General features: G+C 39.2%; 6 protein-coding genes across 6 annotated transcripts in view; 5 read left to right on the top strand and 1 right to left on the bottom strand.

Annotated features, from left to right (window-relative positions):
- Positions 1-10403: 10403 nt before the first annotated feature.
- Positions 10404-14501, top strand: LOC140923444 (SH3 domain-containing protein Dlish-like). Its single transcript, XM_073373541.1, has 3 exons — positions 10404-10559; positions 10666-11283; positions 12912-14501. Exons 1-3 carry the CDS (start codon positions 10514-10516, stop codon positions 13373-13375), a joined length of 1128 nt encoding a protein of 375 aa, XP_073229642.1. The 5' UTR covers positions 10404-10513; the 3' UTR covers positions 13376-14501.
- A 986-nt stretch (positions 14502-15487) lies between these two features.
- LOC140940646 (myosin-2 essential light chain-like) lies at positions 15488-17501 on the top strand. The gene is made up of 2 exons (XM_073389639.1): positions 15488-15881; positions 17095-17501. The coding sequence occupies exons 1-2, from the start codon at positions 15629-15631 to the stop codon at positions 17298-17300; spliced, it is 459 nt and encodes a 152-aa protein (XP_073245740.1). The 5' UTR covers positions 15488-15628; the 3' UTR covers positions 17301-17501.
- A 5593-nt stretch (positions 17502-23094) lies between these two features.
- LOC140923466 (E3 ubiquitin-protein ligase parkin-like) lies at positions 23095-38641 on the top strand. The gene is made up of 11 exons (XM_073373559.1): positions 23095-23292; positions 23864-24011; positions 24525-24649; positions 26287-26370; positions 27225-27340; positions 28311-28456; positions 34057-34118; positions 34416-34550; positions 35062-35154; positions 35492-35609; positions 37210-38641. The coding sequence occupies exons 1-11, from the start codon at positions 23098-23100 to the stop codon at positions 37317-37319; spliced, it is 1332 nt and encodes a 443-aa protein (XP_073229660.1). The 5' UTR covers positions 23095-23097; the 3' UTR covers positions 37320-38641.
- LOC140923455 (uncharacterized) lies at positions 28515-31874 on the bottom strand. The gene is made up of 2 exons (XM_073373551.1): positions 31558-31874; positions 28515-29801 (listed from the first exon to the last, which is right to left on the bottom strand). Exon 2 carries the CDS (start codon positions 29783-29785, stop codon positions 28736-28738), a length of 1050 nt encoding a protein of 349 aa, XP_073229652.1. The 5' UTR covers positions 29786-29801; positions 31558-31874; the 3' UTR covers positions 28515-28735.
- Positions 38642-40409: 1768 nt separating the features above from the next.
- Positions 40410-49864, top strand: LOC140923475 (tripartite motif-containing protein 67-like). The gene is made up of 7 exons (XM_073373565.1): positions 40410-40618; positions 42473-42943; positions 43964-44339; positions 44948-45183; positions 46743-46871; positions 48210-48615; positions 49563-49864. The coding sequence occupies exons 1-6, from the start codon at positions 40510-40512 to the stop codon at positions 48380-48382; spliced, it is 1494 nt and encodes a 497-aa protein (XP_073229666.1). The 5' UTR covers positions 40410-40509; the 3' UTR covers positions 48383-48615; positions 49563-49864.
- Positions 49865-57920: 8056 nt separating this feature from the next.
- The window catches only part of LOC140923486 (membrane-bound transcription factor site-2 protease-like), a 22423-nt gene continuing 21969 nt past the window's right edge, over positions 57921-58374 (top strand). Inside the window, exon 1 of the mRNA XM_073373575.1 lies at positions 57921-58374. This exon is cut by the window's right edge and continues 16 nt beyond it. Coding sequence (XP_073229676.1) covers positions 58325-58374 — 50 coding nt within the window. The 5' untranslated portion in view covers positions 57921-58324.

Genomic DNA, 58374 nt, shown 5'->3' on the forward strand with positions numbered 1-58374 from the left:
ATTGTTCTCATTATTTCTACTCAAAATTCGTGGAAGAAAAAAGGGACTATTATAGGCTTTTTATACAAGAACTGACTTGAGAGAATACAATTCTTCTTGATAACAATGTCTGCTATAACTATATATCTGTGTTCTAGCTAACTGACATTTCGAGACGATAAGGGCCTCTTAACACTAAAGAATTATTTTCATATGAAGAATGTCCCAAAACTTTTGGTTAATATTTTAGGAGGCGTGTTTCTTTTTTTTTTTTGTAAATTTTATACACTGTAAATAATATATTTGTTATATTAGTCGTTCTAAGAGTTTCTTGACACTTGAATAAAATTCATCATCATCATCAATTTTGAACCAAACTGGTTCATGGATTCGCATCGATTTATAGCTTCTTTCATTCAGTTCTTGATTTGATGTTAATCTATCCTTGTACCTTACATGCCAATTTTATGTCATTGAATTATTTTTTGTGTTGATAATCATTACTTAATATGCTGTTGTACACAGCATAGCCACCATAAAAAGATCTTATCCAACTAAGTTAGTGGGAAGAGTCAAAAGATCGACGTAAAATGCCCCACCCTTTTTTAGTTATCTCTCTGACTGTACTACTAAAATGCTGCATAGAAAATTGAAGCTATTGATTAAATGTCAACAAACACTTGGCTGTTGTCAATACGTCTCTAACAAAGCCTCCTATATTGCCAGAGGCAAGGCCAGGGATAATTATTCAATCAACTTGTTCGGTTCATCAGTTGACCCAATACAAGTTGTTTTTACACAGGGGACGGAATAGACTTAAAATAAGCGCCGAAGGATAAAAAAATAAACGTTCCCAGATGCGATCGCTTCAATTTCTTTTTTCAGCCACCAAGGTAATTAGGGCTCATTCGCGGAGCCAGATCAGAATTCACTTTCCACTTCATCGCAATTCACAAATATGATTTATTTCACCTATCATTTTCAAAGTAAATCCAGGCCGCTATGACTGAGGAAAGAGGTTCATGCGAATTATCTATTCTTTTGCGTTTTTTAGTATTACGGTTTTATTGACATTTCTAAAGGTTTCACCAGATAACAGTCAATATTATTCTAGATATCTGTAAGCATCAAAGAGCGAGAGAAGATAAGTCATATTAAATAAGCTGAAGTTATCTCTGTGTTTCTAGTCTCGACGTTTCTCATTTGCTAAAAGACTTTATTCGACACCCGCACGCACTTAATTTCAATAAATTTCATTTGGCCATACAAATTCTGGAGCCTGATTCCTTGCTATGTACACAATCGCGAAAGATAATTTCCGGAATTAATTATTTTTAAAACGTGATGCAAAAATGACCTGAGACAATCAATATATCGAGTATGAACAGCCGCGGGACACAGTTCTGTTTATCAATATAATTACAAAGTAAAGCACGTACATGTTCCGCCGAGTTTTCAATTGCCGTAACTAGGAGCCCTTTAACCTCAGTTAGTATCAAAGCTTCTGTTACGAAGAAAAGCACTGCCAAGAGACGCGGTACTTTTTACTGTAATCATCCATGAAGAGCTTTTATTCTCTGTGGTACTCGTTTGCCAGTCATTATTGATACATACTCACTTTATACTCAGTCTGGGGGTGAATGAAAAACTGAAAAATTGAGGGTGAGGAACTTCAACCGTACTTGTATACGGTCCTAAGGATTTTATTGTGGCGGATGCTGTCAGTTCAGCAGTTTTTAAGTTATAAATTCTCATTCCTCTCTCACTTAAAATCCAAAAGCTTAAGGCAAACTGATTATCAACAGATGCAACCATGTTTTCAAAATTCTTTAAAACTACTTTATAGGGTATGCGATTGTATGGTCTCTTTACTTACCAGCTAAGCGAAGACTTCGTTTTCTACATCAGCTTACTGTACTTTCAGAGTCTTTCTTTCTTTCTTGTCCTTTTTTCTTCTTTGTAGAAATCGTTCGTCACCAATCAAACAAATTAAAACTGGAAGAGATAGCAAGGAGGCTTGCGTTTTTTATCTGTTTATGTGACGCTTTCGACAACTTTTTTATCGACAGTTCCTACTTTTCTGCAGTGATATTAATTTAGTGCAAAGTTGAGTACAGATCAGTCCGTAAGCCGAGATAAATTATGCAGAAAATATATGGCCTTAGATCTGTCGTTCTCCCCAATGTCCTTTACAGTTCATAAAGTTCTCGTTAAATGAAATTATGCTCCGAAATTTTTTTTTTCCTCTCGGTACGACTGGATAATTCAAATTGCACTCTAGTTGACTTTAGGTGGTCACGTGACGATTGCCGTGCGAACCTACCAGTCCTTGCTTGCAATGTTGTTACATCAAAAGTTGATTGCAGGGTGTTTTAGCTTAGTCATTAATTACATACCCATTCTGAAATGAATTTGGTTTGTGTGAATCCTTCAGCATCATTCCCAGGGCTTTTGGCCTCTCTCATTTTCTAAGGGAAAAACCCTGGGGAAGAGTTTGTCAATTCGTCAACTTCTCATATTTGTATCAGCCCCAATGTATATCGTATCTTCAAGTTACCGATTTTTTTCTTTATTATGCCATTTTCGAAATTGAAGTCTTCTGTTGACGGAAGATAATAGATAATGCACTGCCGCATGCAGGGAAACAAATAAGTATAAATCTTCTGGAACAAATAATTTGCTAACAAAACACGGTTTTCTCCACCATCGAAAACGAAATTCTGCTTTCTGTCATCGAAGCATTTTACCCGGTTGTACTGTGTGATTGCGCCAAGTAATCTTTTCCTGCATCAATATACTGCGGAAAATCATCTGTGAAAAGTTGAGGATCAGGTGGGCTTAAAAATCTTCAAATTATTCACGGTTTGTTTGGATTTTTTTGTTTTCTTCGTTTTTCGGCCGATATGATTAAACGAAATTAAAGGACCTGAACTAATTTTACCCATTTTGCTTGATCGTTGTGGGAGAACATTCAATAATTCGGTCTTAATCTCATTGAGGTCATTTCTGGCGAATAAGACGCCCTGCCCAACGTGTTTCAAGCCGCTTTCTAGTCAGCGTGGAACAAAAATGGTTAAAGTAGAGGAATCGTCGGCTAATTAACCCAGTGAGATAAAGCTGGATCCTCATTTCATTTCTTTTTTTTTTTTTTTTGGTATTATTTCTTTTATAATATAGTTTTAACGATTGTTCGAGGTAATAATCACAATCTTGGAAGTGGAAATCTATATTTACAACTGAAAGAAGAGAAAAAGGCGCCAATCAAAGTACTGCTAAATTTAATTGCCAAAATTTACATCTTCGTAGAAGGCCGTTGTTATGAAAGATGCATAGAATAACACCTTCTAGCAATTTGCGAATGTCAGAATTGTACTAATTTTCTCAAAGAAAATGCATAAATTAAGATGTTACGTAGACTTTGGAAATAACGCACCTTGACTTAGATCTTATCTCGTTGGTACAATGAATATTTCCGTAAACGAAATTATTCTGAATCCTTCGTAACTATCAGCACAGCACATGCGCCAGGCGTAAGATTAAAACATGGTGAGAATTAGTTCTCTTTACTTTGTAATTGCTCAGAATTTAAAAAAGGAACTGAATAAAAATTGTGAAAGCTTGGACAGAGAATACGGACAGCAATGGCGTGATTAAAATACATCTTCACTGAGATATCTCGAGTGGGCCAGAAAATAACCGCAGCCGGCGAAAGTTGCGACCCCTATACAAGAATGCTGATTCTGAATTGGAAAGAAAGTAGTGTCATGATTGCTTAAAGATCGAAGAACTTTACGGTCTTCGGCTAGATTAGCGTTATGTCCTGAAATTTACTCTGGCTTTGTTGGAAAGATTTCGACTACATTTTGGGATCAAGACTGAGATCATTTTGTTACCTTACGGGTACGACTGTCATTCACATAGCAAAGTTTCTTCTGGGAAATACACAGTTATAACGTCATGGTGGTCACCGTAACTTTTGAACTTTGTATCACTACATATAGGAGCGTGCAATCGATGGTTATACGTCTTTTAATCATATTTGGAATCATTTTAACAGATCCACGAACAATCGAGTCAGTTTTATGTTACACTTCAGAAAATCAGAATCAATTTATTTTTAGCCCGAAAAAGTCTTCACGTTAACCTTGTCAATTTCTTCCATTGTTAATACTGCACTACAATTAAACAGGAGAGCCTATTCCATTTTTACTACAACATCAAAATTGAATTTATTTTCATCCTCAAACCTCACGGATTTGTTCTAGCGCAGAATTACAAACGCACAAACACCAGTTAATAGAATACGGTATGCTCAAACAAAACAAATGTATCAACAGGCAGAAAGTGCTTTGAAATTCTTAAAAGTATATATTATTTTAAAACCTTTTTAATGAAAATGTATACGAAATCAATTCTCCTTTAGGATACTTTATAGATGTATACCTCTTGAAATGGGCGCACCAGCAAAAACAGCCAAGGTAAATACCGCGCACAAGTCGTGGGTCCCTTTTTTACAGATCATCTAGTATTCAGTTTTATCGTTTCAGTTGGAAGATCGGTGCAATTGCTATTTCAGTTATTTTCGTTATATTCTTTCTTACTCGTTAGAGCTATAGGCTGGCTTTACAATTTCAATTCATAGATAAATCATTCAAAGCCTGCAGCGCAAGTTTTACATCGTCAAAATACCTTTTCTGATAACTACATCAGTTATTATTCACAGTACTGACTTATTAAGAAAAAAACTAAAGCCGTTCCTACCTTTCGATAAGTTACAATTCTGCGGTCTCCTTTCAAGCTTAAGCTTTTTTACCATGAAACCACGGCGATGTATTTATGGAAGTTTCGAGCCGGAGCGTCATTAGCCAGTTCACTCAAGCTCTACCGAAAATTTCTCCAACATCTGGTCTTATGATATGGCAATTTAACTAATGGAATATATTGAACTGTCTAAGTAGCGTTCCGGGTAAATATATTTGACCTTAAATGCTATAATGAATTCTGATTGTGACTAGTGTGACGGATGATATCTGATTGTCATTAGCTCAAAGTCCGCAGTTAAAGATACATAACAATAGTATTGGTACAAAATGGATTATTGAATAGCTCGATATTTGAAAAAAAGCGAACACATTTTTACGTAAGCAAATTAGTTTCCTGAAAACCAAGTACAAAGGGTCATGAGAAGCTGATATATAATTTTTTTTTTGATATCGTATTTTTTCTCTTTTCGGATCACCACAATTTTCGCCTTTATTTAGTTTATCCATGGATTTTCATGATAAAATCGTAAGTGAACTTATCGGGGAACATAATGTTAGAGACAATAAAGTTAATGATGGAAAAGCCGACAAGTGTGAACCTACCGTGTAAAGTAGATTTTGTCAGTGTATTGAAAGTAATTGAATTTATGCTTTTAGATAGACCATTTTGATGTTAATATATTTTATGTGCTCAAAATAATTGGAATTGAAAACTGATATAACAATTCATTGCCTCAAGTGGGTAAATAATATTTATTTAGTGATTCTGAGGATATGTGATTTTAACGAATACTAAAAACTCGCACCCCATTGGTCCGAACATAAACAGGTGTATCGTGCAACGTGCCGCGTTGTCGGACTTTCAAGTCAGTTTTATTCTGTTAACCTAACTGAATCTCAGATCTCTTGATACAGATACAGAACAATTTACCATTAAAAGATTTTGAATCAAAATTATGACATGATGGTGAAGTTGCACGCGCGTGATTGCGCAAGCGAAACGGAAGAGCTACACACTTGTCTTTTTTGTTTTTATTCGTTTATCAGCGTCCCGTAGCTTATTGTAAACGCAAAACAGGCTGAATAAAAACGTGTTAGCCTTTAACACTTTTTTATTCATTTAAAACACAGTTATTACGCGATGAGTCATCGAACATCGATTAGAGGAGGGATTCGGGGATAAGGATCTCTGCCGGGGTATAGAGTATTATACACTGTATACACAGTTAAATGACTTTCAGAACATTCGCCACAATTTCAAAAGCTTTAAAAATTTTAATGCTGCTCGAAATCAAAAGAAATTGCCAACCATTTAGGGTACATTACACTGAGATCCTCTTCAGATTAAGTAGAAGATAACTAATGATTTTCTGCTATATTGCTTTGCTAAGAACCTAGCTTTTAACTCTCGTCATCAAGAAAAGAACGAACTATCCCGACCCACGAAGTAAAAAATACATTATCAGTGCATAAGGATACATGGACTGAATGGTTGCAACAGATAAGAAAGAAGAATCCCCGCACCAAATCGGCTGTACATGGACTCAACTGATTTACACACTGCTAAAAAAACATACCGTTTCTCGTTAACCTGAGCAAATTAAGAGTATGATAGGCAAACCGCGTTACCATTTACAAAGTTTGAACAAGAAAGGAATTAAAAGGAATTATTTTTTGTAATAATAATGTGGTAAGATCGTGAAGCGGTATCATAATGGTCAGAAGCTTTCAAGCAATACATTAAGCAGTAATTACAGCGTAATCAGAGGAGGCTCACAGGGGCACGAGATCGCTCACGTGCAGCCACGGGCTAGCGGCAAAAGCAGACAAATTACCCGCTAAGTAGTTGAAAGCTTACTTAAAAACAGTCAAAAAATCCTTTCATATTTAATCGATGGAGCATGTTGACCCAGGTTAGCCAAAATCACAGTTTCAAACAAAAAATATTTTATAACTTGTGTGTTTTTGAATTAACCTAAGACGCTACAGCACTAATGATTCTGCATAGTCTTACTTACGATGCTTAAGCTTTCCATTCAGCCATGACATTCGCTTTGTAATGAGAATTGCGCGTTTTTAAAATAAAAAATATCAATCCAGATCAGTGAAATCCTAAATACGATGTCTGAAGGAGATGATTTTTTGAGCAAAAAACTCTTAGAAAAAGCCTATTTCATTTTCAAAATGACCGGTCCTGCCGACCAGTTCTGACTTTTGGAACACTCCCTTAGATTAGAAAAATGCCAACCAATTTTAAAACCAAATTTAAAAGAAACTAGTGTCTAGAAATATAACTATATATCGTTAGAAAATCATTCCGCGCCGGTCCCTGCATTCTGTAAGCAAAAAGAATCTACATCAAGGTAAACCCTGTATTTTCCTCTTGGACTCTGCAAGGTACTCTGGAAAAAGTAAAGTAGCGCATTCCACTGCTTGGCTGACTAAAGTATGAAAACGATCTAGTTGATCTACGTTTACTTAGTGATAGAATGTAGTTGCCGCGAAAATCATAGAAGACGACCTGAGTGAAAGCAAGTTTCAAAGAAGCAGGAATCTGAGTGAAAAACAGCCTCCCATATAACAATTTAAGGAAATTCTGAACGCGCCTATAAATTACATAATGAAGTACATCGAAGTACAGTTGACAGTGAGTAGAAAATAGCGCTGTATGGAGACGACTAATCTCCACTGAAGTATACAGGGTGTTTTAAAAGTTCTTTCCGATCCAAAATTATACTTTGTGCACAGCATTTAATGCTTCTTTAGGCAAATTTAATCTGATTCAGGTAAGAAAACCGTTCAAAGCAATTTAATTCTAAAATTTGAAGCAACAACGTTTTTTCACTTTTTGAACCAAATATGCAAATATGCATGTGCGCGTGTTTTTTCCCGCCATATTTTTACTGCTAGTTTGTAGGTTTTCTATTTTCGTATTTATAGCCGTTTTCTTTTATATTTTCTGCTCTTTCATGAAGGTAAAGGCCAACACTGTTTGTGTTAGAACTCAGGCATCTATTTTACGGTCCGTTCTGGCCATTCAGTCAAAGAAATTGCCAAATTGTCGAAGAAGACCAAACAATGGGTGCACCATGAGTGATCAAAAAGAACACTGAAAAGAAAGACTTTAGAAGACAAACAAGGAGTGGACGGCGGATTTTTGACGAACTGTGTGAGAATGTTTCGAAAAAGCTAAGTATACGCGTAATAATTCAGCAAGAAAGATGGGTTAAACTGCTCATTTCAACTTCACACTATCACAGTTTCGAGCACAACGGTTAATGGAGATACTATGAGCAACAAAGCGTAGAAAGTACCAGTCTTGCAGAGACTCTAAAGTGACGCGCGGCTTCGGACATGGTGTCAAAAGAATTATATATTTGCACTTTGAACTTTACACTAAAAGACGACCAGCCGGCAAATTAACCTGATATGAACCCCTAAAGACCATCTGGAGCATCGTTGACAGGAGAACGTACAAAGATCGAGCCTCCAAAACACTGTCTGGACCAGCTGAGCGGGCGACTACGCTTCCCCTGGAGACACGCTTAGGGGGCTCGTGCATTCTATACCTCACCGCTTAGAAAATGTCAGTAAAGGTAAAGGAAGACATTCTTGTTACTAATATTTCAGTTATTCAGTGTTAAATGAATAAGAAATAACATACTTCAGTTAGTTTTATAAAGGGTATTTTAAGGTAATCTGTGAAATTTAAGCAACGAAAAAATAGGAACGAGCTTTTGAAACACCCTGTAAATGTAAGTATTCTCTAAGAGGTTCATGTCTAGCTTATCCGCATCGCGCGTCCCACAAAAATGCCCGACAAGACTGAGTAATAATAAAAATGTGGTAAAATATACGCTTTGTAAAGTTTAAGTAAAGTGATTCTGTGTACTGTACAGGAAAAACTGTTGTCGAAATTAAAGCGCAGCATAACAGCAAAATTGATTACTGATCATTTTGCACATATTGGATGTATGTCTATAAGAATTAGTGTGCTTCAGTATTATTTATTTCAGTCTAATCCAAAATATCTAACGTGTCCTTTACTGGGAAGGAAAACCATTAACCGTATCACTGAGGACTAGGGCCTGGCGCTTGCTGTCATCAACTGTAACATCTCTCATTCTCATGATACCATGCACTCACTGGCCACTCACCGACATCGTAACATCGTAACATCGTGCCTCTAGAGCCACTGGATCGACATGGGACACAGTTGTATACCTGCGGCGGATCATCCGCATAAGCATTCGAATTGGCCCTTTTGACGTGGAAGAATAAGTCATCGATTTAAATGTTGAATAGCCTTAGATCTAACACACTCCCCTGCGGGGCCCTACGCTTGACGTTTCACGCTTTACACTTGACATGTCTTTCGCCTTTCGTGTGCAGGCATGGGAACATAGTATTGCTTTGGCGTCGTTTCTAGTGATTACTAACATCTATTCCGACCCTTTGTCCATGTCATACTGAGTGTTTGTTTTATAATTATACAAGAACAATCTCTCCCTCCATGATAATACCATTTCACTTCTCCTGGCGAAAAACTGCGGCTGTAGATATTTCCCCTTTATGACCTTTATGCTCTTTGTGAAATTACTGAATAGAAGGCGAATGCCTCATTTGTTCCCCCCAATCCAATTCATGTGCTTTTCTTAGCTCCGGCCCTCACTCAAATTGTGCACTACAAAGCGTCATACAATGATATTAACATAAGTGTTTCTCCTTCCATTTAATTTCACTTTTACTCATAAAAAAGGTGAGGTAGGTGGAAGTTCCTTATCGTTTTGCATAGAATAGTTATCATGGACGACATTTCAACAAATTTGACTTTGAACTGTTCCTGGATTGAAATATCAATGTCGACCATGATAACTGTTAGACTATTGAACAGCCTTTCTATTTTCATACTCGATCGTCGAAAACTCATTGATAAGAACGCGACATACTTGTGCAGGTTCGTGCGTTCATCATCAAAGATGTGGGAATAGAGCTCAGGCTGTGTACAGTCTGATATCTTGAGCTGACGCAAGACCGACCAGGCAAGAAACTCCGTGGTACGGAAATGTCAAGATCCAGAAAGCTTTCTCGACCAGCGGAGAGCACCGTATTTAAACTGCTATGTTTACCCCAAAGTTTTCCTTCGATTTCCAACCCACTTTCAATTCTTACTCACACATCCAGTTACTCGCCCTTGGGAACTGATGTAAAATATACTTTTTTTATTCATTAAAGGTGACGTTCCGGGGCCCTAGCTATTACGATTTGTTGTAGGCGAAATAATGCAATAATATAAGCAAACGAAAGTACGTCATTCAAATCTTCCTACTGGTTGACCGCAACTAGGGAACGCAGATTTGAGGTCGGTATTGTTCTTTTTAAAGGGGCCGAATCGTTCCGATATAAACTTGTTTACGATGATATAGGCTCTATTTCACCATCCAAGAGCAATCTGTTAATGGCTCTCGTGCCGCCATTGTTTTGTACAAGGGTCAATTTTCATTGCACTCACTAATTTAAGATGAAAGGCTCACGATTCATGAAGAAGTTTGTCGGTGAGGTGAATGGTGAATTTCTGTCTTTTGCTTCTTTTTTAGACGAGCTGTACGAACGGTAGACTTTCCCTCCCCTCCCTCAAGCAAATCACGTTTTCCAATCTAATCCCAGGCAGGTCCTTTGCGCGGTTATGTACACATAGGCACATTCTTTAGATCGTAGTCAAGCAAAGTTTGACGCCGAACTTCGCAGTCCCTCAACCGATTTATTTGATCATGGCCTTTTTTTGCCCCATGAGAATTCCAAGAAGGCGAAGAAAACGTGAGTATCAAGTTTAGTTTAAGGTTGAGTGAAAATAAAAGCTTTTCTAGCTTATGACTTTATTGTTTACACGCTCGTCTCACAGCGATTGTCAAATATCTGACAGGGTATCGAGATGAAGAACAAAAAAACAGCACTCCAAATGGAAATCCTGGTGGACGGATTACGGGCAGCAACAGTGTAGACTCACTTGTGGAATTGGGCAAGGAAGAGGAAGACAGTGAGATCGAGTTTGAGCCTCGAAAGATGGTTGTTTTGCACGATTTCATTCCATGTGTCGAAGACGAGGTCGCTGTAAAACGAGGACAACGAGTGAAATCTTTATACCAAGAAACGGACTGGATTTACATTATAACAAACGACGGCAAAGAAGGGTTTATTCCGTTTACGTATTGCGTAGAAGAAGAAGAGTACGAGAAAAGGAAAGAAAAACAGAAAGGTCTTCAAAGGAATAATTTTCGTAACGCTTCTTTCCTCGACTCGTTACAAATTCAAACAGACACCACACCGGCATTCAGTTTTAAGAAAAATAATTACGGCGATTATATTGTCAGGTTTGATTTCATTGCCTGTGACGAGAACGATATAAACGCACAGAAGGGGGATAAAGTTCGCGTTTTGAACAAGGAGGACAAAGATTGGTACTGGGTGTCGAATTCTCAAGGGGTCGAAGGATTTATTCCCAAAGATTTCCTGGTTCCCTTTGACAGACTTCAAAATGGCGGTAAGTCTTTATGATTCAATGATTCAAACATTTGAATAATTCTAGAGTTAATATCAAATCTTAGTGAAGCAGGGGCCGTGTTCTTTAAAGAACATCTCACAGTAGGAAACAGATTTTTTTGAATTGTTTGATTAGTTTCCGTGGCATTGTGTTACGCTAAATCGTCTTTCGAAAAGTGTTGATAAACAAGTTAAAAATCTAGATCAACTTAGCAAACAAATAACTTGAAGAACTAAGATTATTTTTGGAGACTGGATGATCTTAGCAGGTATTAAATATATTACATGTACTGGAGTTCATTGAGGGTCGTATTGAGCCGAGTTCATTAATGTCAGCAAAATCAATAATTCAGCAAAAACAATCCAAGTATGTCATCAATTGATGGCACTCAATTAGTGTTTTTGAAAGGGAAATTATTTTTGAAATCGTCATTCTAGTTTTAAGAGAAATGTTCACGGCTAAAAAAAGAAATTGGTTATCTATTATAAAGGGTGCAATTTCTTGGTCACTTTGAATGGGAAAACTTGGAAAGGAAACGGTGCTTGAATGTACACGTACAATGTATTAGCATAGGACGTTTGGTGGCCGAACAGTCTTCGGTACAACCTTGCTACCGGATTGTTTTCTTGGTTACAAAACTGTGCTCTGCTTCTTCACTCTTTACTCAGGTGTAGCGGCAACTTTCTGCCGGGGGTTACATGTGATGGACTAGCATCCCATCGAGGAGCATTACATTGTAATGCTCTGAATTGCTAATCTTGCCACAAAAATTGGGCCAAGCCCTTTCTGGACCCATTTTGGCTGTTTTTCACGACCAGTCCTGACAGATTTACAGCCAAAAAAACCAAGTAACATTTTGGGGAAAAATCCACTGCTAATTTCACTGTGTACCTAGTACTGCTCTTTGCAGATTAAATTGGTTCCTTTCCTAAAAGTTAGGTAGTCACAATTCCATGCAAAAAAAAGACAATAAAGTGGGCAACAAAACTGCATATAAAAGAGAAAGAAAAAGGGAAAAGAGAGAGTGAAATAAGTCCGTTTTTTGGCTTATGTACATGCTCATTAGCCAAAAACTAATCCACAAAAGAGGAATTGGTGAAAAATGTGGTTTTCCGCTACTTGCTGGCCAGCACCAAAGGGTTACTTTGTGGTCAATAGATAGAGTTAGGAGGGAAGTGATCTATGGGAACAAGAGAGCAGGGAAAGTCCTTCCATTTTAGAGAGTAAGAGTTAGGCAAAGTTAACATGACAACTTCTAATGCAAAACTTGTTTTTAGGTTTTTCTTTTGCGCATTATGCTCAATACATGACATGGCATGACATTGTTACGATAGTTACAAACTCATTTTGAGAGATTGCTCTTAAAATGGGTGCTAATGTCCTTAGCAATAAATAATATTATATTTTTCAGAACAAATTCTACTAGGGTACTATCTTGACTACCCTGTTCAATTAATACATGTACTTTTATTATGTTATTTGAGATCCCTTCAAAGTTGATCTCCAGTTTTCCATATAATTTTCACCTCATGCACTTATACTGTATTTGCAGATATATATATATATTTTTTATTTTTTAACTTATCCCCCTATGTTAGTTTTCTAAAGTGGTATTTCACCTTCTTCAGATTCAAGTCCAGCTTCAAATCAAAGTCTTCTAAATGGCAGTAGGACAATGTCGCAGACAGAGGTTTCTCTACTGTCAACACAAGCAGGAAGTCCGTACAGAGAAACGTCATCTGACTCAGCAAGATCAAACAACAGAAGCTCATCCACAGAACCACTTTACCTCCTCACTCCACTAGCCAATGGGAATCGAGCAAGCTCTGTTACTTCAAACAGTCAAACAAATACATTCCGTCAACGTCGAAACACGAATGAGCTTTTACTATATGGACAAGAACTTGTGTGTACTGATACTTATATAGGGAAGAGACTGGATGAACTTACCGTGCATAAGGGAGACTGGATCTATGCTGATATGAAACTCAAGGATGGGAGGGGGTGGATTTGGGCTTATTCGCCTTCAAACAAGATGCAGGGGTTTGTGCCACGGTCATGTCTTCGCCCGCCTGCCACAACACCTCTCTGATTTTAGACTGTTAGTGTAAGTTTTGAGAAAGGAGGGTTGGGGAAATGAGCTAGATATTTAAAGTTCAGAATTTGTATTTTAAGAGCATAAAATTAATTTTACAGTTGGAACACACTGATGACTTTTCTACCTGCTGAGATATATATTTTTAAAGAATAGTAATATAAAATGATTACTTACTGGCATAGCCTGCGAAGGGACTGGCAATGCTTGTCGTTTTCCAAGATGGCATTTCTTTCCTGGTTAAAAATTTGGGCTGAAAATTTAACTTTGTTATTGTTAACAATTTACTCTTTGTGGGATGTTCATAGTTACATGTGCAGCTGGTGAAATGGACAAACTATAACTCTCAAAGAAAAATAATATATCAGTATGATTATTGTGAAATTATGATTAACATTAGTTGAGAGACTCTTGTTTTGAAGTAACTGCAATATTTTTCTGAAAGTTTTAAGTTTAGTACTGTGCTGCCTGATTAATTTTTGCCACTAATGGGAACCTTGGTAACATGTTTACCAATCTTATTATCAATTTCCTTGTCAACATGGCCAAATATAATAATGATGTTGAGCAGTATTGTTATGTAATAGAGATGTCTAAGTCTTAGTGAGATGTCTGCCTCATAGAAAGACACAAAAAGTGACTGAAAATGTCAGAAATCTAGTGTCTACATGTTTATAGAGCTGTCCATCAAGACAGAGCATGCTGTATTGCCAACATTTTGAAACCAAAATACCTAAAACAACCTCATGAGCAAGATCAGTTTTTTCATTATTTTTTATTGTTTATTCAAATAAGAATTTTATAACTAGTTATTAGGTAGTAGGTAACTTGATATTAGTAATATAATCGCAGAAGAACTTTTTTGTAAGATAACAAAATAAGAAGAGTCCTGTAATGTTGTACATAGCTACATGCTGACCTGTAATGACTTCACTTGTTTAACATTTTGGCTAATATATTAATCTTATGTCATTTTATATTTAGCAAAGTTAAAATCAACCGTATTTATAAATACCTGAGATTAATTCTCAGTTTACCCAGAAGAACCAAATGATCACGTGTGATAACATTATGGAATATTTAAAAGACATTTTTTTTTTCAATTAAAGAGTCATATTTATTACATTTTGCCTGTAATTTTTAAAATGAATTGACAGCGTAAGTACAGAGGAAAAAAAAAGCCATTTTACGATTTTGGTGGGGAATCTTTGGCAAAAGTTGCAGTAGTTTTCTGGTATTTTTGTGGCTGGTCCCCTTTTTTATTGTCTTCCTTTAATTAACAAGTCAAAGAACCTAACCCGATCCAAGTTATCATTGGTTGACTAACAAAAGTCAAATTATCCTGCAGTACTTTACTGATCACAAGTCTAGCGCTTGGTTTACTCCTTGGAAAGGGATGGGTCACGCCCTGTTTAATAATACCTCCTTTGTCTTTGTTTGAATGCAGAGGCCTGAGCTATACCGAGAGAGCTCTGTATAGCTCTGGCCCTGAGGAAGACTAATGTTGTTAGCCGAAATATTGGCCTGTAATAAATCAGCACTTTGCCGTAGTGCCAGCCCTCCATTCAGTTTTGTTTTAGCATATTGCAGGTTTTACTTACCAACTAAGAAGTTTCATCTCTCCTATACATGTAGCCTGCTTGCAGATGTCTGCTATTTTCTTGGTTGCACAAAGAAAACGTTTTATTTCCACATTCAAAAAACCAGAACAAAGGACATAAACGTTTCTCTCCCAAATCGAAACAGAATACCGTCTTTACTCGAATAAACGCCGCCCCCAATATAATCAATAACAAAAGACGTTAATTTTGCGGAAAATAGTAATACCGTAGTTAGAACAATTCTTTGTTGCGTCCAACTTTCAAAAAATAAGCGCCGTATTTGAGTCTAGGAAAATTAAATATAGCCGCGGCGCTTATTCGAGTAAATACGGTATATATTTATTTTTTATTTTTACAGTAAATATGCAAGAGTGGGCAATCTTCGCGAGCAGTAAATGGCGAGCGGCCGTTGATTGAGCGGCAGCGTATGGTTTAGCGTATGGCAGTCTCAACCACGTTCCCAGGGCTGTTGAGACCCTGGGAACGAGGTTGCGGCGGTCCTGATTTGCATACTCGCTGGTACACCTGCTCAAGCTTGTTCTGGGAAAAACAGATGTGAAAGAATAACAAATTTATTGTAAAAGAGTTCGCTAGCTTGGAGAAACAACATAGAACCTTGGTTTGAATAAAAACGTGTTCTCTAGCAATAATGTTTACTCCAGAAGACTCCATAGAAGAATGCAAAGAAGCATTTTATCTCTACGATCGACGAGGAGACAAAAAAGTTGAATCAAGCCAGATGGGAGAAGTTATGCGAGCCCTTGGCACAAATCCAACCGAAGGAGAAATTGCAAAAATAATTCGCAGTCTCGATCCTGCTGGAACTGGAGCCAAGAGAGTTAGCTTCGAAGAATTCTTTCCAATTTATCAAAATCTGCGTGATAGGCAGAAAAAACGTGGAGGTAAGTTTTATATCACAAGAGTTTATATTCATTGCCGCCTTGCTTCAGGAAGTGAGCTTAACTTAAATATTTTTTCTGATTTTATTGTTCCGTATCGCATTTGTGTTTGATAACTCTTCAGCGGCAAACTAATACTAAGATAATCCTTTTTTCTTTAAGCGAACTGTGCTTATGATTTTCAGGCTCAAAGCTTGACGAATCGATAGCAAAAGCTATAGCGTACCTTAGCTTCCTTTATACTACCTAATAACAAAAATATAAGTTAGTTAATATGCATTGAAAAATTAAAATAAAAACAGAATCAGAAATAAGCTCAACATTTTTGTCGCTCTGCATTGAGAATGGGAACTATTTTGATTCTCTATAAGAAAGCTTGAAATAATGAAGTCATATCCGATCTAGTAAAAAATATATATATAAATAGCTGTAAATAAAAAGAAATGACTATCGTTTATTACGTTTCCAGCAAGTTTAAAAGTTACGTCGATTAGCGTGGCCTTGATATGAGTTTTAGGAATTAAGTATATCTAGCCTCATGAGAAAGGTGGAAATGACTTGGAAAATAATTACGCGCGGAGTTTAAGGCTAATTTATTGATTTCAAAAAAGGAATAAATAAAATCAATATTTTCAGGACAGTCTGGGGTACTGGGTACTCTGGGATATTTACATGTAATCGCTCGTGATAGACACGCAGCCAGTGCAAGTCACGTGTAGATCGTCATCTGTGTAATTTGGGTTAGGATTTGTGTTTTAAAGAGCACACATTGTCACACTCACCATAGAAAATAAAAAAGTCATTTTGCTTTCAAGTATTCTCTGCATCATGATTGTCAAAAATCGAGCTGCATGTTCAAATTCAACGCTGAGGTTGATGAAACGGCAGTTAGAACTTTGGTGTGGTGTTTGCCTGATGACTAGTTTCCAGTCGCCCTAATAACCAGTTTCTTTGAAAAATCAGGATTAAATTCAAACAGTTCTGCCAAAAACTTTATTGTCGTTGCTTCCAAGACGCCAAAGATCTATCTATATAGTGTGTGGGTGTGTCTACAAGCTCCTCTTTTAATAACCAATCTCCCTTTCAAGGCTCTCAGGAGCTGAAATTTAACAACCCCTTGTCCTCGTTTTTGGTAATTTGAAATTTCTTTTATCCGTCTACGGGTTTTCAAGCGTAATTCACATTTTAAAAATAGGTTCATGTATTTTATTTTTAGTTGATCCGGAGTATTTCATCGAATGCCTTCGAGTGTTTGATCGCAACTGTAATGGATTAGTTAACGCGGCAGAGTTGCGTCACGTGCTCTGTAGCCTTGGTGATAAACTGTCTGCAGAAGAGGTTGACCAACTTTTAGTTGGCTTCGAGGACAATCAAGGACAAGTGCTGTACGAGGAATTTGTCAAGCACATTATGTCGGGATGAAAGCTTGGTTTCCAACAAGAACCACGAAGAACTTGACTTTTTAAACTTTATCATTTCTAGGTTTGGCACTTTTAAAAGGCCTGTTCGTTAGCATTTGGAGAACTGAGAAATAATGAAGAATTTTTTGCTACTTTATTTTGCAGTGTTTATTTATTTATTTATTTATTTATTTATTCTCTTCTTATTTTCTCATATGTCTCTTAGTCTTTTTGCCATTAAACTGTAATAAATAAATAAATGAATAAACTGAGAAATATTGAAGAATTTGTTGCTACTTTTGCAGTGTTCAAAGTGATGAAATAAAACTTTAGACTAGAAAGTGGGGATTCTTGCCTTTGAGTAACCATAAAGTCTGCTACCTTTGCCGCGGTAGCCTGCAAAACAGCCGTTTTTCCTCAACCTCGTCCCCAGGGCGCTTTTCCCGGGCCTTTTCCCGCGTCACAGCGTTTTGGGCATCCCCATTCCCATATCCCTAGCGTTTTGGGCATCCCCGGTGGGGGATGCGCAAAACGCTGATCGCTTCGACTTTGCCTAAATTATTTCAGACTGGGGAAAAGTCGGAATTGTTAATCACGAATTTACGGCTAAATAGTGTAGATGCATGCTAGAATTATATCGTCTGACACTCTTCGCTGGGTTAATTGCGCAGAAAAAAAAACCCATGGGCAGTAAACGTTGGCTCAAAACATGACGAAACTGAAATTTACAACCGCATAACTGTAAACATCGCTTCGATGTACAACACTTCATTGTTTGGAAAGCTTTCAATTTTATTTAATAGAACTGTTTACAAGTAAGCAATGCCGCAATCGCCGGCAGCTGATTCCAAACAGCCAAAAACAAGCTAGAATACTAAACAAAGGAATCAAAAGGCAAACATAAATAGAACTCGTTTTGCGTTGTTGAATTCCTAGTATTCATGACATTTGAGGCCTGTACAACTTAACCCCGCAGCGCTACTTGATACAGGAAAGGCTGTCACACAATTACAGAGGCCTCAAATCATCAGAAATAACGGGAGGTTGGGTGACAATACCCCCCCCCCCCCCCCCCCAAAAAAAAAAAAAAAAAAAACCTGCAGTGCAAGGGAAAGGCATGTCTAGAATAAAATCCTGCAAGCAGTGATAGTCAGGCCAGTAAAATCCCTCTTTGATTTTCCTCAGAGTGTTATCGCGGCCGGCGTGTCCAGCAAAAGGAGCAGAGTGGCACTCTTCGAAGACCCTCGCTTTATCTTCCTCGGCGATAACAAGTCGTCGAGGCGCTGTGCCATCCTTCTCCTTGGCCACGTAGTACAAGGACTCTAATTTTGAGTCATACTCGAACTTTTTGGCGAATTTTTGAAGAGACGTTTTGTCTTGCTTTGTTAAGCCTTCCGGGTAAACCTTATTTTCTAAGATACTAGAAAAGATTTCTATATTTAGCGGAATCCATCTCTAAAAGGTTTTCGATTTTCCCGCGAAATCGAAAATTGTTTTGGAGGGGATGACCAAAACACTAGGGATTTGGGCATCCCGGGAGGGTACAGGGGGATGCCCAAAACACTGCAGTAATATGAGAAGGGGATGCCCAAAACGCTAGGGATATGGGAATGGGGATGCTCAAAACTCGGGGATGCCCAAAACGCTGCGACACCGCCCTCACCTCCAAAGCCAGGGAAAAGGGCCCTGGGGACAAGGTTGGTTTTTCTTCGCTCCTCGCCGCTGGGGAGGAAACAAAACGTCCCCAGCGGCGAGAAACGAGGAGAAACGGCTGTTTTTGCAGGCTACTTTTACGGGTGAGTGTCTACATCAGATGCGTTCTGGGAACCGCTGCATATTTAAAGACTGGAAAATCCAAATAAAATCACCACGAAAAATCGCCTGTTCTTGAACCTGTGTAAGCGTATCAATCCCTTCCCTTTCGAACGCCTGCCACGCAGGCTATAAAGAGTCAGAACTGGCCGGCCGGACTGATCATTTGGAAGTGATGAAATAATAGTTTTTTTTCTCCAAATTCTTGCTAACACCTGCCTTGTCTGGCATTTCCACAAATGGTATGCGCCCTCACCTCAAAAATATGCGTCCAGGCGATCTGAGAATGTACACGGGAGCGGCTCCTGAGCAAGTAAAGTTCACTTTGTTAGGTTTTCTCATGAACAAAGAAGTCGGGTGGCCCACAACTGTCGCGGCAAAACCCAAAAACCTCACGGCAAACATCACGCCGAAACCAAAAACCTCACGGCGAAAACAAAATACCTCACTGTATTTGGTTTTGCCGCGAGGTTTTTGGTTTTGCTGTGAGGTTTTCGGTTTTGCCATGAGGTATTTTGTTTTTGCCGTGAGGTTTTTGGTTTTGCCATGACAGTTGTGGGCCACCGTGAAAGAAGACAGGACCAGACAACAATAGGACCATTTATACGAGGAAAAATAAGACGCGTCTTATGTATCGGTCAAATCGAAGCTTCAACATGCCCCCCCGGGCAACCCTCCGGGCATTTGACTTTTTTGAAAATTATTGTTCAAATTCCCCCCTACCCGGGCCCAAATGCCGTTCAAATGCCCCACTCTAGGGTCCATTCAGGTGATCAAATGCCCCCACCCCGGGGACATTTCACAGGCACAAAAATGACAGAAGGACGGCGGAAACGCCTTCAGTTGTCGAACAAAATCTTTATAAATATAACAAAAACTGAGAAACACTGTTAGCGTATTTACTACGAACAAAAAACTCGTGCAAAGCGGCGGAAATCGCTGCTACAAGGTCACTGAATGCTCAGCTTTTCTTCATCATGCAACATACAAAGCGTTCTATAAAAAAAGATCCCACCTATTGAGATTAGTACATCATGACCATTTCACTGACATGCATCATCGCTCACCGTATAAATTAACATACTTGCAGTAGGTCAAAGTAGTTGACCTGAGCTTCTATTTTATTTTATTCTATTTTATGTTGTTGTATTGAATCGCTGGTATAGGTACTGAATTTCATTGTAAACACAACAATAACATACATTCATACATTCAAAGCCTGAATCCAATATTAAAAATTTTAAAATTTAAATACTTCAAAAATGGCACAAAGCTTGCTTAAGCCGTTCCCTTGTAACCAATTGGCCACAAAGGCACAATCTTTTCCACGAAAATCCTCTAACACCGCGTCCCCCATGATAGCTCGCCACGCCAGAAGATTTTACATGAAATCGAGGGTGCAGTTCAAATTCCCCACCCCTAAAGCATGGGGATCAAATTCCCCACCCCCTGGAAGACTCTGATAATCAAATTCCCTCCTCCCCGGGACGGCAAAGGTGTCAAATGCCCGGGGTATGCCCGGGGGTGGGGGCATGTTGAAGCTTCGATTTGACCGATACATTACATAAGACGCGAACTGTATGACTTATACGAGCATGTCTTATCTAATAAGACGCGTCTTAGCTAAGCCGCGTCTTATTTTAGACGAAATGTGCCGTTTATACGGAAAGTTCGCGTCTTATTTAAGACGCGTCTTATTTTTCCTCGTTTTAATGGCCCTAATGCACCTATCAATGTAAATCCCGTGGGGGGGGAGTGCGGGCAAGGGGAGGGGATTTGATGCCTGGGACTATCCCCGCTGTCGGGCTTTTGATCGTGTGAAGCGACCCCGGGGTCGGGACATTTGACTTTGACCGACAGAAGCCTGGTATCAATTCAGAAGCAGTTACCAAGTCCGTCCCTCGAGGCTTCCTGAAAGTCACGTTGTTGGAGAAAGGTATGAAGTTTTCATTTGTCTTTATCGCCATAATCCGATACTTTAAACTGTCATCTAAACAGATAATGTCTATTTTATCTTCAAGTTCCCATCTGATTGTAAAACTCGATTGAAATCGAATTCCACCATGAAAGTCAGAGGATTTTTTATGGGTCACTGATCCGACCTGTTCCGGATGTTGAGCAGATGTTATAAAGCATTTTACGTTTTATTAATATTATATAGCACGGTCAATCTTCCTGGAGTGATTTTGTTGTTCAAGATAAGATATGCTAATGGAGAGAGAAAATACTTAATTACGGCGAGTAATTTAATGGAGCTTCCGTTAACCGTAAATAAAAGTAGTAACGACGTGTTTGAAATGTTCTTTTATTCGTTTTATATAGTATTATAGCATTGTTTGTTTACATTTTTTCCCCTGGGGTAGGGGCTTTTTTGACACTTTTGATTGAACTTTCGTTTCCCACCCTGGGGAATTTGATCGAAAAATTTTAAAATCTGTCAAATCCCCACCCCTTGCCCGCACTCCCCCCCCCCCCCCCCCCCCCCCACGGGGTTTACATTGATAGGTGCATAATCTCTCGGAACAGTCCGATTCCCGCCAAACCGCGTCTTCCTCCTCTGATAAGAGACTGGGAAGCAGGGAAGTCATTAAAACTTTCCCTCCCCTACCCCCTTGTAAAAGGAATCTGATTGATTTTTTTTCGCTGATAAGGAGATTCGGGAGTTCGCGGCCGATGGTTTGTCTTCCCAGCGTAATTTTGACCTGACTTTTGCACTTGGCAGGTATCAAGGTAAGCAAAGTATACGTTAAAAGTACGATTCGTTGTTTGTAACAGCAATTTTTAGTGAATTCCCATTTCATATGGAATATTTGGCCCGAGATCTGTGCTCATCATTCAGCTGTTTCTCAGCTCGCTATATGCAACTATGGTTGGCTGTCATAATATAATCAAGTTTAAACATCGTATTTTGTCTATATTTTTTGACAAATCGATTGTCAAACTGTTTTGAAATACATTAAGAAGACATAGTCCGTTTGTTTGGGGCTTCATCAAGATAGGTTTCTTTGAATTTGGCGTACAATCTGTCCGATCCTGCGCTCTTCCTGAATCTTTGAATGGTTTGGCAGAATATTCTGAATGTTTGCAAAATCAATTGGGAATTTTGGGCCACCAAAATCGTTGACAATCAACCATGTACTTAAATTTCCTGTATGTGGTTTAAAGCAAGAAATTTTGAAGCTAAGACCATATGATAACTGTTTTCGTTACAACAAAGTAGTACTGTTGGTGCTTTGTTCCTAAAAACAGGAAGTAGCCTTTAGACTCATTTATCAATCGGTCATTTCCGCGTTTTGTTGACAACACTGAAAACCTTAGTTCGGATTTGATCAGAGGGTATTGGGCTTAATTGCATTTGTGAAGGAACACTTTTCTTAGGCTACTTTTTAGATTTATTGACTAAAGCATCTCATTTGCTCATCTGATAAGTTAAAGAAGCATCTCTGAATTTTATTTACAAATGAGTCATTTTTTCACCGTTCTTTGGCACTTTGTTTTTGACTGACAAACGCACCCTATGTTGACTTAGTTGTGCCCAGCTACTATGGTCTACTGCGAAGACAGGCAGAGGTCAAGAAAACAATAGGTTCAGGCTTTATACCATCCAGCTTGCTATTGACTTGCTACTCTCCCTCTGTTTCTCCATATATATCATTCAAGATTAGGTCAACAATGAATCACGATGCTTCTCTGGAAACTGATATTCAGAAAAAACAAATTTTTAAGTCTACTTAAGTCGTCTCTGGCTGTGTAACTGAATTGTGCTCATTCAGGTATGGTTTGGAAGATCTCCCACCCCCCTGCACAAGTCACAGGTCAAAGTCATCCACATGTATGACTGTTTAAACTGATGATGTCACAAGTGGTACATTAACAAGAGACATTGATCCACATGGGCATTCATTGGTGTTTCAGGTGTCATTGGGTTGAATCTATGGCAAGAATAGAATAGAACAGAATATAGAATATTTTTTTTGCAGGTACAAATGTTATAAGATCTCTCAAACATGGCATCTGCAAGAATTCGAAAACTTACTATCTTTGTGAGATTCAACTCCAGTACGAACATACCAGTCCAAATCGAACCCCAGTGGAATGTGTTAAAATTAAAAGAGGAGATTGGTCAGAGACAGGGAGTAGATCCTAAAGATATTAGAATTGTATTTGCTGGGCGAGAACTAAAGGATGACCTCAGACTAAAGGTACCCTTTAATATACATTGATCTTGGTTAAATGTATATACAGTCAAGTAATTGTAGGTGTCCCCAAACCTTGCCCGTCCCATAACGTATAAGACAAAACTGTTCTGGAACCAAATGTTTTCCAGCAGATCTGTTATGTATGAGAGACAAGAGACTATATCTTCTTGGAGGTCTGTAAAATAAACTCAAACCAATTAAAAAAAAGAAAAGTACTTTTCCCTGAAATCTTTGATCCCATAAGAATGGAAAACAGCAGAGACGAGGCTGTACATGCATATAATTATGAAGACTTCAAATGCATTTGGAAAACTTCAGAGGTCTGCATATACAATATGGGTTCTCTATGAAAAATCCTCTCAGGACAAATAACTTATGCCTTTGAGTTAAAAAAAGTTAGCAGGTGTTCTCTGCTTTATACTTTAATTTTGCAATGATATCATAATATTTTGTCTCTCCAATTTTTATTTATCTTTAATTCCCAGATTCATACTACCAAACCTATAACTTGTGAAACCCTCTGTTAAAAATGATCATTATTATCATTGATTATGATAATGATTTGATTTATCAGGATGCAGATATTCCCAACCAAAGTGTCATTCATGCTGTGCGTGGAGGTCGCTGGTCTGCAAGGCAAACTAGGGGTGCAGCAACCCCATTGTCCAAAGTTTGTCTTGATACTGTTGGAGAGGAGATGGAAGAAGGAGCTGCAGAGAATGGTACAGATGGACGTAACACCTTCTTACTATAGTAATGTTTATAATTTCACTGCATTGCCTGACTACTTCACTGAGTGTTTTATCCTTCCTTTTATCCTGGATAAATATTTGATCATTATTATAATATTATAATTATTATATATTGTTACACCAAATGCCTTTTACGTGATGAAAGATTACCAACAAACTTTGGCTACTGGCAGTATTGTTTGCCTTTCCGATAAAAGAAAAATATATTTGTATAATCCTGGTATTTGATGCGATGATACAGATTTTGACCATTCATCATTTCATTCTTTAGAGTCGTAACATCCATCTTTGCCTAGGCGACAATAGCAGACACTACAAAGCTCTCTATGTCTCATGCTCTTTTCAGATAGCAATGTGGGTTTTCTCTTGCATGACAAATAGAGAAAAACCTGTGTACAAAAATTCAGAATAATGGTGGCAAAGAATTAGAAATACCATTGTCAGTTTCACACTTGAAGCATTGCTTTGTTCCATACTTTTCAGCATCTGCAAATCAGCCTCGCCGAGCAAGCTATTTTGTTTACTGCAAAACTTGTAAAGATATTACCCCAGGAAAGCTGAGGGTTTGTTGTTCACGCTGTCGTGAAGGAGCAATGGTTCTCTATCAGGTATGGGTATTTAGTTTTTTAGTTACAATTTTAACAAGGTCTTCAGTTATTTTCTTGCATGGTTGAATGTTAAACCTAACGTAATGTAACCTAATTTTTAGGATGGAAAGCTCTCTATAATTTCCCGTGTAGAATTAAAAGTAAAATCTATGGAAAATTTAATACAAGTCACAGATCAAAAACGTAGCATTGTGCTTTAGCTGTACTGACAATCTGGGCCGAGTTGTTCAAAGCTGGGTTAAGATAACCCAGGGTTAGTGCGATATTTGAATTAAGATTTGAAAGCTTAAAAAGCATTTCAGCTTTAATTCTTTTTGTCTACAAGTTGATGATTGGAAGCTCTAAAACTAGCACAGAAAATTATCTGAGAAAATGCTTTTGAACGCATATAAAGAAACCCGGTTAAGCGCTAATCAGCCTTGGAGCAACTCGGCCCTGGTCTGAGGAGGCCAGGTCTTAATAAGGCCTTTTTTGCATTATATTTCGCCAGCTCTCATTCTTTCTCTCTTTTATATATCTGCATGCATTCTTAAACTCCTCCCTTCTTCTGCCTATTGCTTTCCCAATCACTTCCTACTTAGTAGGTTTTTATGTAATGTTTACAAAACAACTAGTAGGAGCGTATTATCAGGGTTAAAAACTTGAGGTGAAGCCGAGAGTTTTTAAACTGATAATACACGACTGCGAGTTTTTTGAATGGCTTCAAAATCTCTGATATAGATAAACTCATTCTTGCACTAATATTTAGATTTGGGGCTATTTGAAACACTTAACAGGATATATACTCTGTTATTCCTGCTGCACGTCTGCTTTCACTAGAGGTTCTCTGGACAGTCATATCCTATTTCAGAGAGTCTGCCATTTTCCACAAAACATATTCCACTGCTATTTATAGTATACAGAAAACACTGATTAAGCAATTAAGTATCATGGCAATACTTAAGATGATCATGACTCTGCCTTTTCATGAACAAACTGCCCTCAGATACAATAAATTTAACATCTTGATTTCATGATTTTTATATTGACTTGCAACATCTAGCTTATACGGTGTCTTTGCAAGACTGTCATGTAAGCAGATATCAATGAAAAGTAATGAGGCACCATTTCTTTCACATCAATTTTTTTTATGTTTGCATTCAACCTGCTGTTCTTCCAGACTGGAAGCAAACGACAGACCATAAAAATAAGTTCTAATTCCACCATTGTCTTCCTTTTCCAGTTCTGTATTGAAAAAAAATCAATCAATTTTCGGTCCAATTAGATGTAGTCAAAACTTTAAAAAATGGAGCTTTTTTGCTAAACTTACCACAAAATGTAGTTCCCTAATTTGTCGTAGAATGTTGAGTAGTACTTCCAGACGGTTATGACCTCTGTTTTCATTGGCCTAAATATAAAAGCAGTAGCTTCTTTTGTATTTAGGGCTAGGGGTATTGTTTGTGTTGAATTATCTATTGTTTCGTTCTTCAATCACAGACCATGTCTGGACAGCTACTGACCTTCTTAAATGTTGCCTAAGTTTTTCCCCGTACCATAAGTGAAGTTTCAGACTTTTGTCAGCAGACTCTTTTTGTCATGTGTCAATAGGTCCACCACAGGCTACCCAGTTCTTATTTCATTTCTTACCTTGTACACAGGACCCTAACAGCTGGGATGATGTTCTGAAGCCTGCTAGAATAAGAGGATCATGCAAAAGTCCAAGATGTGAAGGAGATACAGCGGTATTGGCTATATAAACTGTTTTAAAATGTGTGTTTAGCCTGGGGTGGGCTGTAAAGCAATACTCAAACTGACGTCACCTATTGATATTAATGTGTCAACCAGAGTACCATGTTGGTTCTTGTAACAAATTAATTTTCTTACTGTTTCACTTGTTAAAAATTTGAAAAACAAATAAGCAATGTTTGTAAACAGTGAGTATTGCTATTCTTTATGTAAATTATGAAGATGAAGGTTAATTTTTGTACATACAGTGTATAGTGGGTGTACCCTGTAGCAGCCTTATCTAATAACTTCACTCATGTAACTTCTTACATGTACATGTTGTTGTCGACTGTTTTTTTTGGTATCAAATCCCCTCAGATTTACTTTCATCATTTCAGGGCTTCTGGTATTTTGTATGGGATGGCAATGGGTTACATAATCCATAAGAAATCCCTCTGGGTTTTTAATCACAAATTGCATAACCTTTGCAAAGCAACAAATTTAAACATTCATTTAGTAACTCTACAAAGTATTAAACTGTTAATCAGCATGCACAACCTCTTAAATAGTCTACATTGTAATTTTGATGTGAATCTAATGAACTTTGTTTTATACCTAATTTTCTCTACAGAAATCACGTAAAGTTTGTTCTGCCACTTTCTTAAAATTTTACAGTTTTGTTCTTGATCTTTCGACTTGTGTACACAGGGCTGATAGCTGCATCAATTGATCTTCTGAGTGAGGTCTCCAAGTTGTCTGCGTACTGTGTCGGCAGATTTCTGAAATATTACAAAATATCATGGGATCTCCCCAAAATTCTGCATACTTAATTTGCCTGTACATGTTTTTTTCTTCATGAATTCTTTCACAGGTTTTTTACTTTAAATGTGCTCAACACCCAACTGATGAAGGAGACAGATGTGTAGCCCTTCCTTTAGTTCGTCCAAATACAAGAGACGTTCCCTGCTTAGCTTGCACAGACACCAAGTAAGTATGCAGTACTCATTTAAATGGAACACTGATAATAAGTGAACCTTTTACAATGAAGTATGATAACTTTGCAGGTTTTTTGGCTCCTGATACACTGAAAACCAACTGTCGTGAAACCACAATTATCTTAATTGTATAAATAGATATGTAAACTATGTTTTGGCTGAGTTGATTATGATCTATTTTGCTTTGTTTTAACATTTTCATGACAAAACACAAGAGTGAAAATCCTCAGTGAAAAAAAAAAGGAAGGAAAGAAAGAAATTAAATACTGTGAAAGATGCAATCGTTGGGGATCATGTTTTTGAAACAAGCAGCCATTGATCCACCAGTAGTTTTCAACTTCTAGTAACCCCAGCGCTTGTATTGTACAAGTTGTAGTTAACTTTTATCTCAGGTAATTTTTCTTTTTCTTTTGTGTCAACTTCATTAGCATACATTAACATACCCAAAAACAAAAGAAAAACAAAAATTACTTGAGATAAAAAATTAACTACAACATATACATGTACCTATCCTCCATCCGTTGTCCTCTGCTCATGTGCTTTCTCGCCCTTTGACTTGGGGACGATACTCTCTAACATGGCCTATGTGGAGAGGCTCCGCCCAAAAGGGGTACCATTTTTTAGGCTTCAGGTATATGAAAGGGTCACGGATTTCACTAGTTGAAGTACATGTCTGTAAAAGGACCTAAAGGAGCTAACAGACAAATCTTATGGCTGTGAAAAAGACAGAAAAACTTGCCTCTTCACGTGTTCCCGTCAGGTCACCCTCCTTTTCCGATGGCATTATTTATCAACCTCACCAACATCATCATCATCATCATCATCGTCGTCGTCGTTGTCTTAGTGATCAACATCATCGTCATCATTGTCTCTTTTTGGCATCTCCATTGCAGTAAATGAAAGCTAATCAAAGTTGAGCTAATGGAAGACACCTTAAAACTTGCTCATTTTATCTTCTACAGGGAAACCATTCTTGTTTTCCCTTGTCAAGATAAACACGCGATATGCCTGGACTGCTTTGAGGTGTACTGCACAACAAAATTAAATGACAGACAATTTGTACAACACGAGAGTTATGGGTACACTCTGCCATGTCCTGGAAGCTCAGGTGAGATAACTGTGCAAACAGCTTGAACAAAATAAAGATAAATAATGAAAGATGTTTAACGGTAAAATTTTTGACCAGCTAGTTCTGCTGAAACTCAACGACAAAAGGTTTCATAAAGTTGTATACATAAGTAATAGTCGGCCTGAGTTTATGCTCTCTGAGAAACAAGCCATGTCAAATTCTAGTGTGTTTTGATTCAGGCGTAGGATATATAAAAATAATGCTTGTTTTCAGGAGAGTCGAATATTCTCCAAATATAACGTAAGCCGGGTCTGAATATCACTCCTTTTTAAACATTTTTCCAATCTCCTTGAGCACATCGAGCGTAAATTGTTGGTATCTACTTTCCGCTTCTAACTGCTGCTGCAGAATTCTCTTGAACAAATCCTCCTCCCTTTTGCGGCTGTCTTCTAAAAATTCCCGCAAAATAGCGATCATGCTGAGATCGTCTTGCCTACTTTGAGTCATTTTCACTGGTCTTGGGTTCTTCCTGGGCTTTTTCCGGGTAGGTAAGAAATCACTGAGTGTGTTGTGCCAGTGAGGTCTTTTAACGCCCGATACTAGCGTCTCTTCCAAGGGGCTGTCTTCTTCAGATGATTCTTCGTCGCTGGGAGCATTCTGAGATGCTGTGACCCCCGGTGTGGGTGTGGTGCCCTCTGTGTACACCTGCATCTGTACCTGCCCCACGTGATTGGCTATGGGGGCATTCAGGGGCGTGATCGGGGGTGCTGGTGCGATGGGGCGCAAGGCTTTGGGTGTGGTGTTATCTGGTGGCAGTGTAATCAGACTTGCAGCAGGGGAAGCGGTAACAACCGTTGCTGAACTCATACTGGCATCACACATTTCCAATGGAATGTTGATTCGCACTACATCATCGTGATTAAATGGCGCTCCTTTGTTGGCAATAATCTCCTTTAAGATATCGTGATATGGAAATGAATGTGGCAGTTGGTCCTTTGTTCTGTTGTATTCTGCCAGCAGATTCTTTATTCGTACTTTACACTGATTGCCTGTTCTGGGACCTAGTGAGCAATGAGCGACCCGCCGGTTAAATTCTCTAGCGATCATATTCCACTCTTGGTAGTTCCGTTTCTTGCCTTTGATCAAACGGTAATTTGCCCTCCATAAACTCAACAGTGTCATTGTTTCTGTATCAGACCACCGTGACGAGTTCACTGTTCCCCCAGCGTCTTCCATACTTGCCGCTTCCAAGGGTTTTGAGACCATTGCCTGTTGCTGTTGTTGGGGGGTCACCTCAATGTGAACAACAGTACTCTTCTCCCCCTCCCCTAGGGTCATCGTACTTGTGTGGGAATCGGCTGTCGCCATGGCAACCGTCCTTAGGCTGTTGAGAAAAAATTGAGCACGTGTTACAGTCTAACCTCTCCTTACGGACACCTCTCTATTACGGAAAGTTCGTTTGGTCCCAGAAATGCCAAAAATCATACATTCCCTACCTCTATAATACGGACACCTCTGTAAAGCGGACACTTGGTTCTGTCCCTTTGGTGTCTATATAGAGGTGTTTTACTCCTGCAATATGTTGACGACCGTACGGTTGGAAAAGACGAAATCCTCTTATGTAAGGCGTCTGGTTTAAAGCGTTTGACTTAGGAATGATCCTTCTGGAACGCATTTCAAGAGAAGAGAATGCCAGAAGATCTGACACCACTTGCTGCACTGAAAGGACCACAAGCTTTACAGCCTAAATGGGATTATTGTGCATCCATTATAGCCATCGTGGCTGTTGACCATAAAAGAATTGGTGAAGCATAAATTTTGGATTTTTTAGGTGGTACCTATGGAAATGAACTACACGTTTCGCATTACTAGGGTGCTGTTTTTTGGGTGATTGGACATTTGCTTAAGTTTCTTATTCGACCAAGTACATTAAGAGTTTCCCTCCCCGCTATCAGCACCCTGCGGTAGCAGAGTAGGCTATCAGAAGCTTCCTCTGCAAATATCCTTAGTTCACTGAGAGGTTGGTCGACGCGATTTGACCTTTGTCTACAGTCCGGCGGTGCCATTTTATTTCAGGTATTTTAAATCCGGTTAAACTTAATTTCACAAATGTGACGTCTTGCCAAGTTGATTTTTTTGACATAAAAAAGTAATTTGTGACTTAAATGCAATACAGTCACTTTGTATACCGTATTATTATTGTTTGGACGGTAAAGTCAAACTTGCTTTTCTTGCAACAAACACTTCACTGAAAGTACGTGAACACTTTCGGGCCATAATTTGAAACTTACCACTTTCCAGCCTCTGCCTCCCGTTACGATCTTTATCACACATTATCTCGGCAAAAATTAATTATCCCCCTTTTAATAGAAAGTGACCAGCTTTCTCTTTTGAATGCTTACCCCAATACTACTGTGACCCATTGCGCCTAAATTCTCTCTTCAGAAATTTTAATTTACTTACACTGCTAATTTCATTTTACTGGTAATCTAGAAGCAACTCTAGTTCGAGAAAGATTGAATTATAAGTCGGCACATTTTAGACCACGAAATTTAATCAACTCTATGACACTGTCCGCCCCTTTAAGCCACGGTGGATTTTAGCCAAAATTAACTAAGTGTAACTTATACCGTCAAGTATAGTACGAGTCGGAGGTTTCGAAAAAGCATTGAAGGGCTGTAAAGGAAAGCACGCCTTTATATTACGAGGGCCAAGAAAACTCAGAAACTACAAAACAAAAAGAACTCACGGAAACATAAGAAATTGAAAACTGTCACTTGATTTGTCTTTGAAGGAAAGCGAAAGCTTTCTTTTATGTAAATCAATAGATATAGACTTTCGATCCAAAATTACCGCTTCGAAAGCGACTTCCCTCTGTTTCTGGTATTAAAAACATCTCCGAATTCAGTTTATTCAATTTCTTAGATCGCTATATTTGTAACTGCTTCGAAAGGAATCCATGCTTTCTCGGTCGATTGCGAATTCAGATGATGTAAACAGCATTGAATCCGACGTTGCAAGTAAATGATTAAAATATTACGAATGGATGCTAATTCCGGATTCGAGCTTGTCTAAACCTTTATTCTAATAAATAAGTCGCTTTTGGCTGTTTATACGTTAGTAAATTAAATTATACTTACAAAAAGTCGTTTCTGTCGTTTATTTGTTTCGTGTGGCTGTGTTATCTGCCAGAAAGCGATCTTCTTTCCTTACGAGTGTTCGATTGAATTCGATTCCCGTCGCGCTCAAACCAACAACAGAATCGAAGCTCGCTGGAGTCGATTGATCGACTAATCTTCCCAATTTCTCAGTTTGCACTTGCCCGGTGTAAATCTTCTTCGATAGTAAATCACAAAGAGATAGATTTTCTAGGATTCTTCGAAGTAATTCAAGTCACCAGATTAAATCTTTATCCGCCGAAAGCGTTCCTCTGTTTTTCCCGTCTTCATTCAAGCTGGCTGCCTTGCATGTGTCGATCAATATCTGAACAATGACCTTTTGTTTTTGTTATGACGTGAACCAGATCCGCCGCGCCGATCAGTGATTTGATTTCACTTGTAACGCTTGCGTGTATGACTCGCGCGTAATTTTTCGGTGGAATTAAAAACGGTGATAGAAATCAATAAGTTGAAGAAAAATATCAAAGGACGAATAACTATCACCGTCCCACAAGCTTTTCTAGCTCCTGATGAAGGTTAGTTCTGCTTAACCGAAATATTGGGCAGATAAATTACTCATCCATAGTATAGCTGTCCAATCAGCCTTGCCTTCAATACCAACAACTTGTTCCGACAGTGCAACTTAAAAAACACGATGATACTTATGGTAGATATAGAAGACCGACTGTGAACGAAACGTTACGTGTTAGTGTTACACTAACAGAACTCTCTGTCTCCAAAATTCTCAAATAAAGTTAACTTTTTTACCGCTTGTTTATTTCTTTAAAAAATATCTACAGTGATGTGCAATTTCCTTAACGTTTTTCTTTGCACATTGTGAATTGATTTCCTCTCTTGTTTATTTCTTCTTCTTCTCCCTCTTTCTTTTCTTTTTTTTTTTTGCGTTTGGTTTAAAAGAAATCTCTGACATGGCTGCCACAGGTCAGGAAATGGTCGGGGAAAAATTTCTTCAAGGTCAGGGAAAAGTCAGGGAATTTCACTTTGAGTCAGGGAAAAGTGAAATTTTGAGAGAACATGTGTACTCTTTTTCCTCTATACGTTTACTGTTTTCTAACATTTAAAATTCTTCTGTACATTTTACAGACATGAATCGTTTTGTACATGTATTGGTAGAATATTTTTCGTGAAAATGAACGACAAGCCGATGTTGGCTTTTCGAGAACATCTTCAATTTTTGGTACGTTATGTTAACGAACTTCAATTCATGTACGCTGCATGCGTCTTGCTTTTAAAAAGCATAAATAAATGGGTGGAGAGGATGGTTGTGAGGAAAGGGTTGAGTCCATTATCATGACTAATGTATGAAATTGTTAATTCCGTTGGTCAGGTAAATTTTACATTTGTCGGGAAAAAGTCAGGGAATTTCAGAAACCTCAGGCTGTGGCAACCATGTCTGAAGTCGTCAAGGCGGTGATAACTATCCAAATTTATTTGTGGATATTGTAACGACACTTGCCATCTCTGTATTGAAGTTTATAGAATTACTTCTCCTGTCGGCTACTGGTTCATTCTTCCATGCCTTCACACTGAGCGATATTCAAAGTCAGAGGCTTTTCACACAAATGCTCTTTGGGATAAAGCATAATATCTAGCTAGTATATCTGTATTGAAGCCCGGCCTGGGATGGTTTACTCTGATACGTGTATATTAACTACATGGGCAATAAGTGTAACGTAGACCATGGCCTACCGGCTTGACTTATTTGCTTAAAGTTGGTTGTTTTATAAAGATGAGTGTTTTCTTTTCTGTGCTTTATACCCTCTTGACACTCTTCAAACTTATAAACAGCTTACAGATTCTAGGAAAGGCCAAACTGAAAATGACTTTCAACGTGGTTTGTTTTTTCTAAACACACCCAAAGTTGTACAAGTACTCCTCTCTCTCCCTCCCTGTGAGAGAGAGTGTGGAGAAGGGAAGAAGTTACTCCTTGGTTAATACGCTACAACTGAATATATTGTACAGTACAAACCAACAAGTACAAGAACCTGGGTTTTTAAAAGAACCTGTTTGGCTAAAATTTGCCGGTTAGTCCCCTCTATACAAGGACCTGTTAACGGGCTAAAATTTTGAAGCGCAGGTTCTTTTTTTCTGAAATCTAAAAAAATGTTTACACTTGGGCAAATAAGATAAATTAACATGTGGGACCCTCTTTGGAGACATCAGTGTTTTATCACTCCAACTGCAATGCACTTCTTATTGTAGTCATTTTTACATAATTACTTATTTGGTATACTGACTCATACATGTGGAATAGGCTGGACAGCGCTACATTCTCTTACCTGCGTTGTAACGTTTTTCTTCCGAAAGTACGAAAATATTCAAGAGCCTAATTGGCCTTGTTTGCTAGTTACCAAGAACCTGTTTATGCTAACGTGGGAAAATTTAGGTTCTTCCTCGTGGGGTAGTACTGGTGTACTCTACATTAACATGTTTGATCTTATGCGTGTATTTTTCCTGTAGATAATTGTACAAATTCCCTTATTGCCGAGGCTCATCATTTTCGGGTGCTTGGAGAAGATCAGGTTTGTAGTGTTGTACAAAGTAGTTTTTATGTGAATTTTAAAATAACATTAGCTCATTATCCCCCTCTCTCCGCCAGCGCTCAGATTTGCGAGCATTGAATGCGACTTAAAGCTTTACCGAAATGAACGAAGTCGATAGAAGGATGAGGTCACACAGGAATCGAACTGTGGACCTCTCGCACAAACAGAAGGTGGCGAACTATTAAACTAACTGTACCAATTCTTTCTTCTGAAATCAGAACCATCATTGTGTATTTAGAATTTTAACATATGATCTGAGTACTTCTCTTGTTGCAGTATAACCGTTATCAAACATTTGGGACCGAGGAATATGTTCTAAATATGGGTGGTGTGTTGTGCCCAGGTCGCGGTTGTGGAAATGGACTGTTGCCCGAGCGAGGAATGCGGTCTGTTAGGTGTAATGTTTGCAGTGTAAGTCTAGATAACGTTTGATTTCCTGGATGCTTGTTGTAATGTTAACGCTCCTCATAAAATGCTAACATCGCATTTGCGATGCTCGAGCCAAGCAAACAAATAGAAACAGATCAGGTTGAAAGACATCAAATATACCGACCATACATTAAAAATCAAGTACAATCCTGCCATCTTTATTATCATCATCATCATCGCCATCAGACAGTCATCGCCTCGGCAAAAAACTGGTCAGCAGCAAATACTTGGAGAAACCGGCCTGCAATATATGAAATTCATAATATTCTTCATTTCATGTCAATAATTCATCTTTCCCGGGTATATTACCAACCAAATGACCAGCTCCTAGTTGGCTCGCTAATTCAATTTGTTAGAGTGCTGCACTGTTATCACAGAGGTCATTAGTGTTCAGACCCCGGCAAGACTGACTTTTTTCAGTCTTTCTTTTCTTAATGATCTACTTCACATTTTCGAATTCCATTATTTAATATGACATTCGTATTCATTTCAGCTGAATTTTTGTAAAGAATGCAAGGAACCCTTTCAGCAAGGACACTCTTGTCGTCAGAATCAATCAGCTTCTGCTTCTACCGCCAGCCAAAGTGTAAGTCAAGTGCATTCTTTACTTTTTTGACTTGACAGTTTCACTGTGCACAAATTATTGGCTAAGCCGCGAGGAGAATGAGGTGCAAACTTCACTGCTGCTCGTTTGTTCGCGAAGCGTGCGTTTTCGTAGTTTTTCCCCCCTCGCTAAACAAACCAGCTCAGGCAACTGTTTTTTAAATGTGTGAGCAACAAAGAATAGAGAGCTGATTTCCTTGCAAAATAGTCACTTCTTATCTTCATTCAAATTATAAAAGGAAAATGTGAGAGTGTACAGACGATTTTTGTTATAGGGGCAACTTTGAATGTTCAGTTCTGACTTGCTTCTGTTTCCTCAGAGATATCAGGTAAACGCCGAAAATGCTAGACGCGCGCGCTGGGAGGCTGAGGCCCAGCAAGTCATCCAGAGAATCAGCAAGAAGTGTCCCGGATGTCAGACAAATACGGAGAAAAATGGTAAGTAACCAGTATCAATACGATTCTTCCTTTGTTTTGTCTGGCTTAGCTGCTGGTGTTATCTTACTGACATAGAGACGGTGATCAGTAACTTAATGAACATTCAGACGTCGAAAGAGCATAGGAGTACTAGTAATCTCTTAAAATCGGTTCCTGAGTATAACGAATGGTTTTAGAGAAATCCTCTGTTAAGAACTCGAAATTTATCCGTAAAATGTATGGCTCATTGGCGTTTTTGTCACCAAAGGCAATTTCGCAGTTTTTGGTGGCTGCTGTTTCCATTTGATATTTCCTGCTAAGAGCTTAAGTTTGGTTTGTATGCAGCTTATCTTCTAGTGAGTCAGGTGTTACTTCCCCGTATAGCCCTTCCCTTCCCAACTTACAACGCTACTTCCTGTTACGCCGGTTCTTTTCCTGTGGGACCAAGGGTTCTATATTGTACGTATAGAAATAAAGAGATCTAAGGAGAGCTGTTCCGATGCTCAAATACAACTTCATGGTCAGTGTGAGGCTGTGAGCTTGGTACTTTTGATCGTTCTCCGAACCCCCCACTCCTTGTAAAGCTGTTAATCGTTTTCATAGACTTGTCACATTTAATTGTCTACTTCTTTTGCTGAGTTTTATCGCTGAAAGCGAACATTTTAATGAATTTTTGAAGGGAAGCTTGGCAGAAGAGGGAGAATACAAAACTGCTAAGGGGAGTAACTGATTCTTTAGTTAGATCACACCCATGCTCAATATACTTTACGTTATTGACCGGTATTTTTCGGTCAAGTTGGCTGGATACTCTTGTACTGCAAACGCGTTTTGAAGGAAATTCCGCTCCCACCCGGCTGCAACAACTCCTTCTATTAGCGACACTAGCTAGCGATCCCGAGTGACCCCATGATAACGAGAGTTGGTTGTGATAAGCTTAGCCTGCATGTGTACAGCTGCCTCCTCCAGTCAAACAAATTTAGAGAACTTAAGCGACGATCACGGCGACGGCTATAAAAACGTCACTTAAAAAGTGAAGTCGCGCTGCCTCAAACTTTATCACACTTATTCCATCTCGTTTAACTCGTCAAATGTTGGCAAACTTCTTTGGAGTTGAATTCTGAAAGTTTGTATCAAAATTCGGGAAAAGAGAAAGAAAATTGTTGTTTTGTGTCCCCTGTTCTCGACAAAACGTGAAATTAGGCATTTTCACGTTGTAGTCGTGCAACTACGGTAAAGAAATGTACAAAAAAGCGTGATGCACGTGCAAAGTTGTTAAAAAAGTTGTTTTGCCAATCTAAACCTATTAATTTATTGTCGTTCTCGTTGCCGTTGCCGTTGCCGTCGTCGTTGCTTCAGCTCCTTTCTTAAAATCAGAGAGAGAGACGGCTGTGTATAGGCTATAGAGCGGTTTTCACTTGACTGTCGTAAAACCAAAACCAAAGTAAATACACTAGCCAACCAAAGGGCGTAGTAAAACCAAAACCAAAACCAATCCCTTTCGACAGTCAAGTGAAAACCGCTCTAATAAGCTCTATTGTTGTACAAAATCTTTACTATTTGCCTCATTCCGTTGTCATAGTAACACTAACTGATGTTTTGTTTGTACCCTTGTCTTTTGTAGAAGGATGCAATCACATGACCTGCACTCGATGCAGATTTGAATGGTGCTGGATTTGTCGTATTCGGTGGAACCCTGATTGCCAGGGGTCCCACTGGTTCCAGCAACGTTAGATTCATACGTGTGTGGAAAAAATGTCACTAAAGCCCTTGGGTATTCTTACATCTATAAACATTTTCCTCTCACTCGATCTTAGTATTAAAATACAAAAATAAAAATCCCTAATCTCAGTTTGAAAAGTGCTTTAAAAAGCACCTTATGAAAGTACCATTGGTGAGTTTTCGTTCGAATGATCACACTAAGGCCTGTTTCAAACGTCGCGCTATTGCCATGCCGAACTCAATTCATAAATTATGAAAATGTATGTGTTTAGGTGTTTTGACTCTACTGCGCGTGATTGCGACGTTTTCTTTATTTTGAATTTGGCGGCACTGAATTAAATTCGACGGTTGAAACCACTCCGCCCGTGCTATTGCTGTGGAACTGCCGGGTCAAATTCATTTGAGTTCGCCGACACGGCAGTAGCGCGACGTTTGAAACGGGCCTAAGGCTACGTCCACACGATTCCGGGTTTTTTTTATTCCGTCCACACGTTCACTGAAAGCGAATCTTTTGGAAAAAGTAATTAGTTTAAGCCCCCGTCCAGACGAATCCGGTTAAGATACGCGGTTTAAGAAATGTCCGGGTGCGTGTGGACGGCGTCTTAGGATTTCGTAGACAGGTCAAGCGTTTAGCTCCATTAAACCGCCGCCTGGTTAGCTCAGATGGGAGAGCGCCGGTCTCCTAAGCGGGAGGTCGCGGGTTCAAACCCCGGCAGGACCAACACTCAGGGTCTCTAAAATAACTGAGGAGAAAATGCTGCCTTTGCAATGACATCTGCAAATGGTTAGACTTTCTAGTCTTCTCGGATAGGGACGAAAAACCGTAGGTCCCGTCTCACGGCACTTACACTTATCTGGTTCTTGTGGGACGTAAAGGAATCCACACCACTCTTCAAAAGAGTAGGGGATGTAGACCCCGGTGGTGTAGTTAATCTCTCCTGGGCTGGGTGGGTTATCTGTAAGGACACACTTAAATTGGAGCCTCGCTCTGTTGTGTGTTCCGCACCATATGGTGGAAGTGATCAAATAATTTTACAAGTTTTAGTTCCATTTACAAGTTTTGGGATTGGTTTTAGCAAGGTAGAAGTTGCTTTTTAACCCCTCTTAGTTCAGTGTAAGATAGTACGGTAGCGTAATAGTATTGATGATTTTAAATCTAAAAATACTGGCCAGTATTAGTGCTTTAAATTTTTTAAAATAGGGGGTACTGAATTTTTTACTTGCACACATCGAATTGTTGTACATTTCTCCTTTTTTGCTTTTGTACCGTAGTACAGGGGCTAGGCTATTGCTATACCTAGAATAAAAGAATCAATATCATATTTTGTTCAAAATGTTATTGTTTTTATTGGTGTCTATTTTATTTCAAGGGAGAAACTTGTAAGTTACAGTTGCTAAAGTAGTATAGAATTTTCAAGGAGTGTTGTGTAGGAAACTGGTCGTTTCGATACGAACTCAAGGAGTGAAATTGCACAAAAATTTCGATCACTTCAAGTATCGTTTGCGCGTGAACAAGAAAAACATTTTGGGTGAATATTCTTCGTTCTTTAAGCCAAGGACGTGAAACTTTAACACCTCGACTGAATAAGCTTTTATCGTGTTTGGAAGGAGATCCCCTCACGACTTTGTATCGAGACGACCCTTGTGTGAGTCTTAAACACATTTTAATATTTTATTTTACGCCTTCGTTTTCTACACATAGCGTTTATCGATTTAGGTTGCATTCCTTGTGTATACTTCAAGGGGGGGGGGGGGGGGGGGGGAGGTGCGGAGAACATTTTTTAAGGGGGCAAATGTTTTTAACCACCCTCTGGCACAAAAGAAAAACATGACCCCCCACCCAGTCTTGACGAGGAAAGTAAAATATAGGCAATATGATAAAATGGTCGAGAGATTAATGTGTAAAATAGAAAAATAAAAACAAAAGATAACCAAAGGTTGAAAGATATTTTAGGCTTGATTTCTGCCGCTCTCTCGGTCCTCGCCAAGAAGAGACTGTTTGCAGGAGGAGCGCGGGCTTAGCACTCGACTTTTTGCGGCCCAAATTCTATCTCAAAGCACTTCTGCAACTGAGGGAGCTGACTACCTTTAGTGGGGATGCTCTTGAACATGTAGACTGTGTTATTCATAATTAGGAGAAACAAAGTGTTGATGATGTTGTTGAGGTTGTTGATGATGATGATGATGATGATGATGGGAACGATTGTTAATGCTGCCGATGGTGATGACGATGATGATGGTGGAAATGAAGAGGGTACTAAGAGATTTGGTGACAATGAGGAAGTTCAGAGCATTTCCTCACAAAGAAAGTTGCAATGTGTTTTCAAGCATTAAATTTGTACAGCAAATTTTAAACTCGTGACACTTTTTTCAAGTTGTGTATGCTATTTGAGCCATCAAGCACTTTAAGTCATTCCAATGTTAACTTGTTTGCATAGGAATACTTATTATAAAATACTTCGTATGGCTGTTATGTTAGTTTATAGAGCCTGGCACTATTTCAGTCCATTCATTAGCAAACTTTCTTCAAGGATGGTTTTCTTTCTAAAAAAAAATCCACAAAATAATGTTTCTTTTGATAATAAGCGAAGAAAAAAAATAGCAACCCTTGTCCCTCCTTTCGTCTCTCAAAAATTTTGGTAACCCCCCCTTGTCCCTTTCCAAAAAATTGGAGATCCCCCCCCCCAAAAAAAAAATCCTCAGTCTCTTACTTTATTTTAGTTTTTGTTTGTTTTTTTTGCAAATCCATGGCCGCGAGCGACGAGCGCCGAAGCCGCAAGTCGTTTGCAAATGCGCTTCAGGCCTGCGAACGTCCCTAGCGGCGAAGACCGCGTTGCCTGGGATTAGCCTGGGACCAGACTTCGCAGTGGGGGGAAAGGCCAAAAACGGGGTGAGAAGGTTGTGAGACAGCTAAAGAAAAACCGATACAGAGGCTGTTTTATGATTGGTGTTCACTTTGGGGAATAAATCCGCGGGAGGAGAGTATTGCGATAACCCTTTTGATATAGTGTAGCCAGGGGGCCCCCCCTGATTGTAGCTTATTGTGAAGTCGGATTTGGTGCGGCTCAAGTTTGCGGTCAGCAGTATGTTTTAGAGAACCAGGCAACGGAGGACAAATTAGCGCTTTTGGTATTGTAAACATCGAAACTGTTTTACAAGCGTTTTATAAAACATCTGAAAACTCCTTTCTTTGCCATTAACTATGTACGAGAAGACAGAGATGATTTGCCCTTTGTGTTATAGTAAATATGGTACAGGTTTTCCCCAGCGGATTCCTAGAGAACTGGACTGTAGACATACATTTTGTACGGGTGAGTCAAGACTAGCTTCAATTATTGACTTTTGGAATTCAAAAATTATTTTTAAGATATCCTTTCTTTCAAGAAAATTAGCATGCAAGTTGGTGTCTTATCTTTTAAAATCTATCCGTTGAAAATATACAGTCTCCAAAAGTCAAAACTGTTCGGAAATTCAATTTTATTCGCAAAAAACGTTTGGGAACTCGAATACTCTTAATTAAGGATGCTTCGATAGCCTTCGTGATCTGCACGACAGCGGCGGCAGGGAAAGCTTTGGCTCAAGTTTACATTATTTGCTGAGGTGAAACTGTAAGATTTATATTTCGTAATCGAACCTGTTTCAGAAACTGGAAAGGGGAATCAAGAGTAAAAGTCGCTTGTAATGCTATGGAAAACGTCATGTAGGAAGTGTTGGTAAATCGTCGAAGAGAATCCAAAACGTGAACGAGTGTGTTTATTCAAATCTTCCATAGCTACTTCTAGCTAAAATTTAATATTAACAGTGTGACATTGCCTAATTTCAACAGTTCAATATCGTGTTTAAATATTCCTTGGCTCCCCTGGATTGATAAATTTCCAGCTGAGTTCCGTTCTAAACAGATCTACAATGGCACTGCTGGAATTTTCACTTACACATGCTAATTTGAATGACGGCATATAACAGAAATCAATTGATCATGGCTAGTTATTTGAAACTGTGTATTAGATAACACAAGAATTATTGTTTATTGTTAAACAATTCAATTCTGTCAGGGTAAAGGGTTTACAGACTATTTGTTTTAACATAAAAGGACACAAGAGAAAGAACCTTGTTGGATATAAAAGTCTCCATGTGGCTTTTACTTTATAAATGTCCATTAGAAATGCAGAAACAAGCAAAAACTAATTCTGAAATCCGTCTTCTTACTGTTGCCGTTGAGTCAGCTATTGTCAAGGGAACAAAATATATTCACCAAACTTTTTCAGTCAGTGTCTGCTAAAAGTCTGTGATTAAGCATGCATTAATAATGAAGTATCTTTGAATGAAAAGGGTGGCTGTCGTGAGCTACTGAGATGAGACAAAAAAAATCACTGCTTCTTTTTGTTTATAAACAGGTTTTACCTGAATATTGAAGGCAGGACCATAATATTCTATACACTTGTTACCAAGCCTTGATTGATAAATAATTATGCAGGAAGCAATGGGATTTTTTGCAACAAAAAGATTTTACTAATGACTCCACAACATTACATAAACTTTACAATCTGTAACTAACATAAGCTAGATTACAATTAACTTCATGTAAGAAATAAGAGCTTCACTTCACTATTAATTCTAGATTTATACATGATACCAGGATTGATTAAATAATATAAGTAACAATAAAAAACAGAGAGATAGAGGGAGAGGACAGTTCTAAAAATCTTCCTTTTGAGAGGTTGCTGTATTATGACAGACTCAGTTGAGATAGTATTTAAATCATGTTTAAATGTGGTTTGATTTTTGTCCATTTTTTGGTTTGGTATACATATATATTCCGCCGCCTAAATGCTATTTATACCTTCTATATTGTGTATTGCTCTGATTTTGGTTTTTAAGACCTGCATTACTGGTTTAACACCATTTAATTTACAGTGATAAATATAGATTAAGAGATGAGATAAACATCCTGCTTATCTAAATTCTTCATATCCATCAGTTCTAAGTATTATAATATTCTGGTATTGTACAGAACTGCATTAAACTTTGACAGCATTGTTTCCCTTTATGAGAAATTTTCAGACAGTACCTTATCATGTTTTTGTTTTTTTGTTTTGTTTTGTTTTGTTTTGTTTTCTTTTGTGTCATTATTTGTTTCACTTCTAACTATGTTTTTTTTTCAACAGAGTGCCTTTTAAAACTTCAAGAATTGCAAGGCTCAGTCATAGAATGTTCTTCTTGTAAACTGCGAACCTTGTTACCCAGCAATGGGGTGGATGGACTAGATAAAAATATGGACCTTCTGCATGCCATTCTACAGACTGAGGAGGAAGAACAAAAACTATGTAACTTCTGTATTCGCAAAGTCTACCCTGCCAAGCCTGCAACATTCTATTGTTCAGACTGTGAAGTGTTTATGTGTGGGAGTTGCTCAGATACAATTCATTCACAGTTGGAGTTTCGTTGCCATGGTATTTGCCGAGCCAGCGAGGCTAAAGATGGTGTGGTTTCTCTTTCAGATCTGCAAGGGCAGACAGTGTCTTCTCGTCCATCATCAAGTAGCTCAACTTTAAGCAAACGATCCTCCACCAATCTGAGACCAACATTAACCAGTAGTAGACCATCCAGCTCTTTGTTGAATTATGCTTCTATACCTGGTAGGTAGTTTTCAATCATAATTTATTCAATGCATGCATAATAACCAGGAACTCATATGACAGGACATAATGTGGCGATAGAAATCAGTCATTGGAAAGCAAGTCGATAAGTCGATTGACAAGTTATATTTGTCGTATTGATACTTTCGCCCCGCGTTTCTTCCCACTCCGTGATTCTTTTGGTCAGCACTGACACTGTACTCTGGGTTTTCCCATAAGTTTCGATAAAAATCAAATTTTAACACGAAAAAGACGATTGGAATTGATATCACACAAAATTTTGTGATTGACTTTTATTGATTTCTGATATTTGTCAATTAATTGGCATTGATTTTTATGAACAGGGATTGATTTTTATCAAATATTGGAATTATTGCCGACATGTAACGTCCTGCATAAGAACAAAGCAAAAAGGTCCAAAGTGGGTCTTTACACATTAAGTTGTGCTAGCTAAAGGAAGGAAGAAATTAAGTTGTTCCTAGCGTGCAGACTGGAGGGACAATAAACATAAGAAAAAAAATCAGCCAAGGGTGGAGGGTGATCTTCTCACTACTTACACCCTGAATCTCTGCATGAAACCAAACACAGGACACATGATCAGAAAAAAGTACAAGAATTTTTTTAAGCTGCTAGAGTAAGAGAGAAATAGTTACCCAATTAAAAATTGAATAATGAATCTGTTATTGAGCTCATATTAAATAGAAAATGGTGATAAAACATAAGTAAAAATCGAGCAACACTGCTGGAAAAAGTGCCTTAGAATCAGTTTAAATTTGATAATTTTGAAAGTGATGTATTGAAAACTAAACAAATATCTATGGCTTACTGCCAGCAAAGTGGCTAAATTTTACAGATGTTTGGGGGCAGTTTGTTAACCCCCCAACCCCCCAACCCCCCATCAGGGAAACAAACTACTAGTTAAGAAATGTAAAAGCCTACACCTTTGCTTCTAAAAAGATATTTGCTATAATGTCATTGTTTATGAGTGGAAAAACTGATGATTGTTTCTTGGGTGTTTAGAATGTCCCACTCACAAGAAAATGACAGAATACTACTGCCGCAACTGCAGATGCTTATGCTGTGAATCTTGCCATCTTTTTGGTAACCACAAAAACCACAGCTGTTTCCAGGTTCATGAAGCTGAAGAAAGAGAAAGGAAAGCTCTTGTTAGATTTCAAACTCAAGTGGAACAACACGGGGAGAAATTTATCAAAGCCAGAGGAGAAGTTCAAAGAACTATAGAGGGTGTGAAGAAAAATACTACTACTGTGAAGGATGTAGCCAGGAGATATTATAGAGAACTGAGGGCGGCAATTGATCAAGGAGAAAAGATTTTGATGGAGGATATTGATAAAAGAAGTGAGGCAAAATTAAAAGCCTTGAATGAACAACTCAGGTATTACTTTAACCATTTAAGCCTCTCTTCCAGGTGTTCAGTTAGTGGGCGTTGGTGCAAAATGAAGAGCTTAACAAAAAACACAAATTAATAGCCAAAGAAGCACCATTTTTTGCTTCTATTTTTTGTCCACTCTGTGCTTTTAGCCATTCGCACTATCTGAACGCCCGGCCATGGCACTGCAGGCTAGGACCCCAACATTACGGCAATGTACTGCTGGTGATTTGTACATGCATTATATACACAGCAAGAGCAAGAAATATTCAAATTCGTGCTAAGCTGAGAGCAACAATATCATAAAGCACGCCAAAAATAAGGAAAACAAAGCAAACTCAATTTTTTTGATAGGCTATTTGAAGAAAAAACTGGTCCTCTTGCGGCTTTCTTCACCGAAAAAAAAAAGAAAGAAAATAACATTACTCCTTGTTTTCATTCATTAAAAAATAATCTTGAACATGAGAGTCCGAATTTTCTGTGTCTAATCAAGACAGTGAGAACAGGAATGCGACTTCACGTTTATTTTATGAACGAGAATTTCTTAAGTTCACCATCTTTTTTAAAATCTTTTCAGAAAATGCCTTATGTCTTTCTGTCTTTTTTTCCTGTAGTCAGATGATTGAGATTTGCAGTCTGACAACAACTGCTTGTAGAAACTGTGATAATGCTTTGAGTATGGATTACTATGAAATGCTGATGCTGAAAAAAGATGTGGAAACAGAGATGAAAGATGTGTTACAACTCCTATGTGAGATTGATCCTGTAACCAAAGCTGACCTAGGATGCCAATTCCCTAATCATGAAAAACTCTTGGCTAGTATCAGAAGCTGTGCCAAGCTTGTTTTACGTAAGTGTAAAGAGGTTGTTGTCTCGGGCCCAGAATTATTTACAAACGGGACAGTTATGATATAGCACTAGTTTTCGTGGGCTTCCGCCATCCAGAAGCCGTGTTAAGTAGGAATTAACTCTGTTTTTACGATTTGGAGTTTTAATTTTAAAACTTCTGTTCCAGCGGATGTGATTTACAGTGATCGGCCCTGACTGTCCGTCTTTAAGAGAGAGTCAAAGTATCGTCACACCAGAAATTTTAAAGCTGAACCTATTTTCACGTCTGTTTAACTTGTACAAAACAGCTAAAACTGGAACATTGTAACAGAAAAGTGGAGTTATCTTCTTATTGTGCAATCAAACGTTCATTGCAAACAAAAGTTCACGGCTTCGTGGTCTAAAAGCACAGCAGTAGTAAACTCTGCCAACTGGAGCACGTCTACAGAATATCAAACATTTTGCAAGTTACAGTGTCGTGTAGAGCACCCACATTTCCGTTTTGAGGTATTTTTCACTACATAAAGCACTTTCCAATTGTCTGTTGACGGTTTCAAAAGCGTCCGTTGTCCGTCTTAGAGAGGTGTCCATTAATTAAGCGAGAGTTGACCGTACTCTAAGCGAGTTACTGCACGCTCTACCCAAATTACCGCTCTCTTGCGGAGAGGATATATTTTACATGTGCCGAATTTAATGTATGCTGAATGAAGAAGAACAATAGTTTTTGTTTATTGGCATAGCATTCGGCGCGAATTGTAAAGATCAACGGCTAAATGACTCCAAAACTCCCGTAAGTAATGTCTTCCGAGTGACATATATGCTTTTTTTTCTATTATAATTTCTCCTCGTTTTTTCGAATTTTGCTAAATCTTGACCTCTGAAGGGAAGACATATCATCATAGTGTTGTGTCATGAAGCTTCAGTATTACGTGAAAATCCAACAGAACTGTTTGATTCAATTTAAGTTTGCAAACAGTGGCCTGATATTCTTGCGTCAAGTTACTGGTACAGGCATGAAAGAAGTGGATTGAGACATGTAAAACTCCCTTCCATCGTTTTTATTTAACTGTGGCAGGATTAGCTCAGTCGGTAGAGCGTTTGACTGCAGAGCGGGAGGTCGCGGGTTCGATTCCCGGGGCCGGACCATTACTCAGGGTCTTAAAATGACTGAGAAATGAAGGTACTTCCTTTGCACTGCACGCGGCGAGACCTTCGCGTGGCTCGGATGACCACGTAAAATGGCGGTCCCGTCTCCATTAGGAGACGTAAAAATAGTGTCCCCAATTAGCACTTTCGTGCTAAATACATTGACACTCAAATAAAAAGTGCAAGTGCAAATGGATGAAAGATTGTTCATTAGGATTTCCTCTCACCGCGGAGAGTGATGCAGTTTTCTCGTTTCTCTATAGGTTACCCACGATCAGTCGGCCTCTCTTCCCTTTTTTTCTTTCTGATCACAAGTTACTCCATAGGGAACCCCAGTTCTGTTCTGTATATCAGTCAGTGTGCCTTCCAATAAGGTAGTGTGCAGAAAAAACTTGGAAAATCTCGCGTGACACCGCCCTTCTTTTATTTTTACAGCTCCTGGTCCGCCCGAGAAACTGACTTGCAGAATAACTAGTGACAACATAGTTCACGTGAAGTGGGAGCCGCCTGAAAACAATATCTTCCTCTACCCAGTGCTTTGTTACATTTTACAAAGTAGTTCTGGTGAGCTTTATATTCCCCCGTATAAATATTTCCTTGTTAAAACTAGTCACTTACAGCAGGAGCCGATTACTTAATCGGCTCCTGCTTACAGTTAGGTAGATAAAGTGAGGTGAGGTAAGACTTTATTTTAGACTAAAACGTAGTAGTCGCCAAAAAAAATTTCTGACAAACTTGAGGCAATACAAATTACTTTCAATATAGCAATTTGCAATAAAACTGGCATGTCCAGCAATCAATATTTTGTTGTAGAAATTAAAACTGTTAAAAACAGTCGTTAAAACTGGAGATAACAATAGATAGACAACCAGTCAAGCCCCAGATATTGAGGGGCCATAGAAACTGTCCTTATTCACAGGGTGTCCGTATTAAACGGCTTGAATTTAGAGAAAATGTGAGGGCTTTCTTTGCCCAGGGACAAAGCAAACTGTCCGTAATAATGAGGTGTCCGTAAAGCGGGGTTTGTCTGTACTCCTTTTTGATACATGGGTCTCTAATAACAAGGACCAAATACGCGTCGCAGTCATATACTTCGGGCCTTATTAGCATTTTCGATCCCGATATTTACTGAATTATGATGAACAAGTCAGCCATAAACTGAAATTGCGTTAACAGCAAATGTGCGATCGGAATTGTCTTAGGGCCTATTTACTTGGAGGTGTGGGACCCCAGGTAGGTGGGGGACCCCGCCTGTCTTTATAATCCCTCATTTTAATTTGATCACGTTTACATCAGTTAGGTGGGGTGACCATATGAGAGATTTTATGGACAGGCGAGTTACCACACTAGAGCGGGTTACCTCACCTACCTGGGATCAAACAGGCCCTGATTTTATAGCAGACCATACATTCAAGTTCTTAGAGTGTAATATTTATTCTAATAATGATTCAGTGTTGAAGGATTTCAAGGATTTCTTTGTTTAAGAGATAGGAGTAACGGTTGTTCCTATCTTTTGCCGTTCTTGCTGGAAGATGCGTCCCGCGTCCGAGGTGTTTCTGTGAAGGGTGCGTAATAAACTAAAATTACTATCCAGTGTTTCTTGAGTGGGCGTCGGGGTTTGTTCTCAGAGATGTAATAAGGTAAAAATTCATTTTAGAACATAATTGTGATGGTAATTGGCAATAATTCCTCTTAGCCAATGAGGCCCCATCCACACAAATCCGGATATTTTTGAAACCGCATATCAGCCTCCAGTTCACACGAAACCAGCGAGGGATCTGGACACTGGATCCGGTTAAAAAAAAAATGCGGTTTTAACAATGTGCGGATTCTTGTCGGCGGGGCCATAAAAAGATAGTACAGTTTATAAACAGTAATTAACACTTTATTTGTTTTTCCTAGGTCCCGATAACAGTTTTGTAGATATCTACAAAGGAAAGGAGACCGCACTAACGATAGACAAGACTTGCACAGACTTGCCTGTTGGAAAACAAGTTCAGTTTCGCGCATGTGCGGTTAACTTGGTTGGAGCTGGGCCGTGGGGCTTCCCATACGGAATAAAAATACCTGAGTAAAAAAACAATGATCCTTATACAGATTATACCCAACTGCTTGGTGTCAATGAAGAAATACTTCAGCGGACAGATTGTCGCTGTCATACTGTTCGAGGGCAGTGTGCGCTAGGAGGGGAAGGATGATGCTCTGATAACCGACGTGGCGTGTCGTCTAGGCGTGTCTAGATACCCTGAGACCCTCTCGGTAGTGGATCTGAAGGGTGTTCGATAATTCGACCGGTCTGCGGGTTAAGGTGATTCCCTAGTTTTGCACTGCGCATCTCTTACTGCGCATAACAAGATGGCCGCCGTAAAAAAGAGCATGTGAAGTAATATTATTAAAATGAAGTTGACTGAAGAGAAACGCTATTGGAATTTTTGCTTGCTGTTGTTTTTTGCCGAGGTGAGACTCAATGTGTTGGGAATGTGCATAACGTAAGCAGTACGCGTGTTGCTGAGTTCGATCTCCTCTCGGAGAACCTCGATAGTGGATGTTTAACTTGTGCTTACTCACTTTGATTTTCATTTAAACACTTTCTTTATCACATTGTGTCCTAAATGTGATATCTCGATGTAAATTCTGTAAAAACGGATTTTTTAATACTTTCTTCCCCCTTTCACATACATTCTATTTTGAAACTCGCCCCAGTCCTCTCTCAAAAATCGGAGAAAATGCGTTTGGTGCGCACTTTCTGCAGCTCTACCGCAAAAACGAGTACGGTGACCCCCTTTTTTTATTTCATGATTTTAATAAGGACAGTGCTTCCTTTCGATAAGAAAAAAATTGGCACAAATCTATGTTCAGTTTTTTGGCAATTTTACTAAATTGTACGGATTGAGCCATCACGGGTCGAAAAGCGCGCGTCCAATTTAATTCTACTTTGGAGCGTAAAGTAAAAACAAGGGCATTAAAAGGCATTTTTCTGGTACGTAAGTGGATAAACAATACATTAAAGCCAAATTCTGTGTGATGTCACATGCATCATCAAAAAAATCTCTCCTTTTCGTCTAGTTTTGCGCTGCCCGCGGTTTTTGTAAAAGGGTCCTAAATAGCCGTATTTGTCAGCATTGTGACGTCAAAACGAGCACGGTGACCCCCACTTTTTATTACTTTTTTATCATCTTCTTGACTTGTTACATCAGTGTACCAAGTTTTAGCTAAAATCTATGTTAGGTTCTTTTACTATGGAATCACCTTAAGTGCAGGATAAGAATGATTTTTAGGTCTGTTTCTGTGTTTTTTACTGAAAAAAGGCTCCGGAGAAGCAAATTAAAAGCGAGGGAGACTGGGAGAAAAGGTGAGGGAAAAAAGGGTGAAGGGGGTGGGGGGAGAGAGTAAATCCAGTTTTGTGCATGCTCCCTTCAGGTGTTGCTTCCGGCCGCACAATCTGAACGCCAGCCTAGAAGAGGCTATGTTATGTATGGTCATAACCAATCTTATTTTGTATCACTTTGAAAACGAGAGAGGTCACATGTAAATTCTGTGGAATCTAGTATATACTTACAAGAGAGAAAGCTCATTCTCTCGTGATAAATACGAGACAAGTATACTCTGTCTATGAAACTTGTAGACATTTATAATTATTTGTTTAATCGATGTGATTCTCAAGATCGAGAAAAGATATATTTGAATAAATGAGTTATTTAACTGCATGTTAGTCTTGTCTCAGTAATACCTTGGTCAAAATCATTTCAAAAGGGCTTTAGTTTGCTAATACACGAGATGTCTGCCCAGAACGAGGCTGCAGCCCCAAAATTTCTGCTAATGAACATTGGCAGAAAAAGGCCATTTTCATGTACCGTCAAATGAGGCAAAAAAGTAGTAAATGAAACCCATGAATAGCCCAGAAACAGCCTAGTCTCTAGGCATTCTCGGCTCGGTCAATCCTGGATTCTACCGTGAGCTGTGACGTCACCGAGAGATACTCTTGCCCGCCCTCTCCCTCTCCCAGACTCCGCGCAGACAACGGATCACGAGAGAACGCCTAGGGACTAGGCTGGCCGAGAAATTTATCTGTTGCAAAAACTAATTCCTACATGTAACACTGCTAGTTGCCCTGACGACCGTGTGGTGGAGATATTTTAACAAAAGGTTTGAGTCAAGCAAAGTCCGACATGGCACACTCCAGAACAAATATTATGAACTAGTATTGGCTGCATGACAAGCTCCCCCCCCCCCCCCCACCCCTCCCCTCGATCGCAAGCTAATGACAGCAATGCCTGAGTATTCACATTTCCTTATAGTGTATGAACCAAGGGGGGGTGTCGGTAGCATATTGATGGACAAACAGTACTGTGGTTTTTCGTAATGTACTTAGCCTATAGTTTCTAAATATGTGTGATAGTATTGGTCAAATTGTCATCTTCTGTGTTTTTGGGGGGGGAGGGGTGGGTCAGTGCGTCGCTTTACTGTAGTAAGTATTTATCCTTCAAAGGGTACCTTTAATTATCCTTAAACATGTTTAATTATCCATTGCAAACAATTCTTGTGCTCTGAATTTTAGCTTGAGACCACAGAATTTATTTCAAAATTGTCAGTGACTCGTCTCCGACCTTTGGGGGGAGGGGAAGAAGAAAATTATGACACAAATTTCTTATGGAGTACCCAAACAAAGGAAAAAGTCATTTAAAAATTAAGATAACCAATTCAAACATTATATCCCAGCATTTCGCTTTCGTTTTCTGGGCTGCCTGTGTAATTTTTGTGACTTGAGCCCACAGTACCAACCGCTGACATCATCCAGTAAGCTCTCTTCGAACCAGAGGTAAGTTTAAAAATTCGGAAATTTCTCATACTTTTTTACATTGTTGCCTTTCAAAAGTTATGTTTTACGCTACAAAAGTCATTTTGCCTTCAACTGATACCCTTGTTACTTTAATCTCAGTCTCAAAAGTCATTATTTTAGTCAATATTTTCACCTTTGCAATATCTGTAAGTTTTCAAGATGGCGGCCACAAACAGAATGATAGACTTCATCCTTTTTGATATACTGTAGACGTTACCTTTTAACTAAAAAAATATAACTTAATGATTACATTTGGCTATAATCCTCTGTTTTACCTCGTTTTAGTTGCGGTCAGAACGAACCTTAGCGTGTACATTACTGACGAAATTTTCAAGATGGCCGCCGTGGAGAGTCAAGACCATCAAACTACTGGAAATTAAGATCAGTGTGTGTGTGTGTGTGTGTGTGTGTGTGTTTTTAACTAAAAATAAGGTTTCTTAAGTGATCATTAAGGGCAACTGCACCGGTAAAAATGGTGAATTTTGCTGTCATATATAATGATAAGAAATTTGGAACTTTCTTGTCACACATTTTACTACTCAACTAACAAATAACACACAAAACTGGTAAATTGTTAAGCTATAGGCTGAAATCTGCTAAAATAGGCTTTGTCTTTTTTCATTCGACTTATACAGGAAATGTCAGCAACCGTTCGTAAAGGTAAATATTGCATTATTCACAAGGAAGGCTTGGAAATTGACGATGACCATTTGATAAGCCCCCAAAGTTATGATTCGTGGGCAACGCTGTTAGAGGCGGTAGAGATTCGAAAATATGAGGCCCTCCTTCAACTTGCGAGAAATGCTAAAGAAGGGGAAGTGCCTGAAATATTCCACCATAAGAAATGTCGCAGTGCATTTACCATCAAGAGAGATTTACAGTCGCTCAAAAGAAAACGTGCCTTGGAAGAGGATGCTTATGAAGATGAAACTCTACTTGAAAGGCCCAGAAAAATAAGTGCGACCTCCGCATCTCGTGTCTACTATAAAGAATGCATTTTCTGTGAGAGTCCCAAGTATGTAAACCGTACACTAGAAAAGCTGGTAAAAGCTACTCAGCTAAGAGTGGACCAGACTCTGCGCCAGATAGCTACCGAGAGATGTGACGAGCGGATCCTGGCAATTACAAGTAGAGATATCGTTGCAGCAGAAGCACACTATCATAGAACGTACTACCGTGACTACACAATGCCCACTCCTCAGCAGCATCCAGAGGAAAGCGAACCCAAGAATGATGCTGAATATGATGCCTTTTCAGATTTATTTAGTTTTATTAGAACTGATGTTTTAGATGCACAGGTTGTGGTAACTATGATTGAGTTAACAAAGAAGCTGGAATCTTTTCTTCAATCGAGAGGTACAGAGAAGCTTCAGGAATCAACGAAGAAACACCTGAGAAAGAAACTAGAGTCAGAGTTTGGTTCCACTTTGGAAAATTTTTCCAGATGAGAAGGGAAAGCTACTGGTTATTCCTGCAAACATGGATATCAAGGAAACAGTAAAGGAGATGGTTAACCTGGAAAAGGAAGTAATGAGTTTTAAGTCTCAAGCAACAGAAATGCAAAGGATCGTTGATCAGAGCGCTGAACACTTGCGAAATGTGATTTTAGATATGAAGTGGACTATGCCCTGGCCTATTCTCCCGTCCGATTTATCCGTTGATCAGTTTCCTGTACCAGAATGTCTTCGTCGCTTCTTGATAGGACTACTCACATCCAATCGTGACGTGAAGAATCCCTCACCAAGAGTGAAAATGTTACTTGAGTCCTTCAGTCAAGACCAGTGACCGGCGGCAGGACAAAACCACCTAAGCAGATTCTCCTATCGTATGGAGTCAAAACTTTGACTGGCAATGTAGAATTAGTCCGTATGCTCAATAGATTTGGCCATGGCGTGTCGTATTCCCAGCTAGAAGAGAATGATACAGCCTTATGTCTCCAAAAACTCGCTGCTAACCTCAATCAGACTACAATACTGCCAGGAACCATTCAACCAAACGTTTTTACCAATTTAGCTTTTGACAACATCGATGGCCTAGAGGAAACCTTGACTGGAGGGGGTACAACCCACAGAGTTAATGGAATAGCGGTGCAACCAAGAGTCTTTGGGCCACACCTACCAGCTCCACAGCTGCCTCCAATTTTGAAGCAGAAGCAGAGGAGTATCATCCACGAAGGGCAACCTTTGCCCACGTACATCGCTGGTGAAAGAGTTGGTCCAGGTCGTATTAAAGCAAGCAGCAATTTGATGAACATCCAGGAAGCAGAGGCTCGCAATGCTCAAGCATGGAATCTGACCTGGGCTGTGGCACGCCAGACCCATGTAGAGGACCAGAGGGTACCAAGCTGGACCGGTTTTCATGTTCAAACGGGAAGAAAGGAGGATGTGCGGGAGGACGCGGTGGCTTATTAACCAACAATTAATGCCCCAGCGACAGAGCTAAGCACCGTTAACGAAATCCTGCGCCAGTCTGAAGACAGCAGAAAAAGGCTTTATCTAGACCAGATCGTCGTTGTATTGGATCAAGCATTATATGCCAAAGCATGTGAGGTTGTTTGGAAAAACAGAGAGCTTTATGAGAAAATCATTCTTCGCTTAGGAACATTTCATACAATCTGCAACCTTCTGTCCATAATAGGGAAGCGCTTTCAAGATGCAGGCTTGAGTGATGTCTGTATCGAATCTGGCATACTAGCTGGAGGATCCGTGTGTGGTGTTATGGAAGGGAAGGTGTATACTCGTGCTGTTCGCATCCACAAGTACATCTACGAAGCTCTTATGCGACTCGTATGGAAGCAGTTTGTGCCATGGCTAACAGTTAACCATGCAGACAAAGTGGGTAAACTTCGTGTCCTCCAAGTCAAGGTCAGCGACATGGTCAATGAAGTAGAACTCCGACAGTGTGAAAGTATTTTGAACAGTGATCCTTTCAAAGAAATTCACCTGATTTGGATGCAATACTTGCAATACCTGCGCTCTGCGAATGGCCCACTGTCCTGCTTTTGGATGTCGTACATTGACATTGTCGGTGATGTACTACTTGGATTGATTCGAGCATCTCGTGAAGGTAACTGGCAGCTACATCTCTACGCCATTCGTAACATGATCCCGTGGTGCTTTGCGTACGACAAAATAAACTATGCTAGGTATTTAGCTGTCTACTACGCTCAGATGATAAATCTCCCCTCCGAACACCCGAACGTGTATTCCAACTTCATGAAGGGAAGATTTTCCGTTCAACTTGCTGAAGAAAGCCCTTTTGGGCTCATCCCAGTAGACCAGACCACGGAAGTCACTGTCAACAAGGACACGAAGTCAAGTGGGGGCATTACCAAGTATAGTCTAAAGACAGGAGCGGTAACTGGATTCTACATGACAGCTGAGTACCGATGCTCCTTTCTTGCTCATTTGAGAGACATGGTTCAAGTCAAGCGCCCATCCTATCATCATGACGAAATGCTGTCTACCAGGAAACGCAAAGACGAGCAAGCAGTAACAACAATAGAGAGTCTGATTGAAGGCTGGAACAATCCCTTCACAGAGAGGAAAGAGCTTTTGAGTTTATCCACTGCCAAACAAGCGCCTGAAGATGTAACTAGAGACCTTTTGAACGCTCGAAAAGTCGGCGAAGAGGCCTATTAAGTGTTCAAAGAGCAACGTCTGGAATCGTCTCCACCACAGAAGAAATTTAATGACACAATGAAGTTGAACAAACTGAAAACCTTTTCTTCCCTTAGTCAGAAGAAAAAGGTTTCCACCGACGGCAGGACGATGGTCTTGAAAGCTGATAGGTCTCTTTTTGGGCGGATCATAATCATTGTTCAGAGCCGGAAGATTGATGAGAGAGAACTGCTACAGTACAGCTTGGGGCCATTGCCGTGGTCTTTAGCAACTACAGAAGGGTTTCCTCGAAAAACAAACAAAGCAGCGCTAGCGACTCCCCTCCAAAAGGATGTACCGTTAGCTGATGGCCTTCCGCAGAACTCAGCTGCTATTATCGACGGTATGAGTCTAGTTCAGAAGTTGAGCGTTGGTGAAGGACAGACAACCTTTGCAATGGTTGCTTCTTCTCTTCTAACAAAAGTTCTTCACGAAGGCTCCCAGAGCATCAGAATCGACGTGGTTTTCGATACATACAGAGATATGTCAATTAAGAAGGCAGAGAGAACCATGCGTGGAGAAGTTGCGGGAGTTCAACTGTCGCATATAAGTTCTACTCAGCTGGTCAAGCAGTGGAGAAAGTTCCTGTCGGAGGTCAAGAACAAGACAAGTCTAATCAAGTTCATTTCCAGAGAATGGAGAGAAGAAGACTGCATGAGAAGGCTGAAAGGAAAAACATTGTTTGTTACTGCCGAGAGCGAATGCTGGAAGATAACTGAAAAGGGAAGCGAGAATGTGGCAGAGCTGACAAGTAACCAGGAGGAAGCTGACACTCGTCTACTGCTTCACGTTAAACATGCTGCCCAGGAGGGGTATGAAGCAGTCGCAGTGATCTCAGAAGACACAGACGTGTTTGTCTTGCTTTTGAACTTCTCAAGCATTATCAACACTAAACTCTATATGAAGTGCGGTTCCAGAACGAGGACGCGACTTGTCGACATCAAAGGAGCAGTTCAGAGAACCGGGCGAGAGATATGCGAGGCACTGATTGGGTTGCATTCTTTTACAGGGTGTGATTCAGTAAGTGCCTTTGCTGGTAAAGGAAAGATAGGGGCTCTTAAAATCCTTAAAAGCAATGAAGGCGCAAGAAGAGCGTTCCGAGAGCTTGGCTAGTCCTGGACAGTATCAGAGGACCTTTACACTTTGCTTGAGAAGTTCACCTGCTCCATGTACATACCAGTCGGCAACACAACCAGCCACGTGAATGATGCACGATACGAGCTGTTCTGTGCAAGGAATGGCGAACTGGAGTCACACCAGCTACCTCCTTGCCAGGACTCCCTTCGGAAACACATTCTTCGTGCAAACTACAAAGCAGGTTAGTTGACAACGCCTGTTTCTATTAAATATTTATCACAGGAAATGTGATGAGGATAACAACTAATTTAGTATAACATCACTCCTGCAGCTTTATGGAGACGGAGCCTGGAGGCTAACCCAGACATTCCCAGTCCAGATGGTATGGGGTGGATAACACAGACCTCCACTGACGCTGCATCCACTGAACTAGTGATCGACTGGATGGACGGGCAGCCAGCTCCTTCTGCTGTCCTGGAACTGCTGGCGTGTAATATAAGAAGACCTGTGAACTCCCAAGTTGTGTTTGCATGAACAGTGGTTTGAAGTGCACGGATCTCTGCTCGCTAAACGACTGCACCAACAAGCCAGCTCAAGACGATTCATCAAACATTGTTGATAATGAAGCAGACGAAGATGATGATGATGACTTTTAATGAACTTTGTAGATTGCAAATATTCTGGGAAGTTGTTAGAGAAACAGCAACTTCCATTTTCAATAGGAATGCATGCCGCAGTAGCTAAAACTTAAAAGGAAAGTTTCTTCAAATAAAGAAAAATGCTCTTTTTTCCATGAAGAGGAGTTTCCTTCCCAGAAAAATATACTTCAATTAGTAAAAATTGAAGTTTTTTAACCATATCGTAAGCAGCAATGCCACAAATAGCTTGAGCCGTGAGTCTGGGAGACTGGGAACGAGTGTTTAAAAACGAATATTACGGCAAAATATTATTGTTTAGACAGGGATTTGCATCAGCTTGCAAAATTGAACGTTTAATGTAAAGTCGAACCATTTAGATAACTTTTAAAATACTTCGGAAGGAACATATTTCATCTTTTTGCCAATCTGAAAACAGTAGTTCGGTATATTTGGCATTTTATGGCAATTCGACCTATCACGTGATCACTATGACGTGTATTTGGTGGTTAAGAGTGATTGTTAAGTCAATAACGTGTGACTTGCATATAAATTGGGCATTGTATGGATCATAACATACTTGTAAATGCTTTTCTTTATGTTCAGTAGGCTAAGTGAGTAAAAGTCCTCTTAGGGGGGTAGGGGTAAGAAAAACGGGATGTAACGCTTAAAGATGACACTTTGTGCAGTGCTATCACACAAAAATAAAAATTTGGGTTAATAACCTAGGTTTTTATAGGCATAAGTCTTTGTCCGTTTGAATGGTACCAATCGACCATTTTTGAGGTCCTGGCTCATACACTATTAAGACGATTTTTTTATCAGTTAAGTATGACAGTGCAATTGAAGTTGGCAAATTGGTAATATTCTCTCCCAGCAGCGTCAAGCCGATTCCATACGCATTTAGAAAATAATTCCATAGGTATACCACCTAAAAGCATGTACAGTACAGTAGAAACCCAATTTCTCAAACCCTCGTTATATTTCGAAATCCCCTATACTAATGATCGACGCCTGCTAGCAGGCTACGGTAACTAGCAGGCTACCCGATAATTTGAACCAACCTATAACTTCTCTTCACCAATCAAACAATGTAATTTCACCCCAAATTTTTCAAACCTCCCGATTATTGCAACTAATTTGCTTTCCCCAAGCCAAGTATACTTGTTTGAAAAAATCGTTCCACTTAATTTGGCTTCTCCATTTTGGTTGGAAAAATCAGGATTCCACTTTAAACATTTTTTTGGTTCGTCATGCGTGTTGTTGTTGTTTTTGTTTGTCCCCTCCCGGCCTCTTCCCCGATTCACTTTTCATGTGGCGGTAACGATGACAACAAGGGAAAATTCCGCGGGAATTTCTCGAAAGCGACCGCAAACTTGCGAAGAGCCTGGGACCCTTGTGTTATTTTTGGCTGATTACTCGTCAACGGATTGTTTCAGAAATCTTTTGTTCCATACTGATAGTTTTGAAAGGCTTTATATCCCTACAGACTGCCATTTTTGAATGGATTTTGCAAGATGTTTTTTCTAGATTTCAGGACAGCGTCTTTCAGGACCGATGTTTGAAGAACGATCCGTGTGCTTCTTCGAATCCTGATAGGACCCCATGGGCCGTCCTTGTGAACTGAATGAAAATCTAGATCAAGTTACCTTGCTAGGGAGCCATCCATGTAGCGCTTCCTTCGCTATTAGCAAGTTCATTCTAACGTTTCGTGAATCCAAGAAACGCTAAGAACTGCACCAGTAGAGCAGTTTAAAGGCGAATTGACTCGGCGATAGATTCAAGGGCCGGCCATATTCGTTTCATATGTCTAGCATCGTGCTGGTTGTTGGTTTTTGGACCATTCTATTTATTTG

The sequence above is a fragment of the Porites lutea genome, chromosome 1, assembly GCF_958299795.1.
Source record: "Porites lutea chromosome 1, jaPorLute2.1, whole genome shotgun sequence".
NCBI classification, from domain to species: Eukaryota; Metazoa; Cnidaria; class Anthozoa; order Scleractinia; family Poritidae; genus Porites; species Porites lutea.

Excerpts from the sequence above, each read along its gene's own strand:
- LOC140923455 (XM_073373551.1), bottom strand. The coding sequence starts at position 29,785 with ATGGCGACAGCCGATTCCCACACAAGTACGATGACCCTAGGGGAGGGG.
- LOC140940646 (XM_073389639.1), top strand. The coding sequence starts at position 15,629 with ATGTTTACTCCAGAAGACTCCATAGAAGAATGCAAAGAAGCATTTTAT. Across the intron at positions 15,882-17,094 it reads TAGGCAGAAAAAACGTGGAG|TTGATCCGGAGTATTTCATC; the intron begins GTAAGTTTTATA and ends TTTTATTTTTAG.
- LOC140923475 (XM_073373565.1), top strand. The coding sequence starts at position 40,510 with ATGTACGAGAAGACAGAGATGATTTGCCCTTTGTGTTATAGTAAATAT. Across the intron at positions 45,184-46,742 it reads CTGTGCCAAGCTTGTTTTAC|CTCCTGGTCCGCCCGAGAAA; the intron begins GTAAGTGTAAAG and ends TTATTTTTACAG. Across the intron at positions 46,872-48,209 it reads CATTTTACAAAGTAGTTCTG|GTCCCGATAACAGTTTTGTA; the intron begins GTGAGCTTTATA and ends TGTTTTTCCTAG.
- LOC140923466 (XM_073373559.1), top strand. The coding sequence starts at position 23,098 with ATGGCATCTGCAAGAATTCGAAAACTTACTATCTTTGTGAGATTCAAC. Across the intron at positions 23,293-23,863 it reads AGGATGACCTCAGACTAAAG|GATGCAGATATTCCCAACCA; the intron begins GTACCCTTTAAT and ends TTGATTTATCAG. Across the intron at positions 35,610-37,209 it reads GACAAATACGGAGAAAAATG|AAGGATGCAATCACATGACC; the intron begins GTAAGTAACCAG and ends TGTCTTTTGTAG.
- LOC140923444 (XM_073373541.1), top strand. The coding sequence starts at position 10,514 with ATGGCCTTTTTTTGCCCCATGAGAATTCCAAGAAGGCGAAGAAAAC. Across the intron at positions 10,560-10,665 it reads TCCAAGAAGGCGAAGAAAAC|GGTATCGAGATGAAGAACAA; the intron begins GTGAGTATCAAG and ends AATATCTGACAG. Across the intron at positions 11,284-12,911 it reads TGACAGACTTCAAAATGGCG|ATTCAAGTCCAGCTTCAAAT; the intron begins GTAAGTCTTTAT and ends CACCTTCTTCAG.